The sequence below is a fragment of the Balaenoptera physalus genome (assembly GCF_965194825.1).
Source record: "Balaenoptera physalus genome assembly, chromosome: 4".
NCBI lineage: Eukaryota > Metazoa > Chordata > Mammalia > Artiodactyla > Balaenopteridae > Balaenoptera > Balaenoptera physalus.
Genome location: NC_138891.1, coordinates 34,845,139 through 34,917,227, shown reverse-complemented (window position 1 = coordinate 34,917,227; position 72,089 = coordinate 34,845,139). Strand labels below are relative to the sequence as shown.

The window sequence follows — 72,089 nt, the reverse complement described above, 5'->3', positions numbered from 1 at the left end:
ATACAGATCTTATTTAATCCATACAACCACCCCATAAAGGAACCATTATGAATAAAAATTATCCTTATAACATATAACGAACTGAAGTTTAGAGAGTTTAACTAATTTGCCCAAGAGTACACAACCAGTAATTGATAGAACAGGAATTCTAATCTATATCTATTTCTGTGTTAGAAATAAAATATTGTGTATAGTATTAAAGACATGATTTTTTAATTTGCAAATGACAAAAACTTAAACCAGATTAAGCAAAAAAATGAAAAACAAAAACAAACAAACAAAAAAAAACCCACCAAAATGGGAGGGAAGTGATTATTGGCTGCATATTCCAAATGTGGGAAAGGAAAGGCAGGAGCTGGACTGGTCAGCAGCTCCAGGGGCTCGCACACTGTCCGCTCTCACCCTCTTCAGGTTTCTTCTCCACATCTCTCTGCAGGTGGGCTACGTTCCCTCAGACAGCCTTTTCTGAGAAGGAGATCTGGCTGCCAAAGGCTCCTGATTCATACTTTACTCACCTGTGTCCAAACCCATTTGGACACAACAAACTCTCATCTGCAACCCCAGCTGCAGTCATAGAAGGATTTTTCCTGGCTGGATTGAGTCACAGGTCTACCCCTAGACTTAGCACTGTGTTTGAAGGCGCAGGGTGCTATGACTGGACCAGCCTCAGACAGGGACCTGCCCCAGCAGTCACTGTAGCCAAGGAGTTGATTAGGATGAGGCTCTCATTACAATTACTTGGGCTGGGGAGCAGGGAGAAGGAGGAATAATGCTATTCCCAAAAGAAGAGGCGAAACAATTAATGATAATGATCACTAAGTTGCAATAATTATTTAGCATATTAATTTCAAAATGTTCTCAAGTGGTCAATTTACTTGTTCCTTCTCCAACGTTCAAAAATTATTTTTTCTTTTCCATTAAACAACCATGATCCGTTTATTTGATTAAGAGCAATTCTGCCTTGAGAAGCATCATAATCTCTGTTTGCGTTGTTTCTGAGTGTTCTGACAATCAGTGCTAGATTTGTAATGTGAATCAAATCTTCTTATATTCATCCATAGTACAAACACATACATAATATAAAATTGTCACTGAAAATAGAAATGGTGAAAATAAATTCTTTCAGGAATGAATTTTATCAATACGTGGGAAGACAAAAATAAGAAGCAACAAGAAAGACTACAGATTTTAAAAAATCAAGTTGCTTTATTTGTTTTAGAAAATTATATTGCCTGTAGGTCCTTAAGAACATGACTTTAGTCAAAGCTGAAGGAAGAGAACTTTATCTTGGACAAGAAATCCTTCTCAGACAAGGGTTAATTTTTCTGCAGAGAGGAAAAGGTATTTATTTGATTCCACCTTCTGACCCTGGTAATATTACTAGCTTAGCAGCGCAAGCTGTGTCATCAGGCGTGTGTGTGCAAGAGGCTGAAAAACATAAGTATGTTGAACATAACAGCGTAGTCAGATTAGAAGTGTGAGACATATTCTCATTTTTACCTTTCCTCTTTACCTAGGGGCCTGAAAGTTTGATCATGTAAAATACGGATATCTTTGCAGGAGAGCAGTAATGGAAGGATTCATAGAAAAACAGTGTAATTCGGTGAAATGAACCCACAGTTTTGGGAGATTGACTCTGACCCTCAGGTACTTCATCTCTCTGAGCTGTGGTTCCACTTGTTTGAAATAAAGATGAATCTAATAATAACCAACTTACAGGATTATTGTAAAGAATAAAATAACTATTTTAAAAGTATTTTAAGTTGCAAAGTACAAAACACTCCAAGAGTTGTGGAATGAATGAATATTGTCAGATGGCACTGATGATATGAATCTTCTCCCCATCAGACTTAAGAAATACAGGGTGCCATTTTTTCCCATTAATAAGTGATAAGAGTGTCCTGAACAAATTAATGCTGTTAATGAGATCCTAGAAGTCTTGTTTAATCTATTTAAAGAAATAAATTCATCATTTTTTTGAATGATGAAACAAATTACAAATTTCAAATGAGTCATCCTTTATGAAAAGTGATCAAATCAGGCTCTACCATCCTAAATGAAAAATTAATCTTGTTAGCAAATTCTAGTTACTAAATATAACTGCAAGTCATAAAAATAAATTTCAAAAAAAAATAGAGATATAATTATTTTGGTCATGTTTTTTAAAAGTCTATATCCTATGCATATAGAACTATTTATAATAAATGATATGCAGTCTAGGTTTTCCATAAAAATATGAGGAGGGCATGAATGAGTGAGGGTATAAATGAAAGAAGACTGGCCATGAATTGATAATCGTTGATGTAAAGGGGTTCATTCTCTGCACATTTCTATGTTTGCAAATTTCTACATTTTAAAAAATGTAATTAACATTCAAGGATCACATTTCCTCAAATTTGAAATGGCTAGGTTTATATGTGTGTATATTATTTTGTGTTAAATAAATGATTTAAGTAAATTTTTACAGGCACCACTTTCCCAGGAAATTGACATCATAGATAATTTTACATAGGCTGAAATATCTGGCAATAATCTTACTGTGTATTATAATAAATTAAATATATATATGCATATATATATGTGTGTACGTATATATATATATATATATATATATATATATATATATGTACACATATGTATTTTCTTAAAGAGAGAAAGAGAATAGAAATCATTAAACAAGCAGCCTTCATGACACCCCAGGCCTTAGTTCCCCCAGCATTTTGTAACTCTATGGAACACGTTTATACTTCGGCCTCTAGAAAGACTTGTGCTAGTTATACCTCTGCTGGAGTAGCTAACTCCTTTCTCTAAGCTGGCCTTCCAAGCAGTACACACTGTGTATGGGAGGATAAGTAGGAAGGTGTTTCCATATCGGTCCAGCAGAACTGCCACCTGTCCTGTTTGCCACCAGGGACATTTCTTCTTACTTTCCATATTTTTTCCTCTCCTTCTACAATCGACCTCAGCATACAGAAAGATTCCTGACTGCAGCTTTGCCATGTGTGGCGTTCCTACTTTTGAGACAATTCGATACAGCAAATGTGTGGAACACCCAGAGCAGTTCAGGCACTGAGCCATGTGTGTGGGTAACAGTGAAACACGAGAGGGACAGATGCCATCCCTACCCCCAGAGTGCTTTCTCTCAGGAAATGTCATTTTAAATGTACTGAGTATTAAAAAGGTGAAGTGCAGGGAGCTACGGGAGCATAAAGCAAAACTGAAGCCCTGCCATGTGTTGGACTACCGAGATTGGGGTGGGCCCAAAGAATCCCATGACAAACCTTCTGGATTTGTACACTTAGTAAACAGTTCTATCTGTGATACAGTGCACTTTAAGTTGCACTACTTCTTTTTTTTTTTTTTAAATCCATGTTCTCTCAGTACTGTCTATAAATATACCCCTTTTTAATTAATTAATTAATTAATTAATTATTTATAGCTGTGTTGGGTCTTCGTTTCTGTGCGAGGGCTTTCTCTAGTTGCGGCAAGCGGGGGCCACTCTTCATCGCGGTGCGCGGGCCTCTCACTATTGCTGCCTCTCTTGTTGCGGAGCACAGGCTCCAGACGCGCAGGCTCAGTAGTTGTGGCTCACGGGCCCAGTTGCTCCGCGGCATGTGGGATCTTCCCAGACCGTGGCTCGAACCCGTGTCCCCTGCATTGGCAGGCAGATTCTCAAACACTGCGCCACCACGGAAGCCCTGCACTATTTGTTATGAAGAAAACTTTTCAAATTATTCACTGATTTTTTAATTTCATTGATGATTAAAATAAATTAATGCAGTTTTTGAGTATGTAGCAGTATGAACTGATATTGTGGGGCTTTGGTGCTTCTGGATATTGCATTCTGAGGGTCTGAGCTTCTGTCCAAAGCATGCTGCTTACACTTTTCAGGAAATTTGGGGGCTCCATCTAGCCTAGCCTTATCCTTCCAGGTTGGACTCTGCATATGTGATTGCATAATGCCTATATGTGGTCTCTCAGTGCACTTATTATACAATTGTATTAGTCTGAACTCTTGGAGGTTCAAGGAAGCAATTCAGTAGGGATGGCTGAATATCAGTGACCAAATGATGTCATGATGATTTGGTCACATTTCATCTGTTATTATAGTTCCCTCTGTCTGTTCTCATTCTTAGGCTAGCCCTAAGAATGGGAGGCTGCTAGTTGTCTCAAATTTGAAATCCAAAAAGAAAAGCCATCTTGTCTCACTCAGTATTTACACATCAAATTTTATGAAAGCACCCTGATTGGAATTGTTTGACTCATGTTCTTACCCTTGAACCAATCTGAGTTCCATGAAGTAAACTTGGAGTGATGGAGGAGTTGTTTCTCAAAGGCACATTTAGTGTATAGACAAAAGTGCAAGTATTTTATGAATATTTTTAATAGATCTTTATTGGAGTATAATTGCTTCACAATACTGTGTTAGTGTTGTACAACAAAGTGAATCGGCCATAGGCATACATATATCCCCATATCCCCTCCCTCTTGAGTCTCCCTCCCACCCTCCCTACCCCACCCCTCCCTACCCCACCCCTCTAGGTCATCGCAAAGCACTGAGCTGATCTCCCTGTGCTATGTGGCTGCTTCCCACTAGCTATCTGTTTTACATTCGGTAGTGTGTATATGTCGATGCCCCTCTCTCACTTCGCCCCAGCTTCCCCCTCCCCCCACCCCATGTCCTCAAATCCATTCTCTATGTCTGCGTCTTTATTACTGTCCTGCCCTTAGGTTCTCAGTACCATTTTTTTTTTTTTTAGATTCCGTATATGTGTGTTAGTATACAGTATTTGTTTTTCTCTTTCTGACTCACTTCACTCTGTATGACAGACTCTAGGTCCATCCACTTCACTACAAATAACTCAATTTCGTTTCTTTTTATGGCTGAGTAATATTCCAGTGTATATATGTGCCACATCTTCTTTATCCATTCTTCTGTTGATGGACATTTAGGTTGGTTCCATGACCTGGTTATTGTAAATAGTGCTGCAATGAACATTGTGGAACATGGCTCTTTTTGAATTTTCTCAGTAGTGGGATTGCTGGGTCATATGGTAGTTCTATTTTTATATTTTTAAGGAACCTCCATACTGTTCTCCATAGTGGTTGTATCAATTTACATTCCCACCAAAAGTGCAGGAGGGCTCCTTTATCAGCACACCCTTTCCAGAATTTATTGTTTCTAGATTTTTGATAATGGCCATTCTGACTGGTGTGAGGTGATACCTCATTGTAGTTTTGATTTGCATTTCTCATATAATTAGTGATGTTGAGCATCTTTTCATGAGTCTCTTGGCCATCTGTATGTCTTCTTTGGTGAAACGTCTATTTAGGTCTTCCGTCCATTTTTTAATTGAATTTTTTTTTTCATATTGAGCTCCATGAGCTGTTTATATATTTTGTATATAAATATTTTTTAACTGTCTTTTTTTAAAAAATTAATTTATTTTTGGCTCCATTGTATCTTTGTTTATGTGCGCGGGCTTTCTCTAGTTGCGGTGAGCGGGAGCTACTCTTCGTTGAGGTGCGCGGGCTTCTCATTGCAGTGGCTTCTTTTGTTGTGGAGCATGGGCTCTAGGCAGGTGGGCTTCAGTAGTTGTGGCATGTGTGCTCAGTAGTTGTGGTTTGCGGGCTCTAGAGCGCAGGCTCAGTAGTTGTGGCACATGGGCGTAGTTGCTCCGTAGCATGTGGGATCTTCCCGGACCAGGGCTCGAACCCGTGTCTGCTGCATTGGCAGGCAGATTCTTAACCACTGCACCAGCAGGGAAGTCCTGTTTATATATTTTGGAGATTAATCCTTAGTCCATTGTTTCATTTGTAAATATTTTCTCCCATTCTGAGGGTTGTCTTTTCGTCTTGTTTATGGTTTCCTTTGCTATGCAAAAGATTTGAAGTTTCATTAGGTCCCATTTGTTTCTGTTTTTATTTCCATTACTCTAGGAGGTGGGTCAAAAAAGATCTTTCTGTTGTTTATGTCAAAGAGTGTTTTTCCTATGTTTTCCTCTAAGAGTTTTATAGTGTCTGGTTTACATTTAGGTCTTTGGAGTTTATTACATTTGGAGTTTATTTTTGTGTATGGTGTTAGGTAGTGTTCTAATTTCATTCTTTTACATGTAGCTGTCCAGTTTCCCAGCACCACTTATTGAAGAGGCTGTCTTTTTTCCATTGTATGTTCTTGCCTCCTTTATCAAAGATAAGGTGACCATATGTGTGTGGGTTTATCTCTGGGCTTTCTATCCTGTACCATCGATCTATATTTCTGTTTTTGTGCCAGTACCATACTGTCTTGATTACTGTAGCTTTGTAGTATAGTTTGAAATTGGGGAGCCTGATTCCTCCAGCTCAGTTTTTCTTTCTCAAGATTGCTTTGGCTATTCGGGGTATGTTGTGTTTCCATACGAATTGTAGCATTTTTGTTCTAATTCTGTGAAGAATGCCATTGGTAGTTTGATAGGGATTGCATGGAATCTGTAGATTGCTTTGGGTAGTAGAGTCATTTTCACAATGTTGATTCTTCCAATCCAAGAACATGGTATATCTCTTCATCTGTTTATGTCATCTTTGATTTCTTTCATCAGTGTTTTATAGTTTTCTGATTACAAGTCTTTTGCCTCCTTAGGTAGGTTTATTCCTAGGTATTTTATTCTTTTTGTTGTGATGGTAAATGGGATTGTTTCCTCAATTTCTCTTTCTGATTTTTTTATTGTTAGTGTATAGGAATGTGAGAGATTTCTGTGCATTAATTTTGTATTCTGCAACCTTACCAAATTCATTGATTAGTTCTAGTAGTTTTCTGGTGGCATCTTTAGGATTTCTATGTATAGTATCATGTCATGTGCAAACAGTGACAGTTTTACTTCTTCCTTTCCAATTTGCATTCCTTTCATTTCTTTTTCTTCTCTGATTGTCATGACTAGGACATCCAAAACTATGTTGAATAAGAGTGAGGAGAGTGGACATCCATGTCTTGTCCCTGATCTTAGTGGAAATGCTTTCAGTTTTTCACCATTGAGTATGATGTGTGTTGTGGGTTTGTCATATATGGCCTTTATTATGTTGAGGTAGGTTCCCTCTATGCCCATTTTCTGGAGAGTTTTTATCATAAATGGGTGTTGAATTTTGTCAAAAGCTTTTTCTGCATCTATTGAGATGATCATATGGTTCTTATGCCTTAATTTGTTAATATGGTGTATCACATTGATTGATTTGCATATATTGAAGAATCCTTGCATCCCCAGGGTTAAATCCCACTTGATCATGGTGTGTGATCCTTTAATATGTTGTTGGATTCTCTTTGCTAGTATTTTGTTCAGGATTTTTGCATCTATGCTCATCAGTGATATTGGTCTATAATTTTTTTGTGTGATATCTTTTTCTGCTTTGGGTGTCTGGGTGATGGTGGCTTCATAGAATGAATTTGGGAGTGTTTGTTCTTCCCTCTGCAATTTCTTGGAAGAGTTTGAGAAGGATAGGTGTTAGCTCTTCTCTAAATGTTTGATAGAATTCGCCTGTGAAGCCATCTGGTCCTGGACTTTTGTTTGTTGGAAGATTTTTAATTACAGTTTTAATTTCACTACTTGTGGTAGGTCTGTTTATATTTTCTAACTTCCTGATTCAGTCTAGGAAAATGGTACCTTTCCAAGAATTTCTCCATTTCTTTGTGATTGTCCATTTTATTGGCATATAGTTGTTTGTAGTAGTCTCTTATGATGCTTTGTATTTCTGCCGTGTCTGTTGTAACCTCTCCTTTTTCATTTCTAATTTTATTGATTTGAGTCCTCTCCCTCTTGTTCTTGATGTGTCTGGCTAAAGGTTTATCAATTCTTCTCAAAGAACCAGCTTTTGGTTTTATTGATCTTTGCTATTGTTTTCTTTGTTTCTATTTCATTTATTTCTGCTCTGATCTTTATGATTTCTTTCCTTTTGCTAACTTTGGGTTTTATTTGTTCTTCTTTCTCTAGTTGCTTTAGGTGTAGGGTTAGATTGTTTATTTGAGATTTTTCTTGTTTCTTGAGGTGAGATTGAATTGCTATAAACTTCCCTCTTTAGGCGTAGGGTTAGATTGTTTGAGATTTTTCTTGTTTCTTGAGGTGAGATTGAATTGCTATAAACTTCCCTCTTAGAACTGCTTTTGCTGCATCCCATAGGTTTTGGGTCATTGTGTTTTCATTGTCATTTGTTTCTATGTATTTTTAAAAATTTCTTCTTTGACTTCTTCAGTGATCTCTTGGTTATTTAGTAGTGCACCGTTTAGCCTCCATGTGTTTGTGGCTTTTACAGTTTTTTTTTCTGTAATTGATTTCCAATCTCATAGCGTTGTGGTCAGAAAAGATGCTTGATATGATTTCAATTTTGTAAAATTTTCTGAGGCTTTATTTATGACTCAAGATGTGATCTGTCCTGGAGAATGTTCCATGTGCACTTGAGAAGAAAGTGCATTCTGCCACTTTCGGGTGGAATGTTCTATAAATATCAATTAAATCTATCTGGTCTATTGTGTCATTTAAAGCTTGTGTTTCCTTATATATTTTCATTTTGGATGATCTGTCCATTGGTATAAGCGGGGTGCTAAAGTCCCCTACTATTATTGTGTTACTGTCGATTTCCCCTTTCATGGTCGTTAGCATTTGCCTTATATATTGAGGTGCTCCTATGTTGGGTGCATAAACATTTATAATTGTTATATTGTCTTCTTGGATTGATCTCTTGATCATTATGTAGTGTCCTTCCTTATCTCTTGTAGCAGTCTATTTTAAAGTCCATTTTATCTGATATGAGTATTGCTACTGCAGCTTTCTTTTGATTTCCATTTGCATGGAGTATCTTTTTCCAGCCCTTCTTGTGTCCCTAGGTCTGAAGTGAGTCTCTTGTAGACAGCATATATATGGGTCTTGTTTTTGTATGCCTTCAGCCAGTTTGTGTTTTTTGGTTGGGGCATTTAATCCATTTACATTCAAGGTTATTATCAATATGTATGTTCCTATTACCGTTTTGTTAATTGTTTGGGGTTTGTTTTTGTGGGTCTTTTTCTTCTCTTGTGTTTGCTGCCTAGAGAGAAGTTCCTTTAGCACTTGTTGTAAAGCTGGTTTGGTGGTGCTGAATTCTCTTAGCTTTTGCTTGTCTGAAAAGCTTTTGATTTCTCCGTCAAATCTGAATGAGATCCTTGCTGGGTAGAGTAATCTTGGTTGTAGGTTTTTCTCTTTCATCACTTAAGTATATCCTGCCACTCCCTTCTGGCCTGCAGAGTTTCTGCTGAAAAATCGACTGATAACCTTACAGGGATTCCTTTGTATGTTATTTTTTTTTTCCCTTGCTGCTTTTAATATTTTTTCTTTGAATTTAATTTTTATTTGATTAATATGTGTGTTGGTGTGTTTCTCCTAGGATTTACCCTGTATGGGACTCTCTGTGCTTCCTGAACTTCGGTGACTATTCCCTTTCCCATGTTAGGGAAGTTTTCCACTATAATCTCTTCAAATATTTTCATACCTTTTCTTTTTCTCTTTTTCTTCTGGGAACCCTATAATTTGAATGTTGGTGTGTTTATTGTTGTCCCAGAGGTCTCTGAGATTGTCTTCAATTCTTTTCATTCTTTTTTCTTTATTCTGCTCCTCAGCAGTTATTTCCACCATTTTGTCTTTGAGCTCACATATTCGTTCTTCTGCCTCAGTTATTCTTTACTGATTCCTTCTAGTGTATTTTTCATTTCAATTATTGTGTTGTTCATCTCTGTTTGTTTGTTCTTCTAGATCTGTGTTAAACATTTCTTGTATTTTCTCGATCCATGCCTCCATTCTATTTCTGAGATTCTGGATCATCTTTACTATCATTACTCTGAATTCTTTTTCAGGTAGATTGCCTATTTCCTCTTCATTTATTTGGTCTTATAGGTTTTTACCTGGCTCCTTCACCTGGGACATATTTTTTTGTCATCTCATTTTTTTTTGCTTTTTTTTTATGAGTGGGATTGTGTTCCTGTCTTACTGGTTGTTTGGCCTGAGGCTTCCAACACTGCAGTTTTTAGGCTGTTGGGTAGAGCTGGGTCTTGACACTGAGATGAGGACCTCTGGGAGACCTCACTCTGATGAATATTCTCTGGGGTCTGAGATTCTCTGTTAATTCAGTGGTTTGGACTCAGAACTTCCACCACAGGAGCTTCAGCCCGACCCCCAGCTCCTGAACCAAGAACCTTCAAGCCACATGGGGTGGCAAAAAAAAAGAAAAAGGAGAAGTATAACAAAGTAAAAAATAAAAATATATGTATAAAAATAAAAATATAGATGAAACAACAACTGGAAGGTAAAACAGAAACACAGTACTAAAAGAGAAGAGGAAAAAAAAAAGGTGGAAAAGGCCTTGGCTGTGGAGGGCGGGGCCTAAGCAGGGGTGAAGTTTGGGCAGTGGGCAAGGCCTATGCTTAGGACCCACAAGGCTGGAAAAGGCCAGGGGGATGGGGGGGATGGGGGTGCTTAGGCTCAACAGAACAGAAGGGGCCCAGGCATGCCTCTCCCCTCTGGTCTCAGAGGGCCGGGGACCCCACCTGGGAGCCCAGCAGGCTTTCTAGGTGCAAGTGGGCGGGGAAGATGCCCTCTGCTCCTCTCCTGCTCCTCCTGTCCTGGAGGCCCCCTCCTGCCTGCCTCCCCTGATCTCCCTGGCCTCCCTCCTATGCCCCCAGGACCCACACAGCCTGGAGGGGGCTTTGGAGGGCGTGGAACTGGCCTGGGAGCTCAGCAGGCTCCCCCCCACCCCCAACCTGGGCCCCAGTGGGCGGGGCAGACGCCCTCTGCTCCTTTCCCCCTCCTCTGGTCCTGGAGGGCCCCTCCCACCTACCTCTCCTGTTCTCTCCCAGCCTCCCTCCTATGCCCCCAGGACCAACCTGGCCCAGAGAGGACGTCTGAGGGCGTAGGACCTGGCCCAAGAGCCGGGCAGACTTCCCTGGCCGATTGGGCAGGGGAAACACTGGGCCTCTTCCCCCCCTGATCTGAGCCCCTGGGTGCTTCCAGGCATGGGAACCCCTCCCCCCTCTCAGCCACCCCTCAGGGGCACCGATCCTGTCTGGCCTCCACTTCTCCTCCCCACTCAGTCCCCCCACGTCCTACCAGTTCGCTTAGGGGTTCTTCCCGTCTCCTTGGCCGTCAGGGTCCCCCACCAGCATCCAGCAGGTGCCGTAGTTGTGGGGAGACATGAACTCTGCGTCTGTTCATGAATATTTGACTGTGTCCATCTCCTCTAATGGACTACATGCTAGAACAAAGGCTGTGTCTTATTAATCTCTATATATTCAGTATTAGTAAAGGAACTCACCCCTAGTAGGCATTCAGTAAATGCTGACTGAATAAACATAATGTAAAAGAATGTGAATAACCATCTAGAAAGAGAAGAGGGAGAGGAGGATAGACTGTGCTGAAATAAATTCTGAAGCACATCAGAGTGTATGAGTACAGGGGCTGCCAAGGCCAATGTGTAGAGGATCAGAAGTGTCAAGAAGTAGCTCTTAACCTTTAAATCACTTTGAAATGTTTCTAAAAGGATACACTGCCTTATTACTCAGCTGACATCAGTCACAGATAGGCTTCATTTAAATCTTTCTCTCTTTTTAATAACAGATAAGAATGCTCATGGGATGACTAAAATTGTACCACATCCCTGTAGTTTTGTGCTAACTCTGCCACTGAATCACTGAAAGTTCTAGTATGGGATGCATTAGGGACTTGGGGCCCAAGATACCAGCCATAAAACCAGAAGGCTTGCTGACCTCAACTTAATTTTCAGGAACTTTGATGGTGAAAGTGTTCAAAGGCAGATAATTCTATGCCGTTTGTATTATATCCTGATGTTAAATGTTTACATAACTGAATTATTATTTTTCCTAAATGATGAACTAGAGTCTGGATGAATATATCATATTGCATTGGGGGCAGTGGTGATAGTTCAAAATGGTCCAGCAATTATAAACAGGACCACATCAGAATAAACCAAGGAAAACAGAGTTTTAAGAAAGGGAGGATGTGATTAAATCATCAAGTGCTCAGACAGGTTGAGGAGGCTGTAGCAGCACATCGGAGAATTATCTGCTACTGGGGACCTTTAAGACATCAAGGACAGTTGAGACAGGAGCAAGTCAGATGATAAGAGAGAGGTTTTTGATGCAAAGTAGCCCAGGGTGGCTTTTTCAAGATATCTAGTAGTAAAGAAGGTAAAGGAAGCTGCAAGACAGTGGAGAAAATGGTGGTGTTCTGTTTGTCTGTTTGTTTGCTTTCATTTGCTTTTATAAATAAGGAAGCGTTGATGGTGTCTGCAGGTAGAACGGAAGGGGCCAGTCAAGAGAGAGTTGATTATTTCAGGAAAAAGGAGCTGTTTCATGGAGGAAGATCCTGGAGAAGGTGAAAGATGATGTGTTAAACAGCACAGCTGGACAGGTTACTGTAGGTAAGGAAGAAAAGCCGAAGGCCTGAGGAATGTACTTTTTATAATTAGATCATTTTTATTTTCAAAAGATGCAATAGTCAGATAATTTCTATACCCAAATAATTCAGTCAGTGCTAAACAACCATTTTTCACATTTGCTTTTCTTATTTAAAAAAAAAAGAAAAAGCTGAGCTTACAATGGAAAAATTCAATAATAAAAATGGTTCCTCTACTTAGGACATCATAAAATAAAAAGGGTAATGTAAATATACAATACACAAATATGGAAGAATTAAACATACTAAAACATTGGGAAAACAAAATAATCAGATTATTTAAAAATAGAATAATTCATAATATTCAGAGTCATTGCCCCAAGAAACAAAATACAATATAAAATTAAAGTACACGAATACAAAGGACATTCATAAATACCTATATTTGTTAGTTATTGTGCTGTCGGGGCTAAAACATTTAAAAGAACTTAGTGTCTTTCTTTAAGAGAGCGAACCCTATGCACAAAGAAAATGTGGAAAAGCAGAAAAAAAGCCTTCTTATTAATGCATTATAAGGAAACATCCTATATATACCAATAAAAAAGTAGCGATGGTGGGGGAAGGAAAGGAATTGATTATTCAACTTGGGGAGGTACATCAGTTCTTTTAGATTTGTTGAGATTTTTTTAAATTAACTTATTCAGAGCACTAATGCAAATGTCCTTTTCAATCCAAAGGTTAAATCACCAAAAACAAAAATGAGGGTAGTAATTTGACTTTAACCCTTATTATAATGAAGCACAAGTAAATTCAAGGCAGTTCTCTGAGAACCAACAAAATATGAAACCATCCCTAGAACAGATAATGCATAACTACTTATGGCAGTTCTCTCTATTTTTATTCCTGTGTTGGGAAAGGTTTTGGTTATATAACATAATAAAAATAAGTCAGACAGACATGATCATGTTAAAGTGAGAGCATGAGCTAATCAGTCAAAAATGCACTATAGTTATTTTCAAACTGGCTCCACACCTGGAAGCGAACTTAGTCATCATCCGCATCTTGTCATCACTGAGAATTTTTGAGTGATTGCCTCAGACAGGAGCCGCAGGATTTCAAAAGACCCAGATCCAGACTGATAAACTGCTGAACTCTACTATTTGAAAAAGGGTTCAGCATTATTTAGATCCATTTAACTTAGGGAAACTACTTAAGATTCACTGTGACTGAATCATACCCATTCCAAAATGTTGCTGAATGCATTAAACAAATAAATTCTTAGAATTAATATGGGCCCTTGTGATTACTGCCAGGCCCTGTATTAGGTTCCCCCTGCCTTACCAGCCTGGAGATCAAGTGAGGTCACATGACAAAAATTCCCTCCTAACAAGTCTCTCTTCAGTATTTCAGGTAGTCCTCAGGACAACACTCCACGTGTCCCCAAACAGATCAGCTCACGCTCTTCCAGTGCAGCCTCTAAGTGATGCCTGGCACCCACAAAGCCATTTGGGGGACACTGGTCACCACAGCCCAGGCCCTCCATGAGATGGCAAAATGTCCCTGCCTTCCCTTCAGCCCTCTGACCTCAGAGGTGCACAGTTCCTTCCTTGTTCACCAAGGAGAGAGTCTCTTTTCTGCCTCACTCTATGTTGAGGGTGAATATATAATTTATTTTCTTAGTTTGAACAGTTTTGAGAGTGAGAGGGGGCTCTGAGGGGCTCTGATTAACAGTTACCCCAAGACAGAAGAATAGACTTGACCTATCCCAGGAAAACCAGGACATACAGTCAACAAATATATGGTTCCTGTCTCATCCAGGGCACTCAGGCAATGGGCCTACCTCCTGGTTCTTCACCAGTCCTTGAGTTAAAACAGCTCTTTCAGTTCCTTCTCTTTCTTCACAGGCCTCCGACTTAGTCTCCAGGGCTGGCTGGGGGGGTGACCCATGTGGTCCTCTCCATTGTCCACCAGGCTCTCTCCAGCTGCCTACACAGCAAGGTCCACTTCACAGATCCTCCCTCCCCCAAGACACACCCAGGCCAAGATGGCCAAAATAAATCCAAAACTGAGACGCCACTGGGTGGCAAGCCCAGTCTAAGCTCAGTAATCAACACATTATCCCAACGGGGAAAAGAAAAAACAAAAAAGGAGAGAAAATAACCTTTTCATTGCCAAGGCCAGTTAATATGTTTGCCTATTATGAATTATAGAAAAAACTCTTGATTATTTCCCATCTCTTTGTCATTAAATATTGATAATTGCATCTGCCCTGTTTCTGAAAAATTTTATAATGAAGCAAAATTAGTGAAATGATGGCTATATGGCATTACTGAGCCCTGGGAAAGGGAATTACATTAGTGGTAATAATAATGTTGTCTTCAAAAGAGTAGGAAATAACAATTTCCTACCAGAAAAGCATCCATGAAATTTCTTTAATATTGATTATTTAAAATGAATATATCAACCACATTTATTAACATTTACTGACAGTGGGTAATCCATAAAAAATTGATGATCACAGTCTAATAGTTAAGCGTATAGTCCACAAGAGACTCCCACATCTCTGAACAGAGTTTTTAATAATGGAGTACACAACAATATTTTGAAGCAGAAAGCTTTAGGGACAGATCATGACCCAATTATATGTACAACTTATATAGAAAATAGTTTTAGTGGAGACCTTAACAAAGATATTACCTTGCTTTCATTTTGCATTCTAAATAAGATCATGACATTTGGTTAAACATTAAATAATCAGACTAAATTTAGGTTTGTTCCATTAATCTAGATTGTTCCTAAGGAACAGAGAAAACTATGACATTAGGCAAACATAAAGCACAGGACTTTGCACATTTTGGTTGCTCAGTGGACGTGTGTTGAGTTGATAACCTTGAAGTGTCCCCGACCAGACAGGCAATGGCTTCTCTTAAGATAGGATCCTGATTTTAGGCTAAAAACTAAGGATATCATTTCTGAGAATGGAGGAGTCATGCAATTTCTCAGGCTGCTTTTCTAGGCTCAGTAAGAAGTTTCACAGGGAAGGAGTGCAACTCTGAAGTGGGGGAGAGGCGGGGCAAGTGATAACATGAAGTCTGTGAATAATAGAACAATTCAGCTTGAATCCAAATCAGGATGACATGCTGCAAAATCGGAGCTCTTAATAAGAGCTTCTATGAGGTCACTGGAGGGGCAGTGTTATCAGGCAGGATACATTAGACCCATGCCAAAATAGTTTCTCCTCCTCTTCATAACTTTCCTGACTTTCTTAACGCCTGAAATTCCACCATTAGAGTGTCACTCTTTTAGGTCATGAAGTCTTTTCGGTCTTCTAGAATCTCCCATCAAAATGAAAACCACCCCTGGGAAGATTAGATATTTAATCCAGTATTTCCAAAAATATATAGTTCTAGTCTCTCAACATGTTTCATGGGGTGGGGGGGAACTCTGTGGTCAAAGAAATTTGGTAAATGCTCCGTACTTTGTTAACTCTTTAAACTTCACAATGCCAAAAAAAACCATATTAAAGGCCCCAAAATATATTGCAGAAAAAATATATATAACTGTTTTATCCAGTATTTGCAAAATTATTTTGACTAGAAAATAATTTAGAATACTTCTTAACATTCAGAATACTGTACTGTCAACTCACAATGAATCATAAGGGTCTGGAAACAGGGACAATGTCATCAGCAGCTAGGGAACCAGGAATAGTTACTGGGTGACTAGACCCATTGTCATTGCAGATATTCATTGGATATTATTGAATAATATCAACAGCGTCAGTGTTTTTCTAAATTTTTTTTTAGCCCCGTAGAAAAGTATTTATCGTGGCTCATATATTTAAGAATTTGTCATATGCATTATTAGAGAAATAAGATAGGCCCCATGTGAAAAGTTAATGAATAATGGCCTAGTATTAATTATACGATTTGTGTATAAAATGTAAATTCAGAGAGAAAGAACACATTTCTCTACATTATGTTCCATTTACACCAATATGTAGCCACCCACCTATTTTTCCCTATTTGAATATTCCATTCCATTCCTTTCTGACTTTGGCTACATGTTTCATGCAGAGTAGATCTGCTCTAGACAGCATGTTCAAAGTACATTTGTAACTAGAAAATTCTTTCTTTCAGCAGGTGTTCAGGGTGCTGGGGTTTGCCATGGGTACCTTAACAAATCCATTACTTTTGTTGCCTGGAAGCATTCCAGTGGAAGAAATTATGGCTATTACTATGTGGTAAATTGCACCCAAAACTTAGAATCACAGAATAATGTCTCTTGCCTTAAATCCTATATTATCGCAGGTTCTGAATGTATGAGGTACCTACTCACTTAAGCTGTATTGCGTACCTACTATGTGTTAGACATGGTGCTTTCACATATGCAAATTGGGTGCATAATCAAGTCATACCAGTAAACACATTTTACAAATTCTGGCTAAAATATACCCAAGGTTTATTTCCCAGCTTGCCTTTGTCTTCTAGTCAAGCCTAAATAATGAGTTCTTTTTGTTTTGGTTATATTGAATGGGCTTGACACTAGATGTTTTTTTGCCATTGGTCATAGAGTTACGGACTTCTAGAGCTGCTTCCAAGGTTGCAGTCAGAGTGGGGAGAGGAAGAACCAAAAAACAAGTCTTGGGGCCTCCTTCCCAACACTAACCAAAACCCCCTTGTTTTGATCCTTTTTACAAACTGTTTTTTTTCTTTTTAAATAAGATTTCATTTGAGAAAGTCCATAAACATTTGGTATAAACCTTAATAACTCAGGAAGAACAATCTATTATTTCTCATAAGGTGGTCCACGGCCCTGCATGGATTACCTGCAGGTGCGCCTGGGATGCTTGTTTTAAAAAGCTGAACCTGAGGTCTCTCCTTACTCCCCAGACCTGCTGAAACACATTCCCTGAGAACTGGTCCTGTTAATACATGTTTTAAACAGGAATTATTATGCACACTAAATTTAATAATTTGTGTATGAACTTTATTTCATGTACAAAGGAATATGTGTAACATATGTACATTAAGGACTAATACCCCATTTGCCCACTACCCAACTTAATAGAAGATGACCAGTTCCTTTGAGGCCTACCATATGTCCCTCCAAAACTGCATCCTCCTCTTTCCGCACTCCCTAAGTAGCCATTATAATGAATTTTGTGTGAATTATTCTCTTGCTTTTCTTTATAGTTTTACTCTATGTGATTGTATGTAACCTTAAACAATGTATTATTTTGTTACCTGCCCCCTTTTTAGTAAGTTCATGAGATTCATCCATGTTGACATGTATAACTATGGCTTATTCATTTTTATGTGTATTGTAATCCAGGTGTGAATGTTCCAGAATTATCCAACTTCCTGTCCGTGGGTTTTAGTAGTTTCAATTTTTGCTTTCACAAACAATGCTGCCATGTACATTCTTATATATATCTCTTAATTGTGAAAAAGTTATGGGTATATATTTAGGATATATAGTAGGGTATATACCTAGGTGTAGAATTACTGGGTTGTATGTGCAAGTTCAGATTTACTAGGTGATGCCAATTTTTCCCCACTATGGTTGTATCAATTATTAAAGTATAAGAAATTCTGTTTGGAAAAAAAAAAAAGTTAATGAATAAGGAAATCCTTGATTGACTAATGAATAGGTTATACAATATGTTTTTGAATTCTGGGAAAGAAGTGGAATTAAGCTAAGCTTTGAAGTTTGGGCAGCCTTTGAATGGGCAGAGGAGGAAGGAGGGTCCTGCAGGGGGAACAATGAGAGCAAAGGAGGGGTGGTGGGCACCAGGAACCACTGCCAGAGCGAACCACTCCTGAAGCTGGGAGAAAACACCTGGAGCCGTTGCAGTCAGGTTAGGCACTATGCAGCCCAGGGTGGGGCTCACCAAAGACCTGCTTCCACAGAGCCTTTCTCAGTGGGAGATGCCTTGGGCAAGAGCTGCTGGCAAGAAGCACAGCTGGGAGCCTCTGACAGGAACCTGGAAACACCAGGTAGGCAAACAAGAAAAGTGTCTCTGACCAGCCATTGCCAACGGGAACTGTCATCTCAGGAGCCAGCAAATGTATCAGGCTGAAGTTGCTTATTACTCAAGAATTCCAGCCCTCTCATGATCTTTTGGCAACACTCAAAATTTGTTCTGGTTTTGAACAGAGTCGTGGCCTTGAAAAGACACTGCTCAGATCTCCTGCTGCTGGGAGCGTGGTTGACTGAGGGCCCAGATGTTGCCCCTCTAGATCCACCACCACATCTGATCTCAGGCTACATTTCCTATGAGCGCTCCTGGCCAGTGACTGAGCATGGGGAGGATTTGGGCAAGCCCATTCCTGGGATGCAGGACTGTCCTGATGGGCAATTTAGGTATAAGATTTCACATTGATCTGGCTGAACATTTCTTGGAACTGTGCTCAAAACTGAGACTCTTCCTATCCAACCATCCTTCCTTTTCTGTCCCCTTCACAGGAGTCAGACCAGCATTATGATTAGAAGGTTCTCCTTGCCTTCTCCAGATACTTCTCTTATCCTTCCCTTTACCCTTCTCAGGCATTTCCCCTGATACATTTTCTGCACATCTCATATTAATTTGTCTGCTTCTTAGAGGACCCCAACTAACACAGATACTCAACTATGATGCAATCCATTACGAGGTTTCATTCTGTTAGGGTTTTAGATGAAGTCTTTCTCTCTCGCAAGCATCCAAACCCTCCGCGATCATACAAAGAAGGAAAGACTCTCCATTTCCCATTGCCACCTTTCCCTTGATATTGACTGCCAGGGCCACATCTGCCCTTCTTCCAGAAAGAGGTTCGATCTGGAAAGGATCTTGTCATTTGATAAAAGCAAAGGAAAGGAAATTATTAGCATTGGGAAATTGACCACTCGAATAAAGTGAAAGAGAACGTGCATGAAGAATAGAAGCACTTGTCTAAAATTATCTTTTGAAGAGCCTAATAGAAGGTACTACTTATTTTTCAGTTAGCAAGGACTTGCTATTTTTTCATACTTAGTGTATTAGTTAGATTCCTAGGGCTGCATAATAAAGTACCACAAACTGAGCAGCTTTGAACAACAGAAATTTATTCTCTCAAACAGTTTTGGAGGCTAGAAGTCTGAAATCAAGGTGTCTTCAGGGCCACGCTCTCTCTGAAGGCTCTAAGGGAGAATCTTTTCCATGCCTTTCTCTTAGCTTCTGGTATTTCCAACAATCCTTGGTGTTTCTTGGCTTATCGTTCATGAGTCCAATCCCTGGCTGGGTAGTCACATGGTTTTCTCCTTAGATGTCTTTACGTCTCTTCTCTTAGAAGGACAGCAGTCATAATGGATTAGGGCCCACCCTAGTGACCCCATATTCACTTGATTACATCCGCAAAGACACTATTTCAAAATAAGGTCACAGATACTCAGGGCTAGGACTTCAATGTATCTTTTGGGGAGATACAGTTCAACCCCACCACTTGGGTAGGGGCATGTTTCTTTGAATGGAAAAGTGAAAAAGTGCATAATTAAAATTTCTCAGCTACTTGGGATATAAGCAAACAAACAGTTCTGCTTTTAGGTAGTGATTTGTTCTGCTGCTTGTAGTGTGTCCTTATGATATGTCTGACGTATCCACATCCTCTACATCTTCAGATGCAGCTAGCACCTAGCACTTTGGGACACTGCTGAATATTGCTGGATGGGAAATGAAACCGATATGGGTCTTCTAAACATTGGCCTGTGGATGATATGAATTGATAGGCATGTTTATTACAACTGGTAAAAGCACTGCTGGTTTGAAGTAGTGACCTTTCTAGCTGAAATTAACTGGGTCCTTTCAATGACACTACTTGTCCATGAGTGAATACACTTTCCTAATTCAGAGAAAACAGAATTTTTAAAAAATCACCAAACCAATCAGCTGGAAAGGATTTCATGAAGCACTTTCTAGATAATAAATCACAGCACAGTAAGACCTCACATATATATGAATAAACATCTTGAGCAGCTTCCAAATTCTTGCCCATCCCATCTGCCACAGGGAAGTAAGTGAACTAGAATGGGAAATTTAGCAAATGTTGTGGACGGGCTATTCAAAAACCATTCACATATACCCTTCTTCCTGCTCTATTATAGAGGCTGTTAAAGCTAAGAATTTGAACTCCTAGCTTTTTCCATGACTACAGGTGGCCATGTGATACACTTCTGACCAATAATATGTAGGTAGAGTCACCAGGGAGGGCATCCCTTCTCAATAAAAAGATGGCCTCCTTGGGAGGAGTGTTCTTGCCTCTCATTATTTGTTAATCTTCTCCTGCCAGAAATGTATATGTGACACTTGGAGATGCAGCAGCCATTTTACTACCATGAGTTCAAAAGTTTCCATAGAAATGGTGGAACAAGACCATTAAAAGCGGATAAAAAGCACCAAACTTGGATTTTAGTATTGGATTGTCCAATGATTGAACTTAGCGTCTATGACAATGATTATCAACAGGGGATATTTTGCCTGCCAGGTCACATTTGGCAATGTGTGGAAACATTTTTGGTTCTCACAACTGTGTGAGTGGAAAGCTGCTGGCATCAAGTGGAATAGAAACCAGGATGCTGCTAAACATTCTCCATTGCATAAGACAGCCCCCAACAACAAAGAATTATCCAGCCCTGGGCTTCCCTGGTGGCGCAGTGGTTAAGAATCCGCCTGCCAACGCAGGCGACACGGGTTCGATCCCTGGTCCAGGAAGATCCCACATGCCGCAGAGCAGCTAAGCCCGTGCGTCACAACTACTGAGCCTGCACTCTAGAGCCCATGAGCCACAACTACTCTGAGCCCGTGCTCAGTTTTATCTTTAAAACTGTTTTATCTTTTTAAAAAAACAGTTATAAAGACTAAGTAACAATAGCAAAAGTTGCATATTTATTAAGTGAAAAAAATCAATATACAATAGTGTAGGCATTAAATGACTACTACCATTTAAAAGGAGAAAGTGAATGTAAGTGATTATAACTAAGCGATGACAGTAGTTGTATTGAGGATTTTATGTGAATTTGTTCCTGCCTATTTTGCAAAGGTTACTCAATGTGATTATGCTATCTTTATAGTTTGAAAAATAATTTTTTAAGTAATTAATGGGAAGAAGATTAAAATACTCAATCAGTGTTTATTTCTCTAACATTTATGAAGTTTCTTCTTGGCCTTACAGAAACCTTAAAGGCTAATGAAATAGTTTATGCAATTGGATACCATTTCTATTGAATCATCATGTCAGCAACATTCCTTTTCTAGTTCTTTATATCTCCCTAAATATAGAATTCTTGTAGTTCAACTCATAGGACTATTCCTCTCCAGGGTTTTTGTGGAAACATCAGAACTACCTGCAACATTAAAGTGACTGGGTGAAAATTTGCCACTGTAAAAGTTTATATTTGTTTTAGATTCCTGTGGCTGCTATAACCAATTACCAAAACTGGGTAGCTTAAAACAACAGAAATTCATTCTCTTACAGTTCTGGAGGCTAGAAGTTCAAAAACTGACATCACTGGGCCAAAATCAAGGTGTCACAGGGCTGCACTTCCTCTGGAGGCTACAGAGGGAAATCTTTGCCTTTTCCAGCTTCTGGTGGCTACAGGCATTCTTTGGCTTGTGGCTTCTTCACTCCAATCTGTGCCTCTGTCTTCATATGTCCTCTGTGTAATTTTCAAGCCCCCTCTGCATGTCTTCTGTAAGGATACATGTGATGGCACTTAGGGACCACACAGATAATCCAAGATAATCTCCCCATCTCGAAATTCTTAACATAATCACATGTGCGAAGACCCTTTTCCCAAATAAGGTAAAGAAAAAGTTCCAGATATTAAGATCTGATATCTTTAGGAGCCAGCATTCAATTTACCAGAATATTATATAAAGAAAATATAAATCTAATTACTAATCTCATCGGATAATCTGAACTTCCATTCATACCTATCTAGAAATTAAAATCTGGCGGGATCATCCAGTATCTAAATCCTAGGAAAGTAGAGTGAGAGTAAAGAACCTATTATCCTACTAAATGAAATAAGCATGAAATGATAAATTTGGGGGAAACTAATTTTTTTAAACACATCAATGCAAAGTGTTTTTTAAATTGTGAATTGCCCAATAAAATTTGTTTTACCTCTATAAACATTTGAATACATAATGGCCCTTTATATCTAAAAATGGAAAGCTTAACCATTGTTTTATCATATTGCAGCAACTACGAAATGTTCTGAAAACTAATTTGAGAACTTAACCTTAATAGCACAGTTCAATAAACAAAGACTGTGAAATTACTAAAAAGGCAGGACTGTATTTATTTTGTTTGAGTTGACTAAGAAGCTGAGAATATCTTAATTACCTTTCCAATTAAAAGATATTTTAGCAAAATTATGAGAGTACACAAATAATTAAAGCCATAGAGCTTTCATTTCTTTTTCCCATTTGCTTAGTTTAATTCTTCAGATTTAATTTCAGAATAACCCCATCAAAGGCTTAAATTTTGGGGTACTTACATATGATAACTGTTTTTACATTTCTGGTTTTGGCCAGGAACACTTCTATATCTAAACATTAATTTTCATAATACTTGAAATATATTTGATCTTGAAGTTTAAGAGCCTTTAATGCTACTAATTTAGTTGCAATTACAGATTCCCCCCGATATCCAAATGTTAAGCTAAAATGGGGTAAAGTGGCAAAGCAATTGCCTTAGGACACTTCTTGCTAACAGATGCACAGACTAAATTGAGATAAAGCAGAGATACTTACACAGTTCAAAGCTTTGTGGCTTGAGGCTGAAATGCTGAGTGTAGTTCCCAGGAAAGGAGCTTGGTGGCGCCACTCTCACCGCTGCACAGTTCAAGGTATGTGTTGCGTCTGTAAGGGCTACTGCAAAACAAACACTGAATGCTATTTTCACTTTTCGCCTTTTTTCATAAAAAGGAAAATCCTCTTTGGATTTTTTTCAGTTAGCAAAAATGGGTACTAATGTAGGTCTTTTGTAAAAGCAAAGTGGCTTTAAAAATCGAATACCTGTAATTATTAAAACCTACTCAATCCCTTATCAGATAAATGATTTGCAAATATTTTCTCCCATTCCATGGGTTGCCTTTTCACTCTGTTGATAGTGTCCTTTGACGCACACAAATAACATGGCACTATTTTAAGCACAGCTCATTTTATCTTCATAACAACTCTATGAGGTAGAAACTATTATTATCATCCCTATTTTACAGATAAGAATACTGAGACATAGAGGGTTTAAATAATGTGCCAACATCCCCCATGGTAATGACTGAGCTTAGATTTGAGTCTGTTATGGACTGAATGTGTCCTTCTAAAATTCGTATGTTGAAACTTTACCCCTCAATGTCATGGTATTAGGAGGTGGGGCCTTTGGGAAGTAATTAGAATTAGATAAGGTGATGAGAGTGGAGCCCTCACAAGTGGAATTCGTGCCCTTATAAGAGTCACAAGAGAGGTCGCATCCCCTCTCTGCTTTCCTCCAGGTGAGGATATAATGAGAATTTGGCAGTCTATAACCTGGAAGAGGGCTCTCACCAGAACCAACCATGCTGGCACACTGATCTGGAACTTCCAGCCTCAGAACTTGAGAAATGAACTGTTTTGTTTATAAGCCACTCAGTCTATGGTACTTTGCAACAGCAGCCCAAACTAAGACAGAGCCCATGAGGGGTATCCCAGAAACACTATGTCACACACACTTTTTTTTTGTTGTTTTTTCAAATTTGAATGCATCTTTTTGTTTAAATTTTTTAAAAAATTTTATTTATTTTATTTTTGGTTGCATTGGGTCTTCATTGCTGTGTGCAGGCTTTCTCTAGTTGCAGAGAGTGGGCTACTCTTCGTTGCGGTGCACAGGCTTCTCATTACGGTGGCTTCTCTTTGTTGCGGAGCACAGGCTCTAGGCACCTGGGCTTCAGTAGTTGTGGTTCGCAGGCTCTAGAGCACAGGCTCAGTAGTTGTGGTGCACAGGCTTAGTTGCTCCGCGGCATGTGAGATCCTCCTGGACCAGGGCTCGAACCTGTGTCCCCTGCATTGGCAGGTGGATTCTTAACCACTGCGCCACCAGGAAAGCCCACACACACACTTCTTATAATGGACATCAGTGACCTCCTGATCACCAAATCCAGCTATCTTTTCTTAGTCCTCATTCAACTGCCTAATTTTTTCTCTATCATTTAAAATCATGATCCTTTTTATGTGAAACTTTCCTTCTCTTGGCTACTACATTTTTCTTGGTTCTCCTCCTATTTCCATGAGATAGTTACATCTCCTTCTTCAGTCTTCTATGCCTTTGTTCATGCTCACAAGTTCAAAGGCCTTACTTCAGCCCCCCTCCTTGCTTATTCTACATTCCCCAGGAACCATCTTTCCTCTGTTATGGGTTAAATTGTGTCCTCCAAAAAGATGCTGAAGTCTTAACCCCCAGTGCCTGTGAATGTGAACTTATTTGAAAATAGGGTCTTTTCAAAGCATCAAGTTAAGATGAGGTCATTTGTGCAGGTTCTAATCTAATATGACTGTGTCCTAATAAAAGGGCAACATTTGGACACAGACACAGACATGAATAGAGGGGAGACTATGTGAATACACAAAGAAAATACAATCTACAAGCCAAAGAACACCTGAGCTACCAGAAGCCAGGAGAGAGGGATGTAACAGATTCTCCCCTCAGGCCCTCAGAAGGAACCAACCCTGCTGATACCTTGATTTCAGACTTCTAGACTCCACAACTGTGAGATGATAAATTTCTGCTGTTTAAGCCACTTAGTTTGTGGTAATTCGTTATGGCAGCCCCAGGAAACTAAACACTTTCCAAGGGCTTAGAGGCAACTATTGTGTGAACAGTCTCAAACTCACACCTCTGGTCCTAATTTTCCTTTTGAGTTCTAGGTGTATGGTATCAACAGCAACTCATGACTATGCAACCATGATCCTGCCTTTCCAGAATATTACTCTTCTCCCATCTCCCTTCTTTCTCACCTTTGGCCCCCAACTTAGCAACCTTTGTAAATGAGATATCTGTGGCCCCAGCCACCCTGGCTAAAAACCACAAAGTCACCTTTGAGTCCTCATTTTCCACCCCCTTGAAGCTGTCTCTATTTCTGTAATCCAAGAATCATGTGTGGTCCATTAGTTTGGGAGACTAGTATCAGGTTCCCAGACTTGGCAGCCATTACATCCCATGGTCAGAGCCTGATAAAAGGATTGGTGGCACTTTAGCCAAATATTGGGATGCAGACTCAAGGAATCCCTGCTGTTCTCACAGATGATATTATGACCCAGAATCTGGGCAGTGGCTTTGTTACGACCTATTTAAATACCCAAAGTTTTGCCTAGCATCTTAATATACTTAAACTTGGGGCTTTCTGCCTGAACCCCAGACCAGAGGCTGGAGTTCTGATAGCTGCTCACCGATGTCCTTGAGATCTAAGATTCCAACTCTCGCTCAGATCTGGATTACCCATCATGGCACCTGACCACCGGCTAGGGCACCGCTATTATGCCACATCAGTGATTCAGGCTCAGCTTGATTGTCTAATTTAGTGCCCACTGTCCATCTTTTTTTTTTTTTAATTAGCTCAAATGTACTTAATAATTTATAGTTCACAGAGCACACAATCTATTTTCTTATTTAATCCTAACAGCCATAAAAAAAATCCAGAACAGTGAAAAGTTAAATAACTCACATGAGCTCGTGTAGTTAGCGTTTGTTGCGTCAATGCTCAGATTTAAGCCTCCTGGCTCCAAATCCCATGCTCTTTTCTCTTCACAACATCGCATGCTCCTGCGTTCCTGGAATCCACTGGCCAGAAAGAACTTCTTTCCTGCCTGTATCAGCCCCACGGGGGCCTGTAGCTCCAGATCCCTACCTCCCCTCATCTGCCCTCGCCCCTGCTGTAGATAACTGACCCGTGTTCTATCATATCCAAAGATTTGACAGATAGCTGCTTTTGAAGTGACCCTAAGACTAATGATACCCCTTCTCAAAAGGTTGAAAATGATTTAAGGAATTGCAAAACGACTTAGTACCATAAACAAATATGCAAGCTGCCAAGTGTAAGGGAAACATAGTATTCCTATGTAGAAGACATATTTTCAGAGGAATTTTTAAAGATGATATATGACATTCCATGCAGTGCCAGTGTAAGCTGTAATCGTAAGAGGAAAGAGCACAGATACTGACTTGAATAAGTGGCCACCTAGGATGAATTTCTCTCCCCAATTTTTTGTCTACTTTTCCATTTCAAGATGATGAATGTTGATCTTTTATTAATCCTCTCTTACTCAATATTAAAAGATAGCATGATGTCTTGTGTGTGCCAGTTTCCTGCCCTGGCCTGTGAGATGCTGCGCATATGGTGAAGAACATGGGCTCTGATGCAAGACTGTCTGAGTCTTACCCCCCCGCCCCGTGATTAGCAGTGACCTTGAGCAAGTTACTTAACCTCTCTATACCTGATTTTCCTCACTATAAAATGGAGCTATTAATAGTATACTTGCCGCAGTGTTGTTGGAAGGATTAAATAATTAATGTAAGTAAAGTGCCTACAACAGCACTTTGCCTGTGGAACTTGCTATTTAACTATTTGCTGTTCTATATGTACAGGAATGAGGAAGTAGCACACCCAAATCACTGGAGGAATCATTACTACTGGTTAGTCAGAGGAGATTTAAAAATGAAGACTTCAGAAAGCTCACACTATTAGTGCCATGGAATGTCTCCATCCTCCCTCTTATACAACACATGTAAATAATTAGTTTTTATAAAAGACCATCCTTTCAATCTATTAAATATGTGCGACCCTCATAGTATTAGTTAGAAGATGCCAGCCACCTTAGACTTAGAGTGAACAAATTCTGTTGCAGAGAAAATAGTTGGTCATTAAGAAAAAAAAAAACAAACATTGGCAGTGGGTATAGGGTCAGAACAGCCTGCCAAACACAATTTCGTGAAAAAGATGAGATAAAGGCCCATTATAATTTGTCTCCAGTGGCCCACTTATAACTGTTAGCAAATTAAAGATCTGTGATAAGTTACATCTTCCTGTGTTTCCTTTTGTATAATCTTAAAATTTACAATCTGAGTTAATTGTCACAGAAGAAAATGATTAATCAAAACAACAGTATAATTGTACCACATCTTGTGCTTCTCAGTTACTTCTTTACAAAGAAAAAACAGTGTTTCCTATGATAGTGTCAGTATACAGACTCCTTAATAATATAACATATACAGAATTATCCTTATTGTTAGATCTACTCACTTATCAATTGTAAAAATTGAGCCTGCAATCAGAAACATTTTAACAAACTGTTATTTCTGTAGATTACAATGTAACTTAAGAAATTAAAATATGAACACATTGAGATGTGAAGTAATGTTATATTAAAAAAAAGCTGACACAATTATATCAATTATCATGTAAAAATTATATAGGTAAATTGTTAAGGAAAAGAAAGAGCTAGGAAATGTATTAAATTATCTATATTTGTAGGTATAAGGGTCTATAGTTTTTTATAATACTCCTCATATATTCACTTTTTAAACAAATCATGACTGAAAATGAGTGTGTCACTTTTCAAAACCCTATGTAGAGTTACATTACAAGAGAAGTAACCACCATAAAATAAAGACCAGGAATAAGAATTTATTTAAAGAGGGGAAAAAAGGAGATATTGATCAAATGAAATTTCACTGTCTTGATGAATTAATTTCAAAGTTTCCTTGTGATCTTGATCTACAGAATGTTGTGATACATCATTACCATATGCAGCTCTCTTTAACAGACCCCATAGTAATGCTGGGAAAGGCCGATTAAACTAGTTCTTTTTGGATTGTTAAAAGCTAGATTGAATGTCCAGTGGTAAGACTCCTGTTCTGATAAACTCTTCTTTATCTAAATACCTGCCTTTCTCCTAATCTCATTGACTCCGCCAGCCCTGAAGATAGCAGCTGTGCCATCTGATAGAAGATAAACCCTTGTGCCTGTTTTCTACCCTTGTTGAAGAAAACCTTTGAATTTGTAACTTGGGCTGAAGATACTTATCAAACAATCTTTAGTTGCCAGGAATTCAAAAGTGGGCCATGGCGGCCACTGTTGGAATCTGGTCTCTCTACTTCTATTTGCTAAAAAAAAAAAAAAAAGTATCAGCATGGAATACTTAAGCAAAGTTTAGTGCACTTAACCAGAAAGATCCTGCAATACCTTCTGCAGGAATTTATTTCAACTATGTAGCAGGCCTGCTGAAGAAAAGCTGTTCAAATGTTACAGATAATGCCCTAGATCCCATTACAGTTCTAATTTCATTGAGGCTCTGGATTCTTTTAAAATAGTATGTGTTAACACAGTTTCTAACCTAACTACACAAAGTAGATTTTGCTTTTGAGAAGTCAACTCAGAGGAGACCCAAGGCCGATATAAAGTTAAACTGACATTCTAAAGTTAAACTGATCCAAACTTGTTTTAGGACTTTTTTTCCCCCAAGTTTTTAAAATGTACCTCATATCACAAGAAGTGTTAAAAAAAAATTAGCTTTTTAACATTCATTTCCATTAAAAAGAGATTTTTTTTTTTTTAAAGGTTTCATTTCCATGTTCCAAAGACCCAAAGATCCTGGAGTTAGAGTGTTTTTACCCTCCGTTAGGCCAGTGTATCCAGTGGGGAATTATTTTCAGCAATGTTTCTTCCCCAAATTTTGCTCTTGCCTGCAGTTTGTCTCCCTAGACTACTGTCCTGCTCTCCCCTCCTTCATCATATCTAAGCTCCCTTGGTTGGGACATCAAACTAACCTGACTAATAAATAAATCCATGCTGATATCTGAAAGGACCCCAAGAAATACAAATTCAACTGGGCTCTTTCTAAACTTAATAACTTCGTCCCTGTACTGCTGAATAATTGTACTGCTTTCCTCCAATAAGAACTTCCCATATTGGCAGTCAGTGAGTCATTTATTTTCGGTTCACTCGTGACCAACTACATTTATTATTTATTTTTCTCCCCAGCATCTTAAAACTCTTGGTCTCCTTCCTCTATTAATATTCAGCCAACATTTATTGAGCACCAAACATGATGCAAAGTGTTGCGGGCTTAATAATTCAGAAATGATAGCCAAACGGCCTAGAGTATAAATAATGCATAAATAGGAATGTTTCATGAAGGCAAGAAGCACGTCTGGTTGTCTTTTTGGCTTCTTCAAGGGCCCACAGTTTCCAGGTTATGAACACCTATTTTAGACTCATTTAGAAATTAGTTTGTGTAAGATGGTGTACTAGGAGGATGTGGAATTCATGTCTCCTCACAACTAGGGCCCCTACCAGGCACCAGTGGGGGACCACAGACACCTAAGGGGATGGGAGGAAGCCCCCAGCGACCGGGTAGGACATGGGGCGTGGGGAGAGTGAGGGGGGAGGAGAAGTGGAGGCAGGACAGGACTGGCGCCCCTGAGGGGCGGCTGGGGGAGGGGAAGGGATCCCACGCCTGAAGGGCTAAGTTGGGGAACCCCTGGGAGGGCAGAGGATCAAAAGGGAGTGTGGCCAGGTTTCCCCTGCCCACTTGGACCCCCAGGAACCTGCTGAGATCCCGGGGCCTGATCCTCTGCCCACCGAGGCCCCTTCCAGCCGTGTGGGTCCAGAGGAAATGGGAGGGAGGAAAGCTGGAGCAAAAGTAAAGGCTGGACCTCTGGGACTGGCACCCCTGAGGGGTGGCTGGGGTAGGGATGGAGTTCCTACACCCAGCAGGACCCACCCACGGTTAGGGGTCCAGCGGTGACGGGGGAGACCCTGGGGGAGATGGTGGGGGAAGGACACAGCAGAATGGAAGGGAACAGGGCCAGTGCTTTCCCTGTCCACATAGGCACCGGGAAGCCTGTTGGGCTCCTGGGCCTAATCCTCTGCCCTTGGAGCCTCCCTCCTGCCGTGCAGAACCCAAGCCCCACCCACACACCCTCACTCAGGGCGCTACCTCCAAACTCGGGAACTCCACACTCCAGAGGCCCTCCTTCTGACGTGCTGCCTCTCCCATTCTGCGCAGGTCCTAAGTAAAGGCCCCGCCCCACGCTTGAACGTCACCCCTCCCGCCCCACCCTAAACCCTGCCCCTGCCTAAGCTCCACCCCCACAGCCAAGGCTTTTTTTTTTTTTTTTTCTTTTTTCCTCTTTTAGATTGGGGTTCTGTTTTACCTTGTTGATTCATTGTTGTTGATTCTTTTATATTTTTATTTTTCCTAATAAATCTTTTATTTTCCTAATTTTATTTTATTCTTTATACTTTGTTATTGTTCTCTCCTTTTGGCTTGTTCGCCCCCCCCCCCTTTTTTTTCTTTTTTCTGTTGTGGTTTTATTTTACGTTGTTGCAGTTGTTTCCATTATAGTTTTATTTTCCCTAATATATTTTTTATCTTTTTAATTTTATTTTGTTTTTTATTCTTTGATATTGTACCGCTCCTTTTTCTCTTTCTTTCTTCCTTCGTTTTTTTTTTTCACTGCACCACGAAGCTTGTGGGATCTTGGTTCCCAGGCCAGAGGTCAGGCCCGAGCTCCTGTGGTGGCGCTCCAAGCCCAAACACTGGACTAACAGAGAACCTCAGACCCCAGGGAATATCAATTGGAGTGAGGCCTCCCAGAGGTCCTCAACTCAGCACCAAGACCCAGCTCTATCCAACTGCCTGCAAACTCCAGTGCTGGACATCACACACCAAACAACCAGTAAGACAGGAATACAGCACCACCCAGTAAAAAAAAAGAAATGACAAAAATATTTGTAACAAAGGAGCAAGTTTAAAACCTACAACACCAAATAAATGAAAACGAAATAGGCAACCTACCTGAAAAAGAATTCAGAGTAATGATAGTAAAGATGATCCAAAATCTCGAAAACAGAATGGAGAAAATACAAGAAACATTTAACAAGGATCTAGAAGAACTAAAGAGCAAACAAACATTGATGAACAACACAATTACTGAAACTAAAAATACTCTAGAAGGAATCAATAACAGAATAACTGAGGCAGAAGAATGGATAAGTGAGCTGGGAGATAAAATGGTGGAAAAAACTGACAGGGAGTAGAATAAAGAAAAAAGAATGAAAAAAACTGAGGACAGTCTCAGAGGGCTCTGGGACAACATTAGACCCACCAACGTTCGAATTATAGGGGTTGCAGAAGAAGAGAAAAAGACAGGGTCTGAGAAAATATTTGAAGAAATTATAGTCAAAAACTTCCCTAACATGGGAAAGGAAATAGTAAAAATCAAGTCCAGGAAGCACAGAGAGTACAATACAGGATAAACGCAGAGAAACATGCCGACACATATTAATCAAACTATCAAAAATTAAATACAAAGAAAAAATATTAAAAGCACAAGGGAAAAGCAACAAATAACATACAAAGGAATCCCCATAAAGTTAACAGCTGATTTTTCAGCAAAAACTCTAAGACAGAAGGGAGTGGCAAGGCATATTTAAAGTGATGAAAGGGAAAAACCTACAACCAAGATTACTCTATCCAGCAAGGATCTCACTTAGATTCAACAGAGAAATTAAAAGCTTTACAGACAAGCAAAAGCTAAGAGAATTCAGCACCACCAAACCAGCATTGCAACAAATGCTAAAGGAACATCTCTAGGCAGGAAACACAAGAGAAGGAAAAGGCCACCAAAAACAAACCCAAAACAATTAAGAAAATGGTAACAGGAACATACATATCAATAATTATCTTAAATGTAAATGGATTAAGTGCTCCAACCAGAAGACACAGATTGGCTAAATGGATACAAAAACAAGACCCATACATATGCTGTCTACAAGAAACCCATTTCTAGGGACACATACAGACTGAAGGTGAGGGGATGGAAAAAGATATTCCATGCAAAAGGAAATCAAAAGAAAGCTGGAGTAGCAATTCTCATATCAGACAAAATAGACTTTAAAATAAAGACTATTACAAGAAACAAAGAAGGACACTACATAATGATCAAGGGATCAATCCAAGAAGAAGATTTAACAATTGTAGATATTTATACACCCAACATAGGAGCACCTCAATACATAAGGCAAATGCTAACAGCCATAAAAGGGGAAATCAACAGTCACACAATCATAGTAGGCGACTTTAACACCCCACTTTCACCAATGGACAGATCATCCAAAATGAAAATAAATAAGGAAACACAAGCTTTAAATGACACATTAAACAAGATGGACTTAATTAATATTTATAGGACATTCCATCCAAAAATAACAGAATATACTTTCTTATCAAGTGCTCATGGACATCCTCCAGGACAGACCATATCTTGGGTCACAAATCAAGTCTTGGTAAATTTAAGAAAATTGAAATCGTATCAAGTATCTTTTCCGACCACAATGCTATGGAAATAGACATCAAATACAGGAAAAAAACTAAAAAATAAAAACACATGGAGGCTAAACAATATGCTACTAAATAACCAAGAGATCACTGAAGATATCAAAGAGGAAATCAAAAAAATACCTAAAAACAAATGACAATGAAAACACGATGACTTAAAACCTATGGGATGCAGCAAAAGCAGTTCTAAGCGGGAAGTTTATAGCAATACAGTCCTACCTCAAGAAACAAGAAACATCTCAAATCAACAATGTAACCTTACACCTAAAGCAATTAAAGAAAGAAGAACAAAAAACCCCCAAAGTTAGCAGAAGGAAAGAAATCATAAAGATCAGATCAGAAATAAATGAAAAAGAAATGAAGGAAACGACAGCAGAGATCAGTAAAACTAAAAGCTGGGTCTTTGAGAAAATAAACAAAATTGATAAACCATTAGCCAGACTCATCAAGAAAAAAAGGGAGAAGACTCAAATCAACAGAATTAGAAATGAAAAAGGAGAAGTAACAACTGACACTGCAGAAATACAAAGGATCATGAGAGGTTACTACAAGCAACTATATGCCAATAAAATGGAAACCTGGAAGAAATGGACAAATTCTTAGAAAAGCACAACCTTCCGAGACTGAACCAGGAAGAAATAAAAAATATAAATAGACCAATCACAAGCACTGAAATTGAAACTGTGATTAAAAATCTTCCAACAAACAAAAGCCCAGGCCCAGATGGCTTCACAGGCGAATTCTATCAAATTTAGAGCAGAGCTAATACCTATTCTTCTCAAACTCTTGCAAAATATAGCAGAGGGAGGAACAATCCCAAACTATTCTACAAGGCCACCATCACCCTGATACCAAAACCAGATATAGGTATCACAAAAAAAAGAAAACTACAGGCCAATAACTCTGATGAACATAGATGCAAAAATCCTCAACAAAATACTAGCAAAGAGAATCCAACAGCACATTAAAAGGATCATACACCATGATCAAGTGGGGTTTATCCCAGGAATGCAAGGATTCTTCAATATACGCAAATCAATCAATATGATACACCATATTAACAAATTGAAGAATAAAAACCATATTATAATCTCAATAGATGCAGAAAAAGCTTTCGACCAAATTCAACACCCGTTTATGATAAAAACTCTCCAAAAAGTAGTCATAGAGGGAACCTACCTCAACATAATAAAGCTCATATATGACAAACCGACAGCCAACATCGGTCTCAATGGTGAAAAACTGAAACCATTTCCTCTAAGATCAGGAAGAAGACAAGGTTGCCCACTCTCACCACTATTATTCAACACACTTTTGGAAGTTTTAGCCACAGCAGTCAGAGAAGAAAATGAAATAAAAGAATCCAAATCGGAAAAGAAGAAGTAAAGCTGTCACTGTTTGCAGATGACATGATACTATACATAGAGAATTCTAAAGATGCTACCAGAAAACTACTAGAGCTAATCAATGAATCTGGTAGAGCAGCAGGATAAAAAATTAATGCACAGAAATCTCTTGCATTCCTATACACTAATGATGAAAAATCTGAAAGAGAAATTAAGGAAACACTCCCATTTACCATTGCAACAAAAAGAATAAAATACCTAGGAAGAAACCTACCTAAGGAGACAAAAGACCTGTATGCAGAAAACTATAAGGCACTGATGAAAGAAATTAAAGATGATACAAACAGATGGAGAGATATACCATGTTCCTGGATTGGAAGAAGCAATATTGTGAAAATGACTATACTACCCAAAGCAATCTACAGATTCAGTGCAATCCCTATCAAATTACCAATGGCATTTTTCACAGAGTTAGAACAAAAAAATTCCACAATTTGTATGGAAACACAAGAGACCCCAAATAGCCAAAGCAATCTTGAGAAAGAAAAACGGAGCTGGAGGAATCAGGCTCCCTGACTTCAGACTATACTACAAAGCTACAGTAATCAATACAGTATGGTACTTGCACTAGAACAGAAATATAGATCAATGGAACAGGATAGAAAGCCCAGAGATAAAGCCACGCACATATGGTCACCTTATCTTTGACAAAGGAGGCAAGAGTATACAGTGGAGAAAAGACAGCCTCTCCAATAAGTGGTGCTGGGAAAACTGGACAGCTACATGTAAAAGAATGAAATTAGAACACTTCCTAACACTATACACAAAAATAAACTCAAAATGGATTAAAAATCTAAATATAAGGCCAGACACTATAAAACTCTTAGAGGAAAACATAGGCAGAACACTCTATGACATAAATCACAGCAGGATCCTTTATGACCCAGCTCCTAGAGAAATGGAAATAAAAACAAAAATAAACAAATGGGACCTAATGAAACTTAAAAGCTTTTGCACAGCAAAGGAACCATAAACAAGACGAAAAGACAACCCTCAGAATGGGAGAAAATATTTGGAAATGAAGCAACTGACAAAGGATCAATCTCCAAAATATAGAAGCAGCTCATGCAGCTCAATATCAAAAAAACAAACAACCCAATCCAAAAATGGGCTGAAGACCTAAATAGACATTTCTCCAAAGAAGATATACAGATTGCCAGCAAACACAGGAAAGGATGCTCAACATCACTAATCATTAGAGAAATGCAAATCAAAACTACAATGAGGTATCACCTCACACCAGTCAGAATGGCCATCATCAAAAAATCTACAAACAATAAATGCTGGAGAGGGTGTGGAGAAAAGGGAACCCTCTTGCACTGTTGGTGGGAATGTAAATTGGTACAGCCACTATGGAGAACAGTATGGAGGTTCCTTAAAAATCTAAAAATAGAACTACCATATGACCCAACAATCCCACTACATTCACCCTGAGAAAGCCATAATTCAAAAAGAGTCATGTATCACAATGTTCATTGCAGCACTATTTACAGTAGCCAAGACATGGAAGCAACCTAAGTGTCCATCAGTGACAGATGAAGGGATAAAGAAGATGTGGCACATATATACAATGGAATATTACTCAGCCATAAAGAGAAACAAAATTGAGTTATTTGTAGGGAGGTGGATGGACCTAGGTTCTGTCATACAGAGTGAAGTAAGTCAGAAAGAGAAAAAAAATACCATATGCTAACACATATATATGGAATCTAAAAATAAAAAATGGTTCTGAAGAACCTAGGGGCAGGACAGGAGTAAAGACACAGACACAGAGAATGGACTTGAGGTCATGGGGAGGAGGAAGGGTAAGCTGGGATGAAGTAAGAGAGTAGCATTGACATATATACACTACCAAATGTAAAACAGATAGCTAGTGGGAAGCAGCTGCATGGCACAGGGAGATCAGCTCGGTGCTTTGCGACCACCTAGAGGGGTGGGATAGGGAGGGTGGGAGGGAGACACAAGTGGGAGGGGATATGGGGATATACGTATGCATATAGCTGATTCACTTTGTTATACAGCCGAAACTGTATAACACAACACTGTAAAGCAATTATACTCCAATAAAGATGTTTAAAAAAAAAAATTTGTTTGTTTCCAGGGAGGGGTGCAGTATGAAGTTGGAAGAGGGGGGTGTACAAACTATTGGGTGTAAGATAGGCTCAAGGATGTATTGTACAACACAGGGTGTATAACCAATATTTTGCAATAACTGTAAATGGAAAGCAATCTTTTAAAATTGTATATAAATGAAAAATTTTTAAATAGATTTAAAAAAAGTTAGTCTGTAATTCCTGCAATGGGAAGATGAAATGAGTCCACAATGTCCTGTTTAGAAAGTTGAAAGAAAACCAGGTTTGGAACGTTGCTATAATCCATAGATAATCAAATCTCTACTTCTAAATTTCAGGGATGTCAAAATCAAAATAGTAATCAAGGTGAAACTACGTTGCTAACCAGGAAAAGAATACAAATTAGTTAATAACCATTTAAAAATATCTAATGAAAATTCTTTCTGTTGTTTTTAGTTTTACTTTTTTTTCCCCTTAGAAATCAGATTGAATAGGTCTAAAAGGTAGAAAAGTTTCCAAGGAGAAATCAGAAAATTGTTTGCATTTTACCTTCCTGACAGGACCTTCATTGTATCACTGCCATTTATTTTAGACTAAAAGTTGTTGATTTCCCTAACTCTTTCTGCATTTAGTAAAATTATTTAATTCCAAGTGACACACTTCAGAGTCTGTGTCACTCCCATTTAAACCCTACTCTGCTCCCCGGATGTGGTAGGTAAGGAAAATAGCAGTACCAGGTATTGCCTCCGTCACTAGCTTTCAAACAAGTGACAGCTGGCTGGTAGTTTGAATGGCAGTTCCTCTCACTCCACTTCCCTCCTCAGACCTGAAGCCTTACCCATGAAGGTCATGGGGACATTGGATGTGATGGTGAGCCTGCGGGACCAGAAAGAAACAAGGACTGTAAACCATGGACACCCCTTGGGGAAGCTGACCCTGAGGACAAACAGCGTATTTATTTTTTATGCCCAAATGTGTTCACTTTATTTTACTATAGCCTGAAACTCTGCCAGTTCGAAATTCACTAGAGTTAACGAATAGACACTTCTAAAAGTGAAAACATTAAACTCTCTTGGAGGGTTAAATTTAATACCTATCATAGGAATACACTATTTGCCAAATCTGGGCTAGGACCTGCAGGTTGTAGAGGAAGGTATCAGTGAAGATGAAGAAAACACAATCCCTAACCACCTGAAACCAGTCTGGCAGGAAGAAAAGGTATATAAACAGATAGTTACACCACAGAGTGTTATATGTCATAATAAATAATACATTATAGGGACTTCCCTGGTGGTGCAGTGGTTAAGAATCCACTTGCCAGTGCAGGGGACACAGGTTCGAGCCCCGGTCCGGGAAGATCCCACATGCCACGGAGCAACTAAGCTCGTGCGCCACAACTACTGAGCCTGCACTCTACAGCCTGTGAGCCACAACTACTGAGCCTGTGCACCACAACTACTGAAGCCCGCGCACCTAGAGCCCGTGCTCCGCAACAAGAGAAGCCACTGCAATGAGAAGCCTGCTCACCACAACGAAGAGTAGCCCCCGCTCGCCGCAACTAGAGAAAGCCTGCACGCAGCAACGAAGACCCAACACAAGCCAAAAATAAATAAGTTAATTAATTTAATATATATATATACATTATAGTTGTTTTTATAAAGCGATTTCTTAAGGTATTAGCAAAGGCTTCACTGTGAGTGTGACTTTAGAGCTGGGCCTTGGAGGGTCAACTGAAGTTCCATATCAGGGAAGAGGGGTCAAAGAATTACAGAAAGAGTGGTCTGCACGAGGGCAAAAGGGCAAAAAACTGCCCTGCTTGGCAATGAGGAAACAATTGGCCTGGCCACAGGGTGTGTAGTGCATGTGAGAATCACAGAACTGATAAGGAACAAGATCTGATGGGAGATGACAGCCAGGTGGCCAAGGACTTAACAGCTGACTTTAAAAGATTAAATAATTTCTTTTAGTCAAAGGAAAGATAGGGAAATGTTGGAACTGGGAAGACAGGTCCAGATTTGTATTTTCTAGAGAATACTCTGGCAACAGCACTTCTTGGTGAATCCATTTAATTTTTCTTAAGAACTATCTGGAAAGCTGTACCTGGGAAATGGGAAGGCAGGAAGGAAAATTTAGACACATCAGAGCATGGGATACTTTGGCCTAGTATCGTCCTGCAGGGGATTTAGAACAAAACAGGAGTTCAGCGTGCATGAGGGAGACGGAACACGAGGCAGAAAGAGAATTTTAGCAAATGTGAAGTTAAACACGGATGCTTTTGCTTAATATTTATTTATTTACTTATTTATTTATTTATGGCTGCGTCGGGTCTTAGTTGTGGGACGCGGGCTGTTCGTGCGGCGTGCAGGCTTCTCTCTAGCTGTGGCGCATGGGCTCCAGGGCGCGAGGGCTCTCGTTGTGGCGCGTGGGCTTAGTTGCCCCACAGCATGTGGGATCTTAGTTCCCCAGATCGAACCCACATCCCCTGCATTGGAAAGCAGATTCTTAACCACTGGACCACCAGGGAAGTCTCAAACACAGATTGTTTCAAAGCAGGGTTGGCACCCTATGGCCTGTGGGCCAAATCCAGCCTTCTGTCTATTTTGTCCAGCACAGCTAAGAATGTTTCTATATTTTTAAATGGTTGGGGGGGAAAAAAAAACCTCAAAAGAAGTATAATATTTGTGACAAGTGAAAATTATATAAAATTCAAATTTCAGTATGTTAGTAAAGTTTTACTATAACACAGCTATGCTCATATGTTTATGTATCATGTTTGGCTGCTTTCACACCACAGCAGCAGAGTTGTGACAGGGACTGTATGGCCTAAAAAGCCTAAAATACTTACTATCTGGCCCTTTAGAGAAAAGGTGGCAGGGCTGTCCAAAGAAAGCTGTAAGTCTAGACATTGGGAAGCCAGCCCTCTGCCTTCGTCCTGCTGTTGGGCTCCGGAAGGTATGTGTGACCCGAAAGTAATGTAAATGTGTGTGCCCCCAGTGGTGCTGCATAGGCTTTGCAAAGACTGGGGGATTTGCTACACTGGTCTATTCAGGCCCTCGGGGTATACATCTCTCTTTGACAAACCCCATCCCTACTCCCCAGTGTCCTGCACCAGAGGTCCACGACCCAGAATCCGTAACTTTGAGTACAACTATTAGCATTTATGATTCAGCTGTCTTTAAATAAAGTTTACAAAAGGATTTGATGGGCTAGTTTGGGAATTTATGAAAATGCTCTCCAAGCTGCAGACACTGATGTGAAAACGAACTTCTAAGTACAGCCTCTTTGTAAATTGTGGACCTGCACATAGTGGCTTAGAGTATCGTGGAATTTTCATTCATGTGGTTGAGCCTAAGTCGATGTGACTTAATAGTGTTAAGGCTCATAAACGATGACTAGGGCCTGGAAGCACGCCAGTAAAGGTTTCCTGATTACTACATGCTGACTACTTCAGATTATTGTTGGAAAGCTAGTGAATGAGGCAGACAGGATGTAACACTAGAGATTAGTTTTATGAATTAGAATGTATCACTGATTTCAAATTATGTCTGGAAGAAAAGATACTGGGGTGGGGATTAACTAAGGTGCAGTTTAGTTCATAGGACTTAAACCTAAATGCCTTTATTGATAAAAATTTATAAAGAACTACTCTGGAAAAACATTTCTAGTTTTTACGCTTAAAAGCATGAAATGTTTTACAGAATTGTTTTTTAATCCATTGTAGAAACACTTATAGAGTGCTTATGAGGTGCCTAAAGCCATGGCTGGTCCTGGTGATACAAAAATAGGTAAAACATGGTCCCTTTCCTCACAAAAAAACAAGTACTCTTACAGAGAGAAAACCACAAGAGAAAAGCAAAATTAATAAATTCATTCATTTATAGATAAAATGAAAGTATTGTTTAGTTCAGTTTTGACACAAAGGGAGTAGTCATTTCAAGATAAACATGCTAATGTCTATAAAGCATCTGGAGTTTCTTAGCAGAAAGACTAAACAAACACAAAATTATCAAAGACTAAGTCAATCTTTGTTTTTAATCCTAGACACAGTAGAGGAAAAAAGACTTAGGTGGTACCTTTTGGTCACTGATCCTAAAGTTGGAAAGGGCAATTACAGTCATCAGAATCTGAGGGGGATTGGACCCACCACAGATACCAGAATCCATGGATGCTTGAGTCCCGTATTTGCCCTTGCTATCCACAGACTCCAAATCTATGGATTCATCCAACTGCAGATCCAGATCATAAATATTACATGATCTGTGATTGGTTGAATCCACGGATATGGAACCCCGTAGATACTGAGGGCCTGTATATTTATTGAAAAAACTGAGTATAAGTTGCACCCATGCAGTTCAAACCCATGTTGTTCAAGGGTCAGCTGTATTATTCAAGATAAGCTACCACGTGCCAGTGATCAGAATCCTGACTTAGTTAAATCTGTGTCCCCAGAAGTTAATACCATGCAATATATACAAAAAGGGCTTACTACGTTTGTTGAATAAATGTTTTACTACTTCATTGTGAACCCAAATTTTGAATGTGTTTGTAAAATATATTTCTGAAACTGGTTTTAGGAAATTCTAGCCTATGGTCATAATAAGTATTTTGACTGCAGTAAGTTACAAAGCAGGGCTTCCCTGGTGGCTCAGGGGTTAAGAATCCACGTGCCAATGCAGGGGACGTGGGTTCGAGCCCTGGTCCAGGAAGATCCCACATGCTGCAGAGCAACTAAGCCTGTGTACCACAACCACTGAGCCTGTGCTCTAGAGCCCGTGAGCCACAACTACTGAGCCTGCACACCACAACTACTGAAGCCCGCATGCCTAGAGCCCGTTCTCTGCAACAAGAAGCCACCGCAGTGAGAAGCCCGCACACCGCAAGGAAGAGTAGCCCCCACTCGCCACAACTAGAGGAAGCGTGCGTGCAGGAATGAGGACCCAATGCAGCCAAAAATAAATTTAAAAAAAAAAGTTACAAAACAGTGTGAGGCCAGAAGTTTGCCCCTGGCAATTATTAACCCTCTGTATTGATTAAGGCAAAAGGCAGAAAGTTCCCAAACTCAACCCATCATTTGAATTTATTATTCTGTACCACCTTGATAAGGATAATGGGACTTTCTGAGACTCTTGTGAAAAGAAACTGCTTTAAAATATCCAGCATGAGCATAATTAACTCTTTGTTAAATGGAACTAACAATAACAGTCATAATAACAATAATAGTCATAATAATAATAAATTCTAATAGGTGTAATGTAATATGATATCATAATGTCATATACAATGGGAAGACTAGATATGTAATATTTTTAATGTGCTTACACAGTGTCTGGGACATAACAATTGCTTAGAATGTAATATTTTATTGTTATCCACACTTACTGGAAGAACAATGGTGCAAATAAACCAAACTATTTCTTCTGAAACTTGGGATTAATTGCATAAATTTTCATTCAGCAATAGATTTCTTTCCTTGAATTAAATCTGCCCTTGTTGGTTTCATTTTTTATTTACTCATTCATTCATAACATATTCATTAAAAACCATTCATTCAAGCAAACATTTAGTGAGTTTAATCAACGTTGTCTTCCCCTTATATTTTTAGGGCTGGACTAAACATTCACATATATCTTGATCCCTACTCTCAAGGAGATCACAGTCTACTAGGGAAGCCAGACAAACAAATGAAAGATTAAGGTGTCTGCCATGGTACAGGTGTGCTTGTGTACGGTGAGGTAGAGCTTTCCAGTCCACAATTCAGTGTTAAGCTTCCTTTAAAGAGGCAGTGCTTGGGCAAAAATTTTAAGAAATTAGTAAAGTTTAGCAAAGTAATGGAGGTAGGAGCCAGAATCATTCCAGGGAAAACATGACATTTTAAAAAAATGCAATTTTTTTTTTTTTTTTTCTGAAGCAATGCATACATGTTGGGTGTCTATTTGGCTTCCTAAAAATCCGATTTAGAGACAAGGATTCATTGTATCAGTGGGCTGATCCCAGGAGACACTGGGAGGACCGTGGGAAAGTAAGCTGGGAAAGGAGAGGCAGCCACAAAGGTTACTTTATCAAGTCTGTTACCACTGTGGTAAATACAGATAAATGGAAATCAGTTACACTGGGGAATTCTGGGAGTTGATATAGGACACAGGTCTTAAGAGTTACCTAACCAGAGGAAGGAAGTTGGACTACTCATTCATGCATCAGGTTTTGATATTTGCCGGTTGAGGACAGCTAGAGGAGAAAGACGTCAGGCACTTGGAAGTCAGTCTCTCTAAAATGGTAAGGCCTTGGGATAGGGTGGCGGGGTGGGATCTCAAACACTACTTGCTGGCTTTGGCAGACCTAGAAATTAGACTTGTGGGCAAGGATGGACGATGTAGAGGTTTTCATATAGTGCCTGTGAACTTGAACTTTCTCCTTTCTCCTTAATGTTACAAGAGCTTTTGAAATGTTTTTTAAAAGAGGTAAGGGAAATAAGTTTTGTTTTATAAAGTTGGCTTCTGCTAACTCTTTGGAAGATGGACCAGAAGGGGCTAGGCTAATTTAGAAGCGACTGCAGTTCTCCTCACAAAAATCATGCTGGCTTGGGGGAGCTTCAAGCTGGCAGAAGAGTAAGATGTGGAGATCACCTTCCTCCCCACAAATGCATCAGAAATACATCTACATGTGGAACAACTCCTACAGAACACCTACTGAACGCTGGCAGAAGACCTCAGACCTCCCAAAGGCAAGAAATTCCCCACGTACCTGGGTAGGGCAAAAGAAAAAAGAAAAAACAGAGACAAAAGAATAGGGACGGGACCTGCACCAGTGGGAGGGAGCTGTGAAGGAGGAAGGGTTTCCACACCCGAGGAAGCCCCTTCGCAGGCGGAGACTGTGGGGGGCGGAGGGGGTAAGCTTCGGAGCCACGGAGGAGAACGCAGCCACAGGGGTGCGGAGGGCAAAGTGGAGAGATTCCTGCACGGAGGATCGGTGCTGAGCAGCACTCACCTGCCCGAGAGGCTAGTCTGCTCACCCGCTGGGGCGGGTGGGGGCTGGGAGCTGAGGCTTAGGCTTCGGTTGGATCGCAGGGAGAGGACTGGGGTTGGCGGCGTTAACACAGCCTGTAGGGGCTAGTGCACCACAGCTAGCTGGGAGGGAGTCCGGGAAAAGGTCCGGAACTGCCGAAAAGGCAAGAGACTTTTCCTTGCCTCTTTGTTTCCTGGTGCGCGAGGAGAGGGGATTAAGAGCGCCGCTTAAAGGAGCTCCAGAGACGGGCATGAGCCACGGCTATCAGCACAGACACCAGAGATGGGCATGAAACGCTAAGGCTGCTGCTGCCGCCACCAAAAAGCCTGTGTGCGAGCACAGGTCACTCTCCACACCTCCCCTCCTGGGAGCCTGTGCAGCCCGCCACTGCCAGGGTCCTGTGATCCAGGGACAACTTCCCCAGGAGAACACACAGCACACCTCAGGCTGGTGCAACGTCACGCCGGCCTCTGCCGCCGCAGGCTCGCCCCGCATTCTGTACCCCTCCCTCCCCCCGGCCTGAGTGAGCCAGAGCCCCTGAGGCAGCTGCTCCTTTAACCCCGTCCTGTCTGAGCAAAGAACAGATGCCCTCAGGTGACCTACATGAAGAGGTGGGTCCAAATCCAAAGCTGAATCCCAGGAGCTGTGCGAACAAAGAAGACAAAGGGAAATCTCTCCCAGCAGCCTCAGAAGCAGCAGATTAAAGCTCCACAACCAACTTGATGTACACTGCATCTGTGGAATACCTGAATAGACAACAAATCATCCCAAATTGAGGAGGTGGACTTTGGGAGCAATGATATATATATATAGTTTTTTCCCTTTTTCTCTTTTTGTGAGTGTGTATGTGTATGCTTCTGTGTGTGATTTTGTCTATATAGCTTTGCTTTTACCATTTGTCCTAAGGTTCTGTCTATCCGTTTTTTGTTTGTTTTTTTAGTATGGTTTTCAGTGCTTGTTATCATTGGTGGATTTGTTTTTTGGTTTGGTTGTTCTTTCTTTTTTTTTAATTACTTACAAAATTTTTTTTAATAATTATTTTTCTTTTTTATTTTAATTTAATTTTACTTTATTTCCTTCCTTCCTTCCTTCCTCCCTCCCTCCCTCTCTCTCTCTTTCTTTCTTTCTCCCTTTTATTCTGAGCCGTGTGGATGACAGGCTATTGGTGCTCCAGACAGGCGTCAGGGCTGTGCCTCTGAGGTGGGAGAGCCAAGTTCAGGACACTGGTCCACCAGAGACCTCCCAGCTCCACGTAATATCAAATGGCGAAAATGTCCCAGAGATGTCCATCTCAACGCCAAGACCCAGTTCCACTCAAGGACCAGCAAGCTAGAGTGCTGGACACCCTATGTGAAACAACTAGCAAGACAGGAACACAACCCCACCCATTAGCAGAGAGGCTGCCTAAAATCATAATAAGGTCACACACACCCCAAAACACACCACCAAACATGGACCTGCCCACCAGAAAGACAAGATCCAGCCTCATCCACCAGAAAACTAGTCCCCTCCACCAGGAAGCCTACACAACCCACTGAACCAACCTCACCCACTGGGGGCAGACACCAAAAACAACGGGAACTACGAACCTGCAGCCTGCGAAAAGGGGACCCCAAATACAGCAAGTTAAGCAAAATGAGATGACAAAGAAACATACAGCAGATGAAGGAGCCAGGGAAAAACCCACCAGACCTAACAAATGAAGAGGAAATAGGCAGTCTACCTGAAAAAGAATTCAGAATAATGATAGTAAAGATGATCCAAAATCTTGGAAATAGAATGGAGAAAATACAAGAAACGTTTAACAAGGACCTAGAAGAACTAAAGAGCAAACAATGATGAACACAATCAATGAAATTAAAAATTCTCTAGAAGGGATCAATAGCAGAATAACTGAGGCAGAAGAATGGAGAAGTGACCTGGAAGATAAAATAGTGGAAATAACTACTTCAGAGCAGAATAAAGAAAAAAGAATGAAAAGAATTGAGGACAGTCTCAGAGACCTCTGGGACAATATTAAACACACCAACATTCGAATTATAGGGGTCCCAGAAAAAGAAGAGAAAAAGAAAGGGACTGAGAAAATATTTGAAGAGATTATAGTTGAAAACTTCCCTAATATGGGTAAGGAAATAGTTAATCAAGTCCAGGAAGCACAGAGAGTCCCAAACAGGATAAATCCAAGGAAACACACACGAAGACACATATTAATCAAACTATCAAAAATTAAATACACAGAAAAAATATTAAAAGCAGCAAGGGAAAAAAAAATAACATACAAGGGAATCCCCATAAGGTTAACAGCTGATCTTTCAGCAGAAACTCTGCAAGCCAGAAGGAAGTGGCAGGGCATATTTAAAGTGAAAAAAGGGGAAAATCTACAACCAGGATTACTCTACCCAGCAAGGATCTCATTCAGATTCAACGGAGAAATTAAAACCTTTACAGACAAGGAAAGCTAGGAGAATTCAGCACCACCAAACCAGCTTTACAAGAAATGCTAAAGGAACTTCTCTAGGCAGGAAACAGAAAAGAAGGAAAAGACCTACAACAACAAACCCAAAACAATTAAGAAAATGGTAATAAGAACATACATATCGATAATTATCTTAAATGTAAATGGATTAAATGCTCTAACCAAAAGACATAGACTGGCTGAATGGACACAAAAACAAGACTCATATATATGCCGTCTACAGGAGACCCACTTCAGACCTAGGGACACATACAGACTGAAGGTGAGGGGATGGAAAAAGATATTCCATACAAATGGAAATCAAGAGAAAGCTGGAGTAGCAATTCTCGTATCAGAAAAAATACACTTTAAAACAAAGACTATTACAAGAGACAAAGAAGGACACTACATAATGATCAAGGGATGAATCTAAGAAGATTTAACAATTGTAAATATTTATGCACCCAACATAGGAGCACCTCAATAAATAAGGCAAATACTAACAGCCATAAAAGGGGAAATCAACAGTAATGCAATCATAGTAGGCGACTTTAACACCCCACTTTCACCAATGGACAGATCATCCAAAATGAAAATAAATAAGGAAACACAAGCTTTAAATGATACATTAAACAAGATGGACTTAATTGATATTTACAGGACATTCCATCCAAAAACAACAGAATACACTTTCTTCTCAAGTGCTCATGGAACATTCTCCAGGATAGATCATATCTTGGGTCACAAATCAAGCCTTGGTAAATTTAAGAAAATTGATATCGTATCAAGTATCTTTTCCTACCACAATGCTATGAGACTAGATATGAATTACAGGAAAAAATCTGTAAAAAATAGAAACACATGGAGGCTAAACAATACACTACTTAATAACCAAGAGATCACTGAAGAAATCAAAGAGGAAATCAAAAAATACCTAGAAACAAATGACAATGAAAACACGATGACCCAAAAACCTATGGGATGCAACAAAAGCAGTTCTAAGAGGGAAGTTTATAGCAATACAATCCTACCTTAAGAGACAAGAAACATCTCAAATAAACAACCTAACCTTACACCTAAAGCAATTAGAGAAAGAAGAACAAAACAACCCCAAAGTTAGCAGAAGGAAAGAAATCATAAAGATCAGATCAGAAATAAATGAAAAAGAAATGAAGGAAACAATAGCAAAGATCAATAAAACTAAAAGCTGGTTCTTTGAGAAGATAAACAAAATTGATAAACCATTAGCCAGACTCATCAAGAAAAAAAGGGAGAAGACTGAAGTCAATAGAATTAGAAATGAAAAAGGGGAAGTAACAACTGACACTGTAGAAATACAAAGGATCATGAGAGATTACTACAAGCAACTATATGCCAATAAAATGGACAACCTGGAAGAAATGGACAGATTCTTAGAAATGCACAACCTTCCGAGAATGAACCAGGAAGAAATAGAAAATATGAACAGACCAATCACAAGCACTGAAATTGAAACTGTGATTAAAAAATCTTCCAACAAAAGCCCAGGACCAGATGGCTTCATGGGCGAATTCTATCAAACATTCAGAGAAGAGCTAACACCTATCCTTCTCAAATTCTTCCAAAATATAGCAGAGGAAGGAACACTCCCAAACTCATTCTACAAGGCCACCATCACCTTGATTCCAAAACCAGACAAAGATGTCACAAAAAAGGAAAACTACAGACCAATATCACTGATGAACATAGATGCCAAATCCTCAACAAAATACTAGCAAACAGAATCCAACAGCACATTAAAAGGATCATACACCCTGATCAAGTGGGGTTTATCCCAGGAATGCAAGGATTTTTCAATATATGCAAATCAATTAATGTGATACACCATATTAACAAATTGACGGGGGAAAACCATATTATAATCTCAATACATGCAGAGAAAGCTTTTGACAAAATTCAACACCCATTTATGAATAAAAACCCTACAGGAAGTAGGCACAGAGGGAACTCACCTCAACATAATAAAGGCCATATATGACAAACCCACAGCCAACATTGTCCTCAATGGTGAAAAACTGAAACCATTTCCACTAATATCAGGAACAAGACAAGGTTGCCCACTCTCACCACTATTATTCAACGTCGTTTTGGAAGTTTTAGCCACAGCAATTAGAGAAGAAAAACAAATAAAAGGAATCCAGATCGGAAAAGAAGAAGTAAAGGAGCCAGTGTTTGCAGATGACATGATACTATACATAGAGAATCCTAAAGATGCTACCAGAAAACTACTAGCGCTGATCAATGAATTTGGTAAAGTAGCAGGATACAAAATTAATGCACAGAAATCTCTTGCATTTGTATACACTGATGATGAAAATTCTGAAAGTGAAATTAAGAAAACACTCCCATTTACCATTGCAACAAAAAGAATAAAATACCTAGGAATAAACCTACCTAAGGAGACAAAAGACCTGTAAGCAGAAAATTATAAGACACTGATGAAAGAAATTAAAGATGATACAAATAGATGGAGAGATATACCATGTTCTTGGATTGGAAGAAGCAACATTGTGAAAATGACTATACTACCCAAAGCAATGTACAGATTCAATGCAATCCCTATCAAACTACCACTGGCATTTTTCACAGAACTAGAACAAAAAAATTTCACAATTTGTGTGGAAACACAAAAGACCCCGAATAGCCAAAGCAATCTTGAGAAAGAAAAATGGAGCTGGAGGAATCAGGCTCCTGGACTTCAGACTCTACTACAAAGCTACAGTAATCAAGACAGTATGGTACTGGCACAAAAACAGAAATATAGATCAATGGAACAGGATAGAAAGCCCAGAGATAAAGCCACGCACATATGGTTACCTTTTCTTTTATAAAGGAGGCACGAATATTCAATGGAGAAAAGACAGCCTCTTCAATAAGTGGTGCTGGGAAAACTGGACAGCTACATGTAAAAGAATGAAATTAGAACACTCCTTAACACCATACACAAAAGAAACATCAAAATGGATTAAAGACCTAAATGTAAGGCCAGACACTATAAAACTCTTAGAGGAAAACATAGGCAGAACACTCCGTGACATAAATCACAGCAAGATCCTTTTTGACCCACCTCCTAGAGAAATGGAAATAAAAATAAACAAATGGGACCTTATGAAACTTAAACGCTTTTGCACAGCAAAGGAAACCATAAACAAGATGAAAAGACAACCCTCAGAACGGGAGAAAATATTTGCAAATGAAGCAACTGACAAAGGATTAATCTCCAAAATTTACAAGCAGTTCATGCAGCTCAGTATCAAAAAAACAAACAACCCAATCAAAAAATGGGCAGAAGACCTAAATAGACATTTCTCCAAAGAAGATATACAGATTGCCAACAAACACATGAAAGGATGCTCAACGTCATTAATCATTAGAGAAATGCAAATCACTACTACAATGCGATATCATCTCACACCAGTCAGAATGGGCATTGTCAAAAAATCTACAAACAATAAATGGTGGAGAACGTGTGGAGAAAAGGGAACTCTCATACACTGTTGGTGGGAATGTAAATTGATACAACCACTATGGAGAACAGTATGGAGGTTCCTTAAAAACTAAAAAGAGAACTGCCATACGACCCAGTAATCCCACTGCTGGGCATATACCCTGAGAAAACCATAATTCAAGAAGAGTCATGTACCACAATGTTCATTGCAGCTCTATTTACATAGCCAGGATATGGAAACAACCTAAGTGTCCATCGACGGATGAATGGATAAAGAAGATGTGGCACATATATACAATGGAATATTACTCAGCCATAAAAAGAAACGAAATTGAGTTATTTGTAGGGACGTGGATGGACCTAGAGTCTGTCATACAGAGTGAAGTAAGTCAGAAAGAGAAAAACAAATACCATATGCTAAGACATATATATGGAATCTAAAAAAAAAAAAAAAAATGGTCATGAAGAACCTAGGGGCAAGACGGGAATAAAGATGCAGACCTAGTAGAGAATGGACTTGAGGACACAGGGAGGGGGAAGGGTAAGCTGGGACAAAGTGAGAGAATGGCATGGACATATATACACTACCAAATGTAAAATAGATAGCTAGTGAGAAGCAGTCACATAGCACAGGGAGATCAGCTCTGTGCTTTGTGACCACCTAGAAGGGTGGGATAGGGAGGGTGGGAGGGAGGGAGATGCAAGAGGGAAGAGATATGGGGATATATGTATATGTATAACTGATTCACTTTGTTATAAAGCAGAAACTAACACACCATTGTAAAGCAATTACACTCCAATAAAAACGTTAAAAACAAACAAACAAAAAATCATGCTGGCTTGAACAAAGGTGGTGACGGGGGGGGGGGGGGGGGGGATGTAGTAGAGTGGGTGGTGTAGAAATATATTAAGGTGAAGGAATTCTGAATTCATGTGCAAGGAGGAGGAGATGGAAGAGGCACAGGAGATTCCAGGTTTCTGTCCTGGAAAACTAGGTAGAAGGCAGTACCTTTCACCCAAACTGAGGATTCCAAGAGGAGGAAACAAATGAGGGAATGATCAGTGAGATCAGATTTGGGACTTCTGTGTGTGCAGTAGGCTGTATAAATCCAGAAATTAACAGGTATTTCTGAACTGGAGACATAGCTTTGAGCTTTCTCAGAGTATAAATGGTGGTTGAAACTGTGTAAGAGATTGTCTAAGCAGGCTCTAGGCTCCTGGAAGATGAAGAAGTGAAGGTCTAGTGGGGAGCAAGGCAGGTAAGCAATTATGGGATGGAAGTATTGGCATAAAATGCCATAGGAGACTTAAATTTTAGGGGAAGCAAGAAAACTCGACCCAGAGGGTCTTTTTATGTCAAACATGAAGGATGAATCTGTATTGATTAGTGGAGTGACTGGGGACTGGAGCATTCCTGGCAGGACCACCTGTTGCAAAAACAAGCTTAAGAGGGCAAATCACTGAACTTTTGATAAGTTAATATACAACCAGGCTAAAGTTTGCTTTTCCATTATTGCTGAATAAAGGCACTCCCTGAAAGTGAATGTGAACTCCTTGAGTGCAGGAACAATCTTTGTATCCCCAGTAGCTAGCACACATTAGGTGCTCAATAAAAGTTGGTTGAAATGATGGCGTCTGTTCAAATAAATAATGTAATGTAACACAAAATAATTTCAGAAAGATTACTCTCCTACTTAACTGAGAGAAAAACTTGTAATCAGGTCATTTCATTCATTCAATAATTACTTAATCCACTACTATACAAATTGCAAGCCCCGTATCTATTCCTTAAGGCCCCATAAGAACACCCAGCAGGCAAACAGTGTTTACCCGTGCCTTCCTTAGTTAATGGAAACAATAGCCCATTTAAATGAAAAGGCATCTGATTCAGACTTTTATTTACATAAACAGGCTCTTCCCTTAGTCCTGATTACAGACTTCCTATTATAAACACATTCAATCTAAACTAGCCCACCTACTATTTGCCTTAATTTGTTGCCCTGACCTCTAGTAACTTTGTTATTATTTCCCTAACACCTAATATAGCACCTGACTCAGAGTACTAGTTGTGTAATAAGTATTTGTTAACTAACTCTCAGAAGTTAGGTGACTTATGATTAAAATAACGACTTCACATTCAGTACTCTAAAGTTTTCTGCATCATGGTGAATCTATCATTTTTGACCACATGGAAATCTTTCTTCAGTCTTCTTGTAAAGGTACTACTATTTTGCTTTAGAGATCTACCCCTCAGTCACTAGATACAGTTCTGGAAAGCACTCCTAAGCTACACTCCCTCTCCTGGCCAAGATATGGGAACAGGACCATGGTAGACAAAGCCTATACTTTTAAAATGAAATTTGAATAAAGTGACACAGGAAGTGAAGACGGCAGGTCCTTCTTACTCTACTCTAACTCGTATTTTTTCTTAACACTGGGTCTTCAGATTTATTTTTGACTTATGAGCTACTCCATAAATTGCAATAAATTTTGTTTATTTATGAGTTTAATGAGTTTTAGCTTAACTCATTCAGAATTAGATTCTGCTGCTTGTAACCAAAGGATTCTAATCACACGTAGTTCTAAAATTCTATGAGACTTACTTTAGTAAGAGAAGAGAGAAAAGGAGGAGAACAGAAAATAACAGAAGCACACTGAATGGAGAGGCAAAGCAAATAAAACCGAAAGATAAATTTTACCAAACTAATCTTTTTTTTTTTTTAACCAAAAGATGAGTTGTATATTTTTTAATTATTAAGTGTGAGCCTGCAGTTACTGGCTTTCAAATTTGGTGAGCGTAATGATCACGTGGGATACTTGTTTAAATGTAAATCTCCAGGCCCTGCACCCAGAGGTTCTGATTCTGTTGGTCCATGTGGGGCCTGGGTATATGCATAATTACAAGCTTCTTAGATGATTCTCAGGCCATGCTTTGGAAACCACTGCTTTAGTTCCTACTGTATATGAAAAATTGCAGTTAATCAGGTCTGTGAGCACAGCAAAACAGGCCTGCTCGCAGCTCAGTTTTGCTAAACAATCCCAAACTTCTAGTCACAACAACAGTCTGATGAAATGTTCTAGCTTTGCCAGTGACAATGGTGGCCTATCAAGTGGATTGCAAGATATATGTATGTATAATAAAACAACAAAGGCTAATTTTCAATTTTCATTTTGCTGAACAAGGGCCAATGAAATTAACAAGAGGGAGAACTTAGAAAACTAAAACCATCATCTTTATTTTATTGTCCAATTTTTGTTATTTAGAGAAAAGCACCTTTCATATGGGTATAACTTTATTTCCTATTGATCTTTTATATACACTTGTGTTCATTCAAAATACCACCATCTGCATGAGAAGAAAATCTTTATTATAAAGGGTGAAAATTCATTATTACAGAGAATTCCTTAAAGTTGAGGTGGGGTGGTGCCAAGACATTAATTTTTTTTTCTTTTAAGACTTTGATTTGTTACTGGACCAACCCTACAAGTAAAGTTATCTATCGGGCCAACATATGTACATGCCATGTAATGTCCATAGACTTACTGGAAAAATTGAGTTTACTTTTTCAAAAGCCAAAAAAATGGGTCCCATGTGGTCCTACCTTAGCATTTGTACACAACAAAGAATTCCAAATACTTTTCAAAAAATGTGGTTAATGCTTTTACATAAAATCTTTATATAAAAACTATAAGACAAATATGTTATAGGAAATAGCCAAGGTGTGTCTGTGTTTGTATGCAATGCCAATTTTTGGTTACAATATTTTTCCAATATTTTATGATACTTGGTTTGTAATAATTTAGCTTGTAATAATTGTTCGATTATACCATAGATGCCATGCAAAACTTTCATCCTGGAAACAAAGAATAGCATTTTTAAATTCCTTTTAAATTTTAAATTCAATTCAACATGATTAAAAAATTGTTAATTGGAAACCCACAAGATGCTCATTACTCCACTAGACACTGGGGAAAAAAATGTATAAAGTGACAGATTTTATAATACAACTCTAAAAAGCAAGGGATTCAAAAGTAGATTTTAAAAACCAGAAGCTAGCCAAGGCATGGTAAAGATGACTATGAGGTCACGGTTGTAGCATATGGAACCCAACACACAGTCCTCAAGGAAGTCCATGTAATAGCCCTAAAGTTAACAGAAGACCTCTGTTCTCTGTCCTACTTCCTGCACATGACACTCACAAGGTTTACATTAGGGATGAAAATGTGCAGTAAAAACTAGTGTCTGAGCACTGAATTAATATTTAGGAATTAGTCACGGACTCGGAGAAGCACTTTTCATTATTTATACACAAGCTTACTAATCATAGAATCAAAGAAATAAACACAAAACTTTTTTATTAGAAATTCAGGCAGGTCTAAAGAAAAGTTGTTTCGCTTTGTGCTGCTGGTACACGTGACAATCGCAATAGACCATGTGGGCTATAACTTTCACCAAACATTTACCAAACGTTCCCTTTTTGCAGCAGAGAGACGACTAGGTTAAAGGAGAATTATTATTCTTGGAACCCTTCTTTGCACTATTTTTCATTGGTCTTTGGCTCTTCCTTCCTGGTAATCTTCATTTATCTGATAATCCTTACTTTTGATGATAATTCTCAGACTGTGGAGAGCAGGGGTAGGTTCAGTTGCTTCCTTCATTAGCACCAGGAATATGGGAATTTTTAATTCAATTCAGCATGACTCAGCAATTGCTAATTGGATATCCATGTGATGCTCAGTACTCCATTAGACACTGGGAAGGATGCAAAAGCTGTATTACAAGGATTCCTGCCCCCAGGAGCTGGAAATCCTATTGAAAGGTAGATAGATAAGAACCAGATGGGAGTACCATGAGATAACAGGTGAAGCTTTGGGAATGAGGGTGTTGATGGTGGCAGTGCCCCTTAGCAAGGAGCTGTCTTGTGTTATTAGACTTGGTTTTTGTTTTTTTTTTTTTAATTAATATATGCATAGTATGTAGTATGTCTCTTGGCTTACACTTGCTTTAAATGCTCAAGAGAATAACAGTAGGAATATTCTTACGAAAACCAGGCAGGACGGTATTCGGCAGAATAGAAATTGGCAAATTATGGGTAGATGGTTGTCTCTCAGTGCTAGGAGAAGGTTGGATTACATAAAGCAGATGTGGATAATAAAGGAAAGGAATTCCATATCTGTTGGAATGTACATCTAGATGATTCTCTGTCAAAAAACAGTGATCTTCAGACTCCTTTAACCCCGAAGCAAATTTAAATGAAAATAATACATGGTTTGCCATTTCAAAATCTTGCCCAACCAGAGTCAAACATAGAATTATCAGTAATGAGTAATAAACTGAGAAATGAAGTTAGAAAGAGAAGTATAAAATGGAATTAAGCCCCAGGGAAATGATCTTTCCCCAGCTTGGAGCTAGGACAGCCTTAAGTATCTTCTGGACGTTGTCTATTTTCTACAAGGATCCCAATGTTGTCACCTGCTTTCCCTCTGCTAAAAGTGATTGACTAACTGGAGGTAAAAATCAGTTTGGTACTACCACAAAAATGATAGGTTTTTACGTGTTAACTTTATTCATGGTTGTGTGAGAGCCATTTGGTTCCAGAAGAAGATGCTATAGAGCTTTCGCATAGTTTTTCTGGGTGAAGGAAGCAATTGGAGATGGAAAACAGCTCACTTACAGCCCATGGGTCAGCTTAAACTATTTCATAAGCAATCAATTAAACGATGCTTCAGCAAGCAGAAAGGCTTGCTAAAGCAGTGGGAATTTACTATACAAAAAGAGGGTGACAAACATTAGAAGACTAATTAATAATCAAGATAAAAAAATACTGTTATTGAGAAATCATTGAGACATTCTGAGCAAGAGTTTACCGGCTCAAACTTTTTTTGTTTTAAAAACAACAAAAAAATATAAGGCACAGAGGTCACACATTAGGGTTTTTGTGGAGGGAAATTATGAAACTAGATGAAGGCAAGATTTCTCAGCTTTCAGTCTGGGGCACTTTGCATCACACTGGTGGTTTCCAACTGGCAGCATCATGTGAGAACTTCTTAGAAATGCTACCTCTTAGTCGCCGCCCCAGACCAATGAATCGGAGACTCCAGGCATGATGCCCAGTAAGCTGTGTTTTAACAAGTTCTCCAGGTGGTTCTGATGCACATTCAAGTTTGAGAACCACTGCACCGCCATGTGGCTCTGTCACAGAAGGCTGGAGAGGCTGATTTGGACCAAGACTGTACCTATGCAGTGAGAAAGCCAAGCACCAAGCTGGAACATTCGTGGGAGGAATTGAGGCCTCACTCTGACAGGGGAGATGGACTTTTGGGTTAAATAGTAGAAGAAGTAGAAGGTTAATAGTAGAAGGGAAATTCCAAATTCAGGATCTAAGTAAGAACTCCAGTTCTCTAAGAACTACCGGGTCTTTTACGGCCTAGGCCTTACTTCCACCTTAACTCCTTTAGTAAAAGTTTCAACTGTGTGGATTTGGGAACTGTAAGGGTGTATTTCTAATTTTATAATGAAAACCAGTAGAAGAAAAAAATGTCACTTTTCAAAATTGACCTTTTTTGCTTCCTGTGTTAGACATAATTATTTTGAAAATGACAAACCTCTCTAAATTTAGTTTATGTAACATATGGAAGATTAAGGGGAAGGGAGGAAAAAATAACTCAGAAGAGATGAGGCAAGGTTGAGTTTGCCTATTTTACATTATTACTGTAAAATTCCTTCGCCCTGAAAAACACTCAAGTTTCTTTTCCATGTGACTCACTAGCAAATTTCTGTTCCTTAGATGTGGATCCTGTATTGTGTGGATCAGGGATATCAAATAACCAAAATATGAAAAAAAAAAAAATCACAGCTTATATTTTAGTGTAAGAATAAGGAACTAAGCAAGTAGAAAATCCCCTTTCATGACTGAGAAATTCATGTTAAGCTTAGCAATATTAGTAGCATTAAAATACTTTTATGTTATATCCTCAGGATGTCCATAAATAATGAAAGCTACAACCAACACTGCTGCCATTAGTTAAATGTGGCTCACACAAAGATCTTATAAACTGCTTCTAAAAGGTATACTACGTTTCACTCATTTCCTTTTATCCCCCTCTATCCTTTTTAAAGACGTGGACTCATTTTTCTGGATAATACCTTTTAAACTCTTTATCAAATATGTACTCAATAACTATCAACTACTGTAGAAAATGCAACTCAGTACCTGAAACCATAATATACAAGATAATTATCAGGGCCGTATACTCAATTTGTCAGATAGTTTTCTATTTACCACCCATAACTGAAGCCATTTCCATAGCAGAGATTGTAGGTACAAAGAGAATAAGAATTTTGTTAGGAGATAACTGTGAAATAAAATGAAGACCTTGTAGTAAAAAGTTTGTTACTATTTAAGAATGTTTCTTCTGGTCTTCGTGTCTTTCCTTTGCAAAGTATACTTTATTTTTAGATGTGCAGATATAATTAGAACCCAGTGTTTTAAGCTTCCAAAATTGTGGAAAAGAATGCTACTTATGTACTTAAGTATTTAGGGCTAACACAATGATACGGTGCTCAAATCTCTACAAAGCTTGCCTGAACAGAAAACCATGATGCTTCGGGCATATAACAGGGTGGTGCCGCTGTGTTTGCTGAGATAGTTCTCAAGACTGTTTTTTCAACACAAGCAGTCTTTCAAATGTACTAACAAACTCCACATTCATAAAATTGTCCATGAAAAGTAGAGAATATCAAGAAGTGTACTGAATGTAACCTGCACTGATATAAAAAAAGATACTGACTTGTTATTTTCTACTCTGAAGTGTAAAGTTAGCGAGAGACTGAGAAAAGGAGCTGTTTGTTTAATAAAATAGTTACCGTTTTGAGAACTGATCCAGCTCTCATGGATAAAAAGTTTAATTGTGTGAACAAAGTAAAATACTGAAAATATCTAATTCTCTACTGCACAGCAGTGACCACTATACAGCTTAATCTCTCTCCTCCAGTGAATACTCAGTATGACAGGCCAGGTTTCTGGTTTTCTGAGGCAGCTACTCAATGACTAGCAATTTAAATTCATTCCTACAACTGAATTCATAACAACTTCCCTACCAAAACCCTAGAATCAAGTTATATTGTTTTGATCAGACAATGTTAAAGAAAATAAAATGCATTTTTAATAATTCCTCTTCCATCACAACTTTTTTTCAAGTCTCTGATACAAAGTTACTTCCAAATACACTTTATGAGAACGATCAGACTAGTTTCCTCATGGTCAGCAAACTCCTTCATTTATACTATTCTGTTATTCCTCTTTCTTATACGTGTCCTTCCTCTTCCTCGGTATTGCTGCAGGCACTCTGAAAAATGATCAAATATCTAATTAATGATTCTAAAGATCTTTGTCTTATTTCTATTACCTTGAGGAAAAATGGAAAAGAAAGGGGAGTCCATATTTGTGGTGAACCTATTGTGTCAAATACAGAGATGTGGAATTTTTACAAATAGTCCTTGTGATTGCTATAATCATAAGAGGTAGCTGTTTTGCACCCATTTTGCAGAGGAGGAAATTGAGGCCCAGAGAGACTAAGCAATAGCTATGGGGCAAAATGGTATTTGAACCTTATAACCTAGTTGTGTGTAACTCCATAGCTCATGCTCTTTGTAACCTAAGTAAAATATTGCCCCTGGAATTTTTACTAATGTTAATTATACCTTTATATAAAAATACTTTTATTTAATGACTAATATTTTCAAAGCACTATCGTATACATCATCCCAATTCAAGGCAGCTGGTAGAATGGGGTGCTTGTTGCGGGGTGTTGTGAGGAATAGCAATAATGTATATAAAGTATAATATCCAATGTAAGACAAGTGCTCAGTAGCTATTATTATTATTACTGATCCTCCCAGTAAGCTTAGAAGTTAGGTAGTACAATTATTATCATGCCCCCCGAAAGACTTTTCCTACAAAGATGATTAATCCTGTTCACGTTATACTCCACAAGCAAGAATTACTTTAAAATTTTTATTTTTAAGGCATTTACTTACAGGAATCTCAAAACCCCATATTTCAACTTCAGTTTGTTTGCAATGCAGCCAGGCAGGCAGGGAGTAGAAGGGAAGTAGGTGTGAGACGGGCTTACAATCTCTCCCAGCCGAGTCAGAATTGGAAATTTTGCCTTCCTTCTCCAAAATGAGTCTCCTTTCCACTGCACCAAAGTGATACAGGAGGATTTTTCTTTCTCCTAGGTGTCATCATCCTCTTCTTACAAAGGATAATGTAATGGCAAGCCCATCCTTCAGTTCCTTGCTTGCACAGGGAGGGAGTGCCCCCTGATATCGGTGCAGACCACGCTAGTTTACCGCGGTGAGAGCCGTTATCATGACGCAGAGGATGGTTCCGGTTTGACTTCTGTGGCCGCATTCCTGCTCTCCGGATAGTAGGCAGAGAAGTGCAAGAAAAGTACTTGGTATCAGTGACTCACAGCAAGACAGGAAATGTCAAGCGGGTCCACCCTTCCTTCCTGCCCTCCCGACCAGCGGAGTTGCAGAACCACAGGCCACAAGGAGCCTAGAATCTTGGTGAGCAGGGCTGGAGCCACAGACAGAGTCTGGGCCACTGCAGTAGGCTCGCCAAATGGATTAAAATGTCAGGACCCAGCTGCCGGGAAAGCACACTCTCTTCATCCTAGAGAGCACTGTTTCTGTTGAGATTTCTCTTTTCACTTTTACGCAGTATCTGCCTGGTATATTCTGGCCCTTGCATTGTTCTTAAACAGTGGGCTTGACACAGTTAATTGAGTGGTCCCCATTTATACTCTGTTTAAAAAACATGCAAGAAATGATATCAATCATCATTATCAAGCAATGCCTTCACAATGCAAAACGGCAGTGTGTGTCTGTCCAGCAAAATGTAAACACATCTACAGCAGTGTTTTGAACCTAGTGTAAAATTGCTTCAATAAAGTTACATTATGTTTCTCTTCATGAGAGCAGCAAATGATTATGATGATGATAAAGGCTAACAATTATTACATTAAGAACTGCCCTAAGCACTTTATATATTTTAAGTCATTTAAGTCTTACAAATACCCTTTGAGATAAGCATTATTATTGCTCCCATTTTACAAATGAGGAAGTTATCAAAATGAATGAAAGCCTTTCCACTGTCTCCCCAAATTGTTTTCAAACCTCACAAATAATAAACAAAGCTCAAACAAAATAAAAAAAAAATCATAAATGAAGCTGCTGCTGACAGTGATTTGTTGTAAGAGTCAAATGAATAAATGACACAAAATGATGACATACATGTTTCTCACAACTGGCCAAGTTCAGTAGTACATTTCCAATTCAAGTTAAAACTCTGAAATAAGTCATTACAGCAGACCAAATTTGTCAGTATCTTTTGTCAAGGCCACTTCCCTCTCTTCCTGCAGGACAGCAATGTCAGAAAGTGGCAGAAGTCTGCATTCCTGCGTGTTATTATATATAACCTTTCAGTTCTCACCTCCTTTTATTTTCCTGCTCTCTCCAAGCTCAGCTCACACCCTGTGTTCCGGCCGTGCCAAAATACTTTCAGTGCGCTTGGTCCTTGTTATGTGTCTTTTTTTTTTTTTTTTATAAATGTATTTATTTTTGGCTGCGTCGGGTCTTCGTTGCTGCACGTGGGCTTTCTCTAGTTGCGGCGAGCGGGGGCTACTCTTCGTTGCGGTGCGCGGGCTTCTCATTGCAGTGGCTTCTCTTGTTGCGGAGCACGGGCTCTAGGCGCGCGGGCTTCAGTAGTTGTGGCTCACGGGCTCAGTTGCTCCATGACATGTGGGATCTTCCCGGACCAGGGCTCGAACCTGTGTCTCCTGCATTGGCAGGCTGATTCTTAACCACTGCACCACCAGGGAAGTCCCTTGTTATGTGTCTTTGAATAAGGTGCTCTTTTCTCTTTTCTCCCTCCCTCTGTTCCACCCAGGGAGTACCTGCAGCATTCAGAATTCTATTCATCTGTTCATACACTCAAAGGGTATTTACTGAACACTTATTATGAGGCAGACATGGGGAGATGGGAGAGAGAAGAAGGTCACTGTTCTGATGAAACTTTCATTTTACTGCAGAAAGAGAGACAAAGTTTTAAGAAAGAAAAAAAAGAAAGAATGGATGAGGGAGGGAAGGAAGGAAAGAAGTAAGGGAGCAAGGGAAGGGCGGTGGGAGGAAGGGAAGAAGAAGGGAGGGGGGGAGTTACTGACTCATGATGGTTAGGGTTAGGCAGGCCATATGACATTCAGTGACACTGGATGTCAGGAATCCAGTCACGTAAGCTGAGCTCTGAATGACAAGAAGGAGCCAGTCATGCAGAGCCAGGAACCATTAATTCAAAGGCGCTAAGCTAGGGAGCAAGCCTGGTTCCCAAGAACCGAAAGGAGCCAGCGTGACTGAGGTGCTGCCAGAGGGCAAGGCCGCCACCAGACCCCATTGGCTTTGTAAGGCCTGTAAGAAGTTTAAATTGAAAATTTAAAGCAGAGGACTGATAGAATCTAATATATTTTAATAAACCTCTCTGGCTGTTGAGTGCACATTTGGTTTTAGGGGGTCAGGTAGAGAAGCAGGAAGACAAATTAGGATACAGGTGCAGGAGGAGCCATGGCAATGCTTTCCTTTCTGTGCTCACACAACATTTTGCCAAGACTCAATGTTAAGGTTACACGTTCTTTACAAACCAATATATATTTTTTCCTCTTCTACTAGATAATCAGATCCTTGAAAGCAGGGATGAATCATCATTCTACAATAAACATTCCCTGTATAAATAAATTAATAGAAGAATGAATGAATAAAATAAGGTCCCTGCCCTCAGAAAGCTTAAAGCCTCTGAAACAAACATCCATTCAAGTAACCAGACTGCAGAGCAGGTTATTCACATTGTGGAAGAAATAGAAAGCATTATATGTGAGGGCAGAGGAGGGAGAAAGAGGATTATCCAACTGAGAGTGTGAAACTGAATCAAAACATCAGGATCTGCCGTTCTTTAACACAGTGGGATGTTAAAACAAGGTGGTAGGAGTTTGACAGAGAACAAATTGAGTCGGCTTCCCCTTCTGATGTTTCACAGTTTTAGATAAGGGCTGTATTTAGACTGAGTTCTGGGTCAACATGCAACTCAATGACTCTGTTGAGAAATGATTTATCTCTGCTGGACTATTAAATAAAAAGTAAACAAGAGTGTCAGATTACTTTTGGATTGTTCAAATTACAGCAAAACCCTGACATTTAGGTGAAGTGTTCATGTTTTAAATGTTTCTTCTTGGAGTCATAAAAAGATCAACTGGGCTTCCCTGGTGGCGCAGTGGTTGAGAATCTGCCTGCCAATGCAGGGGACAAGGGTTCGAGCCCTGGTCTGGGAAGATCCCACATGCCGCGGAGCAACTGGGCCCGTGAGCCACAATTGCTGAGCCTGCGCGTCTGGAGCCTGTGCTCCGCAACAAGAGAGGCCGCGACAGTGAGAGGCCCGCGCACTGCGATGAAGAGTGGCCCCCGTTCGCCGCAACTAGAGAAAGCCCTCGCACAGAAACGAAGACCCAACACAGCCAAAAATAAATTTTAAAAAATTAAAAAAAAAAAAAAAAAAGATCAACCATGAGGAAGAGTCAAGTGTGTTCTTAGTGTATTCTCTTCCTCCTTTTCTGTAGTTCACTCTCCCCAGGGGCTCCCCTGTCTCTACCCAAGATTTCACAGCCCTCCAGTTGCACAAATATAGGCCTTTTTCTCTCGCTCCCTTTCCCTTTCTGTTTCACTCCCCCTTCCCCAACCTCTCTCAACTACCTATCCATCTAGCTATCTATCATCAGTTAGTTTTTTGTCCCATAACAAAACAACACAATATTTGACTTAAAACAACCATTTATAATGTAGCACAATCCTGTGAGTGATCTGGCTAGCTCTTCTGGATTAGGCCAGCTCATCTGGGGCTGAATGCTCTAAAATGGCCTCCCTCTCATGTCCGGGGCTACAGCCAGGACACCAGGGATGCTTAAGGCCTTTCTTCATGTGGTCTCTCATCCTCAAGGATGTCTGTCCACATGGTGACAGAAAGGTCCCTAGCAGCAGGAGGAGGAAAACCCTATTGGAAGCACTTTTCAAGCCCTTGCACCACATTTTCTAATGTCCCATCAGCCAAAGAAAGTTAGCTGTCTAAGCCCAGGTTCGAAGGACAGAGAAATAAACTCAATTTTTTGATGGGAGTCATGGCAAAAATTCCATTGCAAAGGGATACAGGGATATAAGTAATTTGTGTGATCCATCACACTATCATTTTGGAGAAATCCCATAAATTTAATTCACACGAAGGTGATAAGGACCCCTAACAAGGTGGTTTGCTTCATAACTTGGCAAAATATCTCACCTCCAGGGACCCAGTGTCTAGAGTCAGAATTGCAGGCCCAGTGGTAGATGAGAAAGAGCTTTTCTTCTGCAAAGGCCTCTTCTGCAGCCCTTCCAATCCTGATCTACAGGCAGCCACGTATCTGAACACAGATTCCACACCCGCTCCTCCCACCCCTTAGAGAGTTACATCACAGTGTGCTTGACAAGCATGATTTGACATATGGAAGGGAGTACATCAATCACTTGACTCTACCAAACACCTGGTACATAACTGCTCAATAAATACTGAATTAGTTAATTCATGTGTGCATGAGTGTGCCTAAGAGTGTATCAAGAGAGAAGGAGGAAGGGTGAGCATGCAAAAATACCAGCTCCATTCCAAATACTCCCCTAGGGAGTTAAAAGACAGCATGGCAGAGTAGAACTGACATGGGCTTGAAAGCCAGCTGAACATACTGCCTGTGTAACCTTGAGCAAAATTCTTAACCTCTCTAAACCTAGTGCCCTAATCTATAAAATGGGCATAATAATACCTTTGCTACAGGGTCATTATAAAAATTAAATAGAATGATATACATGGAATACCTAGACCAACACATGACACATTAGAGATATTTAGTAATTAGCAGGGAGCTAATTAGAAGCCAAGCCTAGCTTCCCACACAAATTCCATTCTTCACTTCCTCCTTCCTTCTGTCCCAGTGCCACCTTCCCTTGGTGGTCTGCCTCCTTCCACCTACCAGCCCTTGACCAGCCCAATCAGAGAAATGAGCATGGCAGGAAGTGGAGAAATTCACCTGTATCTTTAGGTTCTATCAGCAAGATGTCATTCCAGCTGTGTCACTGGAAGGTAATTAAAGCAATGGGAAAGAGTGACCACAGTTAGTCTTACCTCTAAAAGTAAGGCTACTCATTGTCTGCCATTTTGGTTCTCAAAAACTCACAGCAGAAGCAACTACCTAGACCCAGATTTGACCAGCAGCATTTGTGCATTTGGCATTCAGGAGGTATGGACAGATTTCAGTTAAATGTTGTAGACAGAATACATGAATTTCCTTCTCTGCCTTCCCACCTCACATTCCACTGACATACCTGTTTAAAAAATATATAAGTGAAATAAATTCATAATAAATCCCCATATCAGGGAATGAAAGATTTCTATATATTTCTCCAAGATATGCAGAGGATGGGATCGTAGACTGTCTGGATTCAAATGTCAGCTCCATCAGGCATAAGCTATATGACTTTGAGCAACTGTTTCCTTATTTATTAAAATGTGAAAAATCATAGGACCTATGGCACTGGGTTGTTGTGTAGGTTGGCCAAGTTATATGAAGCACTAGGATACTTCCTGGAACACAGCTCAATAAAAGTTAGATTTCACTGTTATAAACAGAAGCCAAAGAATTTACAACTAAGAAATTACACAGAGAAAGCTGGAAGCTCAAAGCTTGGAACTGGCAAGAATTCCAGGGGAACATGAATGAAAAATCAAGGGTATTAGTTTAATGTACACAGAAAAACTACAAGAGTCCGTCTTCCCCCTGTTCTCTACTCCCACATCTACATGCAGGGGTGATGTGTCCCCTAATTAAACTAAAACCAAAGAAGTATTCTCTAAAGAAGTTGAGTAACTTGTCCGTGAAGGGCTAAGGCTCCTGTGCTAGGTGCCTGGTACATAAGGAGTAGCCTCTCTATTTTTCATGACTAAATGAATGATTTAACTTTAAAGGGATCACAAAATGATACATGGAAAAAAAAAATCCACACCTCGGCAACTTTTCTGAAACTTCACTATGTCAAAGATAAGAGCCTAAACATTTCTGAGAAGAAACAAGTTATCTATAAAGAAATGAGAATCAGACTGGTGTTAATCTCCTCCCCAGCAAAACTGGTCACTAGAAGATAATGGAAAATGCTTTAAAAGTTCTGAGGGGAAATTCCTCTGAAACTAGAATTATATACCTATCTAAATTATTTTTCAAGTCCAAAAGACATTTTTAGACGTGCAAGAGCTGAGAAAATTTTATCTCCCATGCATACTTTCTGGAAAAAAAAGTATTGGGGGATGTACTAGAGCAAAAAGAAAAAATAATCCAGGAAAAATAAGGTCATGGAAGCCAAGAAAAAGGTGAACATGACAGTCACAAAAAAAGAAATCTATGAAAGATAATTAGATAAATGTTGTTCAGCAGGCTTAGAAAATCAACAGTCCAAAGAGCAACAGGAAATCAGAAAGCTCTGAAGAGTAAGTCCTCACATTGAAAGATTCCTGTAGGAAATATTATTAATAAACTGAATGATCTTTGACAAGATGAAAGCATACTACAATTCTGTCCACAAGAAAAAAATTTAATCAGAATTTCCAAACAACAAACATGATATATAAAGAAATCATGGTCTAAATATAAAAAAAACTATAATGCTGTATGATATTTAATACACTGAAAGAGAGGAATCAATTTGACCTTGACACTTGGAATATTCTTCTTCAACTAGCATAGGTCAATTAACACAAGGCTATATTTCCTTCTTTATGGGTCTAATCATACTACTTTGTACCTTAAGTAATAATACTCGCACTATATAATAGTAAAAAAGCTTTTTATTAAAAAAATTTTTTTTTCACTCAACCTATTGGCAAAGTGTAGAATAATCAACCATTTAGAACAACCCAAGTGATAGAAACATTGACAGTGTAAAAAGTTGGGACATGTAAATAGAGTAGAGATGGAAGAAAGCAGATGGGGCATTAATTTCCTCATTTTATGTGATTATGAATACAAATTTCTGAAGTTGACAGACCAAGAAAGAAATATTAATATTATTTACAGATATAAAGGTCACCTCTCAGGATCTGTTTTGTTTCCTGAAAAACTGGATTGATGATGTACACTCTATCTCACAGCAACTTTGCCACGAATGTCAAAACAATTAAAGGTATAGGAGTACTGGGGGAAATAAAAGTGTCTTTGTCATCAAAGTGTGTAGCTTCTACATAAGTCTGGCCACTTGCTTATGCATCCTAACTGCAAATCATCAAAACGTATTTAATATATCCAGTTACTTTCATCGGCTTTCTGCCCTGTGTAGTTCTCATAGTTTCCATCCCATGTAGAATCATAGGCCTTTAAAGCTGAAAAGACTTTCAGAGACTCTTGAGCTCACCTTCCCCTTTTCATAGGTCAGGAAACTGAGGCCACACAAAATTAACTGATTTGATGAAGTCAATGGCAATTAAATGACAAATTAGTCCTAAAACTACGTGTCCTGAGTCCTAGGGCAATGTTTTTCTGCTACATAAATAAAGAAATGGCCAAATAATAATACTACAGTTGACCCTTGAAAAACATGTGTATCAACTGCTAGGTCCACTTATATGTGGAATTTTTTCAATAAATATGTACTACAGTACTACACATTCCATGGTTGGCTGAATCTGTGGATGCAAAACCATGTATACGGAGCGCTGACTGTAGCTACACTTGGATTTTCGACTGTGTCTGGGTCAGCACCCCCAACCGCCCCTCTCCCCAGCCCTGTTGCTCAAAAGTCAACTGTATGGGGCTTCCCTGGTGGCGCAGTGGTTAAGAATCCGCCTGCCAATGCAGGGTACATGGGTTCGAGCCCTGGTCTGGGAAGATCCCACATGCCGCGGAGCAACTAAGCCTGTGCGCCACAACTACAGACCCACCCTGCACTCTAGAGACTGCAAGCCACAACTGCTGAGCCTGCGTGCCACAACTACTGAGGCCCACGCACCTAGAGCCCGTGCTCCGCAGCAAGAGAAGCCATCTCAATGAGAAGCCTGCGCACCGCAACAAAGGGCAGCCCCCGCTCGCTGCGATTAGAGAAAGCCCGCGTGCAGCAACAAAGACCCAACGCAGCCAAAAATAAATAAATAAATAAATTTATATTAAAAAAGTCAACTGTATGATAAATAGGTCCAGATAATAAATTGAATCTATGTGATTTCAGGAAAAAAGTTAGAACCCTGTAGTTTCATATGATCAGGGAATGTCCATGGTATAAATAGATGTGCATTCTTAACTTATAAAGGTTTATTCCATAAATAGTTGTAACTATTTTATTATATAAGATTCATTGATTTGTTTTATATGCTAATGTCTTCTCAAGTATATTTACAAATTCTAATGGGAAGTTCCATGTCTCTTAGTTCCTCTTTGCTTTTACAGGTGAATTGGGCTACAGCAAGCTTTCTATAAAAATTAGTTGGTTTGTTGTTTCTCTTCTGTATTTTTTTCTTTTAAATTTGTATTTGAAGCCATTTCAAACTTACAGAAAAGTTGTAAAAACAGTGCAAAGAACACCTGATTACTGTCTACCAAGATATAGCAAATTTTAACATTTCTCTCTCATCTATGTATCCATCTATCTATATCTATTTATCTATCATAGATCTATTATATGGTACACTTTTAAAAATATACATATTTTTTCTTATCCACGTGAGAGTAGGTTGCACACATCATGCCCCTTTATCCCTCCACACTTGAGTTTGTTTCCTAGGAACAAGATTTTTCTTTTACATAGGAACAGTACAATTAACAAATTAGGACACTTAACATTGATATAACACTTTAAAGTCTATATTTCAACTTTATCAGTTGTACCAATAATATCCTTTTTAGTTTTTTCCCCTAATTCAGGATATTGCCTAGGATATCATACTGCATTTTATCATGTCTTTTTAGTCTTATTTAATTTGGAACTGTTCCTCAGCCCTCCTCTGTCTTTCATACCATTGGCATTTCTGATGAATACAGGCCAGTTATTTCATACTGATTAAGATTCCGGTTCCTCTGTTGTTTCCTGGTGATTAAACTCAGATTACCCATTTTTAGTTGGGTTGCTACATGATTGATGTGTCTTTCTCATGGTTTCAAATTTGGAGGAACTGGATGTAACTTTCCCTCTTATTGGTGAGGTTAATGTAGATCTACTTGTTTAAGATGTTATGCCATTTCTCCACTGTACACTCTTTTCCCTTTTATAATTATTAAGTAATGTGTGAAGAGAGAATTTGAAACTATGTAAATATATTGTTCCTAATCAAATTTCCTCCCCTAGGTTTAGCCTATTGATCATTCTAGCTTGAATCAATTTTACTGGGACGGTTGCAAAATGGTAATTTACATTTTATTTATCTATTAGCCTACTCTATCTACCTGGCAGTAAGGAACAGCTTTATTTTATTCCTTATTTATTTATTAACAGTTTGGACCCATTAACTCTTGTTTTATTCAACTATTTTCCATTACTGTAACTCTCTCTTTTTTATTTTTCTCTCTCTCTCATGCCCAAATTGTCCTATATTTGGCCTGTGGGAACTCATTCAAGCTGGCTTCTGTGAACTTCTGACATGTTCTCATCATTTTTTGAGCACTTCCCTATTTCTGGCATTAAAAACAAATCTCAGGCTCACGGTGTACCCTCACTGCCGCTGCCCAAGAATCAGCTGTTCTCAAGGAGTCCTCATTCCTTTTAGTGGGGAATGGTAGATTGCGTTTTGAAGTTGACATCATGGAGGTCAATCATGTCCTTCTAAAACACATCTCCTGGTTTAGTAGGAAACAGAATCAGAACTGAAAAGACATTAGGTCTCATCCAGAATGGAAATGCTCTGTGCTTGATTTTTTTTTTCTTTTTTCCAGGATTAGGTAGTAGATGTCAGAAATGAATCCACAGCAACAAAATGTGCTGAAGTGTGTATAAAGGAAACATTTTAATTACCACATGAAATTAGTCTGCAAAACAAATCAATTCAATTAAAAATCTAGTATTTTAAGAGAGTTGAAAATCATTATAATTCCAAATGAAAATATAAGTTGTATCTTGGAGTTCTTCAAAATGGCTCAGCTTGAAAACAGTATATAAACACAAACTCAAAATATGTTTTTAAGCACACAATATGAAATACACAATATGAAAAAACCAATTACAAAATACGAAATTTAAAACCCTTAGTGTTTGGCACAAAAAAGTGCTAACATCTTTATGAATGAATTAAGGAGATTTAAGAAAAAGGTAGCCACTCATAAGAATTCAAATAAAACTATGTATATGAAATGTATAAAACTGTATAGGTGTATGTAATAGGATGCTACACATGCCCTCTCTACCTGAATAGTATATGGCCATTTTCCAATTTAAACTCCATTTCTTTTAAAATTTGACTCTTTTTTGTGACTTTTTTGACTTTTTTTTAAAGAGCTAGCTGAGAAAGCAAAAAATACAGAAGACCAGTATATCAAACATAGTATTACAAAGGCAGGCTGGAGTGCATGTTGTCTTTGCCCAACAAAAGCAGGCCTGCCTAAACCAGAGTATCCCGGCAGTAGCCTTTCATTATGAAACCAGCTTGTGGCAATACTTCTTCTCCAGCCGTGAGGCAATTAAATATCTAAGAATGGACAATCCTCCAATCGCCTCACAAGTGTTAAAATCAGCACCAGAGCATGTTGTAACTCACCATATGTTGTAATTAAATGTAGGAACTCACACTTCTGTGTGGCCATAAAAACCTGTTTGGGGAGGGAGGCCGCACCGTCTACAGTTGCCGCCAACCTGAGATCAGACAGTGATGTGGGGGACATACCTGGCTTCATACGCTTACAAACACAACCTCATACAATCCCTTGGTTTATTTCAGATTCCCCAGGCTTCTCAGCTGCCACATTTGTAATAGCGAGAAAGAGATTTAGATCAAAAGAGACCACAGAGCGAGACAGGAGTCCAGGAGCATGACTGGACTAGAGTTTCCAGGTTCTGCTGTTTCCTTTCAAGTAATGAAATAAGTGAACATAAAAGAGGAGGCCAGGTTAAAAACAGAAAGGAGGCTGGGCAAGAAGCAGCCATGAGAAACCAGCTAGGAAGAATCAAGGGTAGCTGTGCCAGACCTGCTGAGTCTTGCTCATTTAGAGGGAGGCTACCTCCTATTGGTGAAACTACAGAGATTTCTAAAAAAAAAAAAAAAAAAAAAAAATATATATATATATATATATATATATATATTTTTTTTTTTTTTTTCCTTTTTTTCCCCTAGTGCTCCAGGAGATTACAGCATACTACAGTGAAAATACTTCAGGTTCCAATGGTAACTGATGGAAATATCCCTCAGACAAATGGTCTCAGCTGGAGGAGCTGTTTATTAACTGAACTCGCTGCAAGCAGCACCTCTCATCAGGCGTTCAACAGGAAATGCAGCCTTCCAGGAGGGCTTGACTCAGCAGGAAGCAGCAGCTGGTGAGGAGAATTACCTGACTCACCTGCTCAAAAAAGTGTTAACATTGGGAACAGAGAGGATAAACTCTAATTACATTTGAAACAGAGTGAGGAGTAATTAACCCAGAGGAAAGTGGGACCAGAAGCTGTGGAGTTGGCTCTCTCCTCTCTGCCTGGTGGTGTGGAGGAGGGAAGCTTTGCCACTGGCTCACCGCCTGCCACATTCCTAGGGAGGCGGATCAGCCGGCCTGAGGGGAAGCAGGAATGACTCAGGAGGACAGGAGACCCTGCGCTGGAGCCCCGAAATGTGTCTATCTTTCCATAACCCAGCAGGCATAGAGTTCCAAGGGATGCGAGGACTCCCCATGGGGTGGAAGGAAGTGAGGAGAGAGATCACACTGACAGTCAAGTCATCACGTGGTGACTAAGCTTGGGAGCCTTCCACTTATTGTTTGACCTGAGCTCCCTAGGAAAGAAAAGAATGGGCTGGCATTGTCCCATCACTGAGGCCGTGTAACTTGTCTCAGTTCCCTCTCTCTGTCCCTGCCTCTGATTACATTTATGGTAGATCCTTGTGGAGGCTGGCTAACATCACTATTTCTTATGTACTGTAATACATTTATACAATAAAGAACTATGTCCCACACACACCCATGGACCATCCTCTCATTATCTCCCTCTCCCCACCCCCTTCTTCCCTTCCCCTCTATAAGAAAGAGACAAGTAAGCAAGTTATAGAAAGGGTTCCCTTTATCAAACAACTTGTAGAATATTACAGGAGGAAGGCTGTTTCAGCCCATTTCCTATACTTTTTATAGCAACAGCATAATTATCATTGATGTTTGTAACGGAGGTCTGCACAACTGCAAATTCCACATGCTGAAGGCCTAAACTGTATTCTTTATAGATGGACTGCTATTTTATTGCATTCAGATTTTCGTCAATCCACGTGTAACATATTCGGCAGTGGTGATAAAGTAGAAAACCCCATTCTTCCCCATTTTTCAAGGAAGCTTCCTGAATCAGATACTGACAGGAACAGGGGAGAGCAATAATGGCCTGGGGTTCCTTTGGGAAGGTTGTTTTTACAAACAGGATGAGTGCAGAGTAGATGAGCTGAAAAACAAGGGCAGAATTCTCATTCTGGATTTGAATCTTTAATTGTAAAAGAAAACTAAAGAATGATCATTTAAAAATACTATTACAACCTGCTGTATAAATAAATAAATAAATAAATAAATAAATAATTCAAAAATTCAAAAATTCAAAAAAATACTATTACAAGGGTCAATATTCTCTATAATAATAAACCTCAATTGTTTTCTGCCATTATTCACTTTTGTATACATTCTTATGAGATTGGGACAGGCTGAGTGAATTGTGACACCTGAAAATAGATGAGTTAACAAGGGGTCGCCAAACACTCTTTTTTTTTTTTTTTGAAGTATAGTTGATTTACAGTGTTGTGTTAATTTTTATATTCTCTTCCATTATGGTTTATCACAGGATATTGAATATAGTTCATGTGCTAAACAATAGGACCTTGTTTATCCATTTTATAAATAATGGTTTGCATCTGCTAACCCCAAACTCCCAATCCATCCCTCCCCATCCCCTCCCACTTAGCAACCACAAGTCTGTTCTCTATATCTATGGGTCTGTTTCTGTTTCGTAGGTAGGATCATTTGTATCATATTTTAGATTCTACATATAAGTGATATCATACGGTATTTGTGTTTGTCTGACTTGCTTTACTTAGTATGGTAATCTCTAAGTCTATCCATGTTGCTGCAAATGACATTATTTCATTCTTTTCTATGGCTGAGTAGTATTCCACTGTATATATGTACCACCTCTTCTTTATCCATTCATCTGTCAATGGACATTTAGGTTGTTTCCATGTCTTGGCTACCAAATACTCTTTTAAAGGGAAGTGAAGAGAAGGATAAAATTGCCTGGTTTGATTGCCTGATCTGGATGATAAATGAAAACTGGATTTAATTATAAAGATAATGATAAGTATTGGCATTGGAAAGCAATGAAATTTTAATGTTAAGCCTAGTACACAGAGTTACATACCTGGTGTTTCTTAAAATAGGCTGAACTACCAACTGCATGAAAAATTTTAGAGACCCTCCAAGCAAACTTTAAATTACAAAATTGGTGCAATAAGGGATAATTTGACTTTTACCCCTTCTCTGAATCTTGTGTATCTATAGGCACTTAATACCAAAAAGCATTTAAGCTATTCTGGAGTTCAGTA

The 72,089-nt window shown here is 39.2% G+C and overlaps 1 long non-coding RNA gene across 2 annotated transcripts; it reads right to left on the bottom strand.

The window, feature by feature from the left end:
• Positions 1-21,216: 21,216 nt before the first annotated feature.
• Positions 21,217-69,610, bottom strand: LOC309659733. 2 transcript variants are annotated; one of them, XR_014262922.1, is made up of 4 exons: positions 58,259-69,610; positions 43,880-44,022; positions 23,176-23,295; positions 21,217-22,106 (listed from the first exon to the last, which is right to left on the bottom strand). It is a non-coding gene; the product is annotated as an uncharacterized lncRNA (long non-coding RNA). The 2 variants fall into 2 exon arrangements; XR_014262923.1 differs by lacking the exon at positions 43,880-44,022 and having other exon boundaries at positions 58,259-69,587.
• Between the last annotated feature and the right edge of the window lie 2,479 nt (positions 69,611-72,089).